The sequence below is a fragment of the Lottia gigantea genome (genome assembly GCF_000327385.1).
Source record: "Lottia gigantea unplaced genomic scaffold LOTGIsca_137, whole genome shotgun sequence".
In the NCBI taxonomy this organism is placed as follows: domain Eukaryota; kingdom Metazoa; phylum Mollusca; class Gastropoda; family Lottiidae; genus Lottia; species Lottia gigantea.
Window position 1 is genome coordinate 259,251 of NW_008707563.1, and position 72,089 is coordinate 331,339.

At 34.0% G+C, this 72,089-nt stretch overlaps 5 protein-coding genes across 5 annotated transcripts in view; 4 read left to right on the top strand and 1 right to left on the bottom strand.

The window, feature by feature from the left end:
* LOTGIDRAFT_139511 (hypothetical protein) overlaps positions 1–7,333 on the top strand; it is a gene marked incomplete at both ends in the record, with an annotated part of 8,166 nt that extends 833 nt beyond the window's left edge. Inside the window, 7 exons of the mRNA XM_009049489.1 lie at positions 3,564–3,642; positions 4,106–4,203; positions 4,709–4,829; positions 5,482–5,658; positions 6,101–6,170; positions 6,746–6,915; positions 7,105–7,333. Coding sequence (XP_009047737.1) covers positions 3,564–3,642; positions 4,106–4,203; positions 4,709–4,829; positions 5,482–5,658; positions 6,101–6,170; positions 6,746–6,915; positions 7,105–7,333 — 944 coding nt within the window. The remainder of the gene's footprint in view (positions 1–3,563; positions 3,643–4,105; positions 4,204–4,708; positions 4,830–5,481; positions 5,659–6,100; positions 6,171–6,745; positions 6,916–7,104) is intronic.
* An 18,142-nt stretch (positions 7,334–25,475) lies between these two features.
* LOTGIDRAFT_238252 (hypothetical protein) lies at positions 25,476–31,844 on the top strand. The gene is made up of 8 exons (XM_009049490.1): positions 25,476–25,934; positions 27,401–27,534; positions 27,992–28,308; positions 28,865–28,926; positions 29,357–29,424; positions 29,668–29,798; positions 30,303–30,375; positions 31,290–31,844. The coding sequence occupies exons 1-8, from the start codon at positions 25,542–25,544 to the stop codon at positions 31,366–31,368; spliced, it is 1,257 nt and encodes a 418-aa protein (XP_009047738.1). The 5' UTR covers positions 25,476–25,541; the 3' UTR covers positions 31,369–31,844.
* Positions 31,845–33,992: 2,148 nt separating this feature from the next.
* On the bottom strand, positions 33,993–41,466 carry LOTGIDRAFT_238255 (hypothetical protein). The gene is made up of 12 exons (XM_009049491.1): positions 41,397–41,466; positions 41,017–41,102; positions 39,880–39,992; positions 39,228–39,334; positions 38,043–38,158; positions 37,591–37,751; positions 37,186–37,231; positions 36,874–36,962; positions 36,243–36,383; positions 35,980–36,085; positions 35,657–35,789; positions 33,993–35,485 (listed from the first exon to the last, which is right to left on the bottom strand). The coding sequence occupies exons 1-12, from the start codon at positions 41,450–41,452 to the stop codon at positions 35,332–35,334; spliced, it is 1,308 nt and encodes a 435-aa protein (XP_009047739.1). The 5' UTR covers positions 41,453–41,466; the 3' UTR covers positions 33,993–35,331.
* Positions 41,467–42,021: 555 nt separating this feature from the next.
* Positions 42,022–49,003, top strand: LOTGIDRAFT_172605 (hypothetical protein; the record flags this gene model as incomplete). The annotated part of the gene is made up of 5 exons (XM_009049492.1): positions 42,022–42,489; positions 43,785–44,006; positions 48,035–48,190; positions 48,457–48,549; positions 48,884–49,003. 5 exons carry the CDS (start codon positions 42,022–42,024, stop codon positions 49,001–49,003), a joined length of 1,059 nt encoding a protein of 352 aa, XP_009047740.1.
* Positions 49,004–56,213: 7,210 nt separating this feature from the next.
* LOTGIDRAFT_225310 (hypothetical protein) lies at positions 56,214–70,813 on the top strand. The gene is made up of 12 exons (XM_009049493.1): positions 56,214–56,246; positions 58,581–58,715; positions 59,744–59,808; positions 60,569–60,755; positions 61,090–61,185; positions 61,623–61,668; positions 64,362–64,493; positions 66,437–66,535; positions 67,545–67,622; positions 68,271–68,402; positions 69,229–69,334; positions 70,159–70,813. Exons 2-12 carry the CDS (start codon positions 58,662–58,664, stop codon positions 70,331–70,333), a joined length of 1,170 nt encoding a protein of 389 aa, XP_009047741.1. The 5' UTR covers positions 56,214–56,246; positions 58,581–58,661; the 3' UTR covers positions 70,334–70,813.
* The last annotated feature ends 1,276 nt before the right edge of the window (positions 70,814–72,089 follow it).

The window sequence follows — 72,089 nt, forward strand, 5'->3', positions numbered from 1 at the left end:
AGTGGCTTAGTGTGTAAGACACTTGCTCTCTAACTTGATGGTCTTTCCAAGGGAGCCGTGGTGGCTCAGTGAGTAAGACACTTGCTCTCTAACCTGATGGTCTTTCCAAGGGAGCCGCAGTGGCTTAGTGAGTTAGACCCTTGCTCTTTAACCTCATGGTCTTTCGAAGGGAGCCGTGGTGGCTCAGTGACTAAGACACTTGCTCTCTAACCTGAAGATTTTTCGAAGGGAGCCGCGGTGGCTCAGTGACTAAGACACTTGCTCTCTAACCTGAAGGTTTTTCGAAGGGAGCCACGGTGGCTAAGTGAATTAGATGCTTCCTCGCTAATCTTAAGGTCCAAGATTCAATACTGCAATAGGTTGAGATAACACCTTTGGTTTTCCTTTATCAGTGATGATGGTTGGAGGGGGGAGGGGGGCATGTGTCTTGTCGTTCAGATGGGACAATGAACCAAGGCTGTGCATTAAAGATCCCTTGACAATTGGAAGTGCAAAAAGAGTAAGCTAATGCCGCTGTCCTGGCAAAATTTCCCTCATTGCACCCTGCATGGCATTACCAGTCTTCATTAGCCCACAAGTAGGACATAAAACTCCATTTATTTCATATCATCTTTGGAAGTATTGATATAAGTTTATAGACCTAGGATATACTTTAAAACTATCAGATTTGACATGATATGTTGAATATTTTCAGATATTCCATATACAACTGTCAGAGGACATGGTAAATCTTTTTACTTGTTCTAACAGTGTTTATTAAAGATGGGTTCCCATATTTCATGTAACTTTATTTATCAAATGGAGCCTGTGACATTGATATTGTAGGTGTGGCTCATTGAGTTGGACTCTTGCTACAACTTAAAGGTCCAAGCATTGAGATACATATTGGGAGTTTTCTGTCATCAATCATGCCTGACATGGCAAATGTATTTAGATAGGACAATAAATCGAGGCCTCCAATTTAACAGACTGCAGATTAATGAAATTTGTGTCTGAAAAATGTGGAAACCCATCTTTAAATCAACAATAAATCCTCACACTAGTTTGATGTTACCTCAATGCATGTTGTTTAGTTATCTAAGGTTTTTTTTAATTTTAAAGGGATGCAGAAATCTAATTTTTGAATTTTCCAAATGATGTCATAAATGCCATTTGATGTTTCAAAGGTATCTAGTCATCAACCAACTTTTCAAAAATTAAATCAAATAGAGCTCAATAAGATGACCATTTCCCTTTAAAGGAACACTACCTCTTAGAATGGACATAAAATTTAAATTCTCAAACTCGTTCAACAAGTGTATATATTCATCAGTTAGACTTACTAGGTTCCATGACTAAAGAATAGAATCTCTATATAAGACAATATATCCATTAAACTAAATAATTATTGAAAAGGTAAGTCCACTGATGAACAAAGACTCATATTGGCCAAGTTTAAGAATTTTAATTTTTTGGATATCTTTAAGAGGTAGTATACCCTTAAGTTGAATATTTTTAATTGTTGTATTAATTTAACAGTGTTATCTAATAGTAATAGTGTTTGAAGTTGTTTACTTTTGTAAACTGAAAGAACTTGGCCCATACTATGTGGGCGTTAACATTCTTGTCTTTTGACGAATGCTACATAATTTCTGTATTTTTTAAAGACATATTCTTGTTGTGTTCCCAATTTTTTTCTGTATATGGCATATGCACAATTTTTTCTTTTTAGATTCAAGCAAAATCAATTTCAACTTAAAAGATTTTTTGTTTTGTGTTTTTTAAGGGTGACTCCACCCATGATCTGACATGCACTTCTATATTTTTCAACCAATCAAAATATTCCTCTCTTTTTGTGGGGAATTTTGAGACTGTAACATAAAGTGTTAAATGAGCTCGGAATACACCTTTTGTTCACAGAATCCCAGTGTTGAAGAGGGCAGATATTTGATTGGCTGGTAGTATCATCAAACTGACGAATGTTAAAGATGCCCGTCTTTAGAATGTAACAGAAGTGGCTAAATTAAAAATAAAAGTTTATAAAAAAGGGAACAAAAGTTTGGTCTGATTAGTGACAAATGTCAAAACTATAATTTTCTTGCCCTTGTAAATTTATTATCAATGAAATTCTATATGATGGTTTTTACACTTTCTTACACTTTTATCAACTCTTTCACTGGCTCAGGTTCAGGACAAAGGTCATTTCTGGGGTTTAAGGTCAAAGCAAGGTGTCTAATGTCAAAGGTCATGCATTCCACTTTAAAATGATCAATGTGTTCCCTGGATTTAAGTATTAGGTATGGTAGCTAATGTTTTGACATTTTGTAAAATGCTAAAATGTATAATAGCTTTTAGAAAATTTGGTCAATTGTAGAAAAATTAAATTGAAAATTTTCAGTTGAAGTAGATGTGGTTAGAAAAGCCAAAACTTTTTTTTAAGTTAAATAAATTTTGATTTGGTAGTTCTAGAAACAAAATTTTAAAATGGATACTCAAAAATAAATGACAAATATTAACTCTCAGAGGGCGATACAGGTTGAGTTCCATATTGCAGAGTGGTGTAAAGTTTTCTACTCTGGTAGTGTTAGCATACCCTTGCCCTAGAGAAGAAGTGAGGTTGTATAGCACAGTAGCGTTGATGCTTGGTTAAGCCGAGCAAATGGCGGCTGTGGGTTCCGATCTTGAAAAAGTCATCTTTACTCATAATTCCAGTCAACCCATCTGTAAATGGGTATGAACAATCCAGAAGAACAATGCCAAGAGGTTAGACCAAGGACCAGCTGGTAGAAAGGATCATTAACTGTGAACCTAAGTTATCCTTGTAAAATATAGTTCTTTCTTTCTTAATAATATATATATGAACAACAGGTCTCTATTGTTATATAATGTACTGTAGTAAATTAGAAAATAGTTGAAGCATGATAAGTTATTCTCAGTGTTATAAATATAATGACAACTATGATAATATTTTAGGTTATACTGTCCTTATAGAGGAAATATATATATGCCAGTGGCTCGACTAGATTATTGGGGGCCGTTGACTTGAGTTGGACCTCTCCTCCAGGAATTTGATTTTAATATTATCCTCTCCTGCATTCTGAGACCCTGCTTAATGTCAATTTAATGCCTGTTAATATTTTTTTCTGGGGGTTGGCCCCTCTTAGGGGTGGGGGGGGTTCCTGTGGTATTTGATCCACTGGTATGTGCCAGTTTCAAAATAACCATTTTCACAATGTCAAGCTATTACTATGTCTTATACCTTGACTGCAATTGTCACTTTGCTTGTTACATCTTTAAAGGTGATGGGGACAGATTTTCATCAGCATGTTAATGTTTCTAGTTATATTATATATTGTAATTGATATTATAGATTATAGAAAATATTGTTGGAATCAAAGGTGATGTACAACATAGAAAAGATGCTGAAATACTCTATAATGGGTGTTATATAGTTGCTAGCACAGTTTTACTGCACCTTGTTTTATCATAAATCTTTACTTTGTGACCTAGGCCAGTGCTTTCATGAGACTGTGTTCTCATCACCATCTAACACAGTTTTGAAATGATGTTTTTGTTTATTGTAGTTGGTCCACACTATACATTCCGATTTCGGGTGAAATTCTACTCCTCAGAACCAAATAACCTACATGAAGAATTAACCAGGTAAGAGTTATTGCCCTTTATAGATCAAGGGGGCCACTGAGTTCTGGGACTGATGAAATTGCAGAACGTTCAATAAAACAATTTATAACAGAGATCAGAACATGTTTTATATATGCTGGAAAAATAGTAGTTGCAGACAGAATTCAAAATGGCGGAAAAGGAACTAAATGTGACATATTAAGCGCAGAATTGGAACAGACGGAACCTGTTCAGAACTCTCCAATTGAGCGCCATCCAAAAGCTTTGATTCTGTTTCACAAAAATTTAACCAAACTGAAATCCAGATTTAACAATACAGCAATCTGATTGGTTAATAAAATAATCGAGTTCAATTTAACCCTGGGTCGAATGATCGTTCATGTTTTTTGACCTAGCTCAGTTATCTTCAACAAACCACGTTTCTTTGTGAGCACATATAACTAGACTGTAACTGTATTATAACTAATATTACGTTCACTTTTAGATACCAGTTTTTCTTACAATTAAAACAAGATATATACACCAAGAGATTAGAACCGCCTGAAGATATTCTCATAGAAATGTGTGCTTATGCCATCCAATGTAAGTTCTAATTGGTGAAGTTTTGAAACACATTTTGTCCAGATCTGGCCTCTAGTAATAAACATTTTATGGTGCAGTACAGAAGGATATAAATTCCATTTTATCTCTATTTTTTAAGCCAACCAATATAAGTTTTAATCAAACCTGTTTAAATAACTTAAAGAGATATAAAAGAGGTTTTCTAAATGTTTTATGTGTATTGGGGAAACGGCTAACATCAATTAGCACCAATTTTCAATCAGACATCTGTGGTTGGTTCCTGCCATTCCACCAAAACTTAGTGTTTGATAAAGCATTGATTTTATGACATGAGACCAGTCACGATTAGTGACATCAAGAAATTCTTAGTTTTAGTGGAATTGCAGGAACCGCCAATTGATGCTATAGGTCCCCGATAATATATTTTTAGAAAACCCCCTTACAATCCCTTAGATATATTTGTCAAATCCAAGTTTCAAGACCGTGTTATGTTCCCATCCTGACCTGAGTTTTTCTCTGTTTTCAGCTGAATTAGGAGACTATGAACCTGAAGAGCATACAGCTGCCTTAATATCAGAATTCAGATTTGTTCCTGATCAAACAGAAGAACTTGAGTTAAAAATCTTTGAAAAATATAAAGAATGCAAGTAAGTACAAATATTAAACAGCCATGTTTTACAAGCATCTGGTCTTCATCTTGTCTTATGGTGCAGGCACTCGAATCACCTTGGTTGATGATTTTTGTTGCTGACTAGAGTCTTGTCATGAATTTCACCGACTGACTGCGAGCACACAAGGAGACAAGACATCTCCAGTCTGGTTTGATATTATAAATCCTGTCGGCAACGTAAAAATCTTGTCGTTGAAGCTCGGGCACACATGTGATTTTACTCAGAATTAAGTGCGCAAGGATTGATCTTTCCAGATTATCAATACCCAATTACACAGGGGGCTTGACAAACTTACCTACTATTGTCCAAATGACATCAAATGTCCTTTGAGCTTGAGGACTAAAGCTAAGATTCCATACTCGCGTCATGCTTCATCCGTCATGTGTTAAAAGTCGAAATGGTTGGTTTAAGAGTTTATGATTCCATTCCATATATGCGGAAGCGGTATCCGTCAAATGGTCTCTGTCATACATAAATAAAAAATCGTCGAGTGTAGCGATTTTTGACGCATCCGCAAGGGCCATTTATGTCCACATGACGCATCCGCATGACACGTATATGGAAATCTTAGCTTAAAACTTATAACTCTTTGCTTTTTGGGTTGTCATTTTCTTGTGTGTTTTTGCAGAGGTCAGACCCCAGCGCAGGCAGAAGTGGTATTCTTAAACAAAGCAAAATGGTTGGAGATGTATGGTGTTGACCTTCATACAGTTCAAGGTCGTGACGGAATGGATTATACATTAGGTCTAACACCTACAGGTGTCCTAGTGTTCGAGGGACAACAGAAAATTGGGCTTTTCTTCTGGTGAGTGAACTATTTTACTTTATCTAGCACATTTTTGGATTTGTTCAGGTACAATAAACAAAGTTCAGAGTGGGACAGAAATTGGTGTTGGGAATTGTAAACCATTAAAGGGGTTGTAAAAAGATTTTCTGAAATTGTTATGTATATTGGGGACACTGATGGCATCAATTTGCACCATTCAGATGTCTGTGGTTCCTTAGTGTTTGATGACGTCACTAATGGTGAAGGCCTTATGTGATGAAGCATATTTCGCCATTAGTGCCTTCATCAAACATTTAGTAGAATTGCAGGAACCACAGACGTCTGATTGAAAATTGGAATAGTGTAAATTGATACTATCAGTATCCCCGATACACATAACAAATTTAGAAAACCTCTTTACAATCCTTTTAAGTCACAAGGTTAACACATTATCAATTTGGGAATAATCTGTTAATTTCAGGCCAAAGATGACGAAGTTAGATTTTAAAGGAAAGAAATTAACATTGATTGTTGTTGAGGATGATGAAGAGGTAAGTTCATTTTTTTTAAAAAACTAGATATAAAGTGTGAACCAGGGTGGCTTATCATGTTTGACTCTTGTTCGCTAACCTTGGGATTTGGGGTCTTGGGTTCAGTCTAATCAAAATAACATAACACCAAATTTTTTTTTTCCATCTAGAACATTCGCCTTTGATGTCTTGTCCAGCCAATCAAATTCCTGTCCTCTCCAACGCTGGGATTTTGTGACGCTAACAAAAGCTGTATTCCAAGAAGCATTAGGCACTGAATGCACCTTATGTCCGCATCACAAAATCCAAACTTTGATGAGGGGAGAAATTTGATTGGCTAGCAGTCTAATCAAACTGACAAATGTTCAAAAGGGCCGTCTTTGGATCCTGACGCTTGTCCAAAGACATTCTGAATTCAGTGGCAAACTCAACGGCGATTATTGAACCTTATAGAATCTTTTGCTTCCTAGAATCTTATTGCATTCTTATGGTGACCTTAACCTTGCTCTGAGCCAATTTTCCGTTGCCATAGCAACTTACTAAATATGCCTTTCCAGTATGACAGGACTATAAGATGTAATTTCATTTCTATTCAGGGTCATGGACAAGATCATACGTTTGTTTTCCGGTTGATGAGTGAAAAAGCTTGTAAACATCTGTGGAAGTGTGCGGTAGAACATCATGCTTTCTTCCGGTTAAAAGGACCAGTGAAAGGAACTTCTACACGACAGAATTTCTTCAGAATGGGATCTCGCTTTAGATACAGGTTTGTAGAGATAGCCATGAGAGTCATTTAAAGGGATTCTAAATTTGTTATGTGTATCGGGGACACTGATATCAGTCTGCACCATTCCAATTTTCAATAAGATGTCTGTGGTTCCTGCAATTCACCTGGTGAGATCACAAAAACAGACGAGCTTGAATATGTAAAAAAATAACTCTCCATTTTTTTCAGTGGAAGGACAGAATACCAGACGGCTACTCTGAATCGTGTAAGAAGAAGTGTTCGTTTTGAGAGGAAACCCAGTCAGAGATATTCTCGTCGTGCTACTTTGGAGAGAAAGGAACTGGCTGAGAAAAAACGACGTGATCAGGAACGAAAGAAAATGGCAGAAGAAAGGTATGTGATGTTTTTTGATTTAAATAAAACTAGTCAATTTTGTGAATTTTGTTTAAAGCCTTGAATGGTTTCTGATTTTTCAAACGCTGTTGTATGTTCAAAAATATTTTGAGTATGCTGGTGGACAAGGCTGTCCGGAGGCCATTTTGAACATTTCAGTCTAAATATTTAAAAATCAGGTGTCGTTGTTAAGCAGATTCACACTTCTGACTAACAGAGTAGGCATTTCTTCAAAGAGTCCACAAAGCTTTTAAATTTAGGATGATTTTTTTTTTCCAGGAAAAAGGCGTCTGCTGCCCCTCCAACACCATCTGTGGAAACGACATTTGATGTCCCTGACAACAAGACGCCTCCTCCTGTTGCTAAGAGGACGAAAACCCCTCCCCCACCTGCCACAGTTAAGTCAGCAGATGCCAAATCACAAGCAGCAGTGGATAGACTGGATAATCTGATAAAAGGATCTACTCTTGAACGTCCAGTTAAACGTGGAGTAGGGGAGGCAACTGTGACTCTACCCTCGACAAGTTCGAATTCTACAGCTAATGATATAGATCTGAAAGGTAGGAATTTATGTGGCTCAGACCTTGCCTACTAAAAATCTGAGGTGAAATTCACATGCCAGTTGAGATACTACCCTTAGATATTTGACCCTTGATTTTTCACCTGTCCATGAGGCAGGTTGGATGAGCTGACATGGAAAAAGAATCTAGTGGTTAGGCTGGAATGATAAACCAAGACGCTGTCTGCTGCAGGCTGTGCATGTTACAATCCCTTTGACAGATGGGATATTAAGAAAGAGCAGACTGTTTCCTTCATTTCACATTGTATGGCATTTCACATTGCCTTCCTTCATAAACCAATTCGAAGCAGCATAGGATGTTGTCCAGCAGCCCAAAAATCTTTTTCAGTTTTGCTAAAATTCCTTAAAGAAATGTTGAATTTGAGGGGAAATCCTTAAAAGCCCTGGCTATGTATTCTCGAAACGATCTTAGCGCTAGGAAGTCCTAGATTCTTATCTTCTATCATTGATTCTAAGACATCCTAGCGCTAAGATCGATTCGAGAATACGTGGCCAGATTTTTTATGTCAATTCCTAATTTTTTTGTATTTCTACCCGAGGGGGCGATTGTTGTGTCGTCAACAGGAATGTTGTTTGGAATGGTCTCAGATGCAAGCGTATCAAACCTAATTTTTTAACATTTTTCTAGGTCCCCTACTCTCAACTCTAGCGCTTAAGTATTTTTGCAAGTTGCATAAGTGCCAAATGTGGGAGCCGCCGGTGCTAGACAGCCTGAAAGCAGCGTTCCTACAATATTCCTTGTTTTTAGATGAACCCACAACACCTTTTTGTCTTATTTTACAGTTGCATCTGAAAGTGCCATAGCTAGAATGAAAGGTTTGGATGAAACTAAACCAGTTCCAGTTGTTCAGAAACAGAAAGATGTGAACAATTTTACACGCAATAACCAGGTTAAATATGCAGGAGGCGCTTCATCTATTCCAGCCAATCAAATGAAGTGTAACATATTCAAAGCTAAATTGGAAGAAGATTTGAAGAAAGGTGAGATATCATTGGTTGGTTGTCAGTTGGTGAAAACCGATTGCATTTTGACACCATTTTTTGAGGCAAATAGGGCAATAAAACAAGTTCAGAATCCCCTCTACGTGTGCTGGAAAAAATAGTAGGTAGAGACATAATTCAAAATGGCGGAGAAAGAAAAAAAATGGGAAAATTTTGAAAGTGACCGTTTTGCTTCCGTAGTGTTCGATTGAGGGTAGAATTGGAACCGATGAAACCTGTTCAGAACACTCCAATCGAGCGCCACCATTTCTTTACATTAGGACAGTAGAAAATAAGATTTGTAAGGTGTAAAACGCCATTTTGTTTTTTTTCAGGGTCTGATGTGGATACGACAACATCTCCTAATACAACTGTAGATGATGAAGATGAAATTCTCTCTAAAAGGTAATTTTCATTTAATTTGCATTTTATTCTATTTTCAACTTTATGCCTGTGTTATTGTTTGCATTTTTTGGAAATTTATTCTTATTTTGAACGGTTTTATCCCCTTTGTGCTGCATATCCCGTTCATCGAATGCTTCCCCATTATTTTGCAATCTTCTGTTGTTTTGATAGCAATGGTATGTACACATTAATCAAGAAAACCCCAAATTTGTTACGAATTGAATTTCCCTTTTGCAATACCCAAAACCTTCACAGAATTGCACTTTGCAAATTCTTTCAAGAATACCTATTTGCAAATGTCACAAAATTTCTTGCTTTTCCTGAACTCAAGTAACGTCTTGTCTAGAGAATCACATCTGCATGATTTTGAGAAATCTGATTGGTCCAAATTGATAAAGAATATATCAACCAATCATATTTCTTGAAAATCAAAAGTTATGATTATGAAGTTGATAATGATTTTTCCGCAAACGCATGATTGTCATAATTTTCTCCAAACTGCTATAATGTAATTTTTGGCCTCCATGCTTTTTTTGTCTTACTCTCTTATGATGCTTTTTGATAATTCGAATGCATGCATCATAGTAAGCTATTCATTTCATTATTCTCAAAATATCTTCACAATGACATGCTATTCGACCTCTGTCTAATACCTTGACTGCAAAAGCCACATTGCTTGTATCACTGAAGGTTGTAAATGCGCCGATTTGTTTGGATTGTAAGATTCTGAATACAGCCAATCAGAGCCTTTGACAGAAAGTCTGTACAAAAAATAAGCCATAATGGTTACATTTTTTTATGTCAAGGGCTCTGATTGGCTGTAATCTTTAACACACAATCCAATCAAATCACTGCATTACATGATAAAAGAAATGTTGCTATTGCAGTCAAGGTATAAGAAGAAGTTCGTAATAGCTTGACATTGTGAAGATGGTGTTCAATTTTCCACCATTCATGTTGTATTCTGGTACATTCTGAAAGTTAAAAACAACAATGAAATTAGATTAATGATGTTTGCAGAAAGCTTTTAGCAAAATAACAAAATGGGGAACATTTTCATTAAGTTACACAAAAGTAGGATGGAAAATTCCAATTTACTTCATCAATCCCATAAGTTACAGAACATCTTTCATTTTATTAGTTCAACAAGAAACAGAACAGTAGGATATAAAACTCCATTTCATTTCATTTGTTCAGTAAAACAATGCTTCATTCCGTTTCTGGGTATGGCATGAAAGTTACCCATAATTCATTGCATGCCGACATTAATGCTTTACAGCGAGAGTGCAGCAAGTGAGGAGGAAGATCACGACAGCCAATCAGAGAAAAGCGATGAAGAGTCTGATGCCAGTGTTAAATCTGAAGAGAGGTAGACGCCATGTACTCATTAAAAAACACTAACACTGAACACTGTAACACTAATAGCATGTAGCTATTTATAGAATCTGTGCTCTAATTCTTATAAGTTACTTCTATTTATGCACATGCTGGAAAGTTTCAAACAAAAAATAAGACCAGTCCACTTTTTTCCTGGGTAGATTAGGTAGTAATTTAAAAAAACATCATATTCATTTGGTGTTCATTACTATTTGGTGGTGCTCTATTGGAGAATTCTGAACAGCTTCCATCTGTTTCAAATCCGTCTGTTTCAATTCTGTCTGTTCCAATCGCACAGATATGTCGCATTCGAAATTTTTCCCATCTATTTCCTTCTCCGCCATTTTGAATTCTGTGTGCCTGTACTATTTTTTCAACATAGGTAGAACGCATTCAGAGGTCATGTTTTATTTAACGTTCTGTTGATTCCATAAATCCAGAATGTGCAGAACCCACCAATCGAGCGCCCCCTTATTTATCTTGATTAAAGTGAACTGTTCCTGTTTATGTTTTGAGTCAATCCTGCATGTGCATTGATATCTGTGACCTACTATATGGTCTGTTTGATATAGATTAGTACTAACAATTCTCTTTAATGGTATTTCATAGACTAAATTAAATGGCTGAAATTTTGATTTTTGGTCTTCTGATAATATTTATGTTGTAGGAATAGCATTATAAAATCAAGAAAATTCCGAGAAATAAATCAAGTGTTTATGTTTTACAATTATAGGATCTACTATATCAAGGGTATAAAGAGTTTTTGAATCAAAGCCTTTGATCCATCTGGCTGATATTTCCATTTTTTTATCTGATGAATCCTTCTGCAAATATCTGTAGCAGGGTTGTTGATTTGGCTCTATTTGCCGTGCCTGATTGGCAGGCAAGTTCGTAAAGTTAAAAAAAAAATGAAATTACTCAATAATCAGAATATCAGATCAAGGGTTTAGATGTGATTGACTCTCATCCCCTTTGCAAGATCCAGGTGAATTACTAATAGCATGTTATCTGTTGTTTTATCAAATTGATTATTTGATATTGTCATATGTTTAAAATCCAGACTGACTCAACGAACATGAAACTAGATTTGATTCTGAACATTCGTCAAATTAACCTTTTGACATCTGCTTTAACCAATCAAAATTTTACCCTCTGTAACGTTGGCATTTGTGACACAGTGCTTATCAAGTTAGGTCAAAGGTTAATTTGACAAACATTCAAGAGGGCTGTCGTTAGACCCTAACTGAAGTGGCTGTATTAATAAAAGCTGATTAAAACCGGAATGAAAGTTAATTGTAATCAGACTAATATTTGATATCCATCAACAAAAGAAAATCCAAAGAAGATGCAGATATTTGACAGGTTTTTGTAGTCTTGTGGGTGCACTTTAAGGATGGCTCATTTTGACTGAACATTTTATGAGGGTATATGAAGGGTTTCTCCCTAGGACTAAATACTTTATATATGAGATAAATAATAGGTGATGGGGTTTTAGCTTCTTTTCACCAGTCTTGATAGTTCATTGCACCATTCATCTATATTTCAATCTATTTCTCCAATGACAGCTTTATTCAATATTTCTTAAATTATTTTAAAGTTTTTCTTAAATTTTTACATACAGTACATAGACTGTATAATGTACAGATGTTTATTTTTCAGTCTAAAATTTCAAGAGGTTAAGATGAACTGGCTCACAGAAGCTCAAAAGCTTATCTTTCTTAATTTTTTGTGGTCATTTTGTCATAAAATTTACTGTCATGTTTTTGCAAAGTTTGGAAACAGAAGTTTACATTTTCCCCTAATTTTTTGTATTTTAAGGCAAATGTAATGTATTCCACCATCATGGGGTCAATGAATTTTGAAATTAACCGCCTAGTTCACTAGCAAGCTACATTCATGACGTCTGCTTTAGTGAAATCAAACTGAATGAATTGTTAAAGTTTTGTCTTATATTTTAGCTACAAGAAGACTGATGATGAAGCCAAGTTAATTGTAAAACAGCCTCCGAAACCAGCACCGAGAAGTTTACGTCCACCTTCGGCCTCTTCTACAAGAATACCAACTATGTCTTCATCATCACATCATAATGGGTACAAAATTTTTTTGTTTATTTCAACCCGTTTCCCAATTGGTCCTGTAAGGGCTAAAATGGAAAACAAGAGTCAATAACTCATGGTCCTGTTAGTCCTCTGGAGGTGTAGAAAATCTCCATAAAACAGGGCCTAGTTTTTCTAACCCAACTTTGGCCGACAGCTGTCCAAAGAACTATCAGAGATTTGAATTTAGATTCCGTCTGCTCCAATTCTGCCCTCAATCGGATAGTACGCAAGCAGATATGTCACATTCAAAATTTTTCTATTTCCGCCATTTTGATTCTGTGTGCACCTTATATTTTTCGGCACATGCAACATGAACATGCAAAACTCACCAATCGAGCGACCCTAAGATATTTTTGGTACATTTGTGATATTTCAATTCTTAACAATTTTGCCCTTGTGTTGAAAAATATTGCTCGTAATCAATCGTGACAATTAGATTTTGTATATTTCAGACATGATAATTTAGTTCGACGAACTAGTAGTAACAACAGTCGAGTTAGTGAATCTCGTATCAGTCAGAGTAGTGACATATCGGACAGACATAACACCAGTTTCCGTAGCAACGATGGTGGCGCTATGAGCACACTCGAGAGACGTAAACTCAGTCAAAATAATGAAGTTTTTGTTATGACGACTGCTTCACTTCCTAATAAGGTATGTTGAGATAATTTTTATTTTTGGGTTATGGTATATATGATGTTTGAAGAATGCTTTTCAAGGTTTTGCTTCCATTCAATTTTTTATGTCACATGAAAGAAAATAATCGAACAAAAAAAAAAACGATAGAATGCAGCTTTGGCTGTTGATTAGACTTTATTTGCCAACCATGTCTGGTCAGAGGTACACAATGTCAAATTTTTTCTTAAAAGTCAGTCCTCGTAAATTTTCACGTTTACCTGCCAGAATGTCCTGCAAAAAATCAGAAATGAAAAACAGTGTCACAGAAGACAAATGAATTGAGTAAATTCTGTGATGTAAATTATTGAAGGGAGCATCACCTGCTGTGGGTTGAATGAGGTTAAAGGTGAAGCATGCACAGGTTGAATGTCGGATGTGGGTTATTGTTGGATGGGTACATGAATTATGGTATGATAGAGAACACTAATGAAATGAGGGTGAGATCAATATGGGATGAGTGTGGAATCAATGTGGGATGAGTGTGGGACAACAAATCTATGTGGGATGAAACTGGATCTAAATTATTAGAGAGCTTGGGACAGTTAAGATTAAGGATTAAGGATGAATGAGTGTGGAAGATGAATGAAGATTTTATGCTTTGGTTATAAGGATTAATTCTTCAGAGGAAGTCTTTGCTTTTGGCTTGGCTAACGCAATTTTGTTCATTTCAATACCAAGATCTTGATAGTTTTACGTTGTTCAGAATGTTTTTGGTGTCCACAGTTATACGCCAGCTTATGAACTTTGGTACCCTTTGCCATTTTGAAGAGTTAATTTTATGATTTGATTTAGACTCCACGAAAACATTAATGAGAGATTATTTATGATTATTTGTTTTGCTTCTTCCTTCCTGCTAACAGAATGAAGACAGCTTGAAACGATCACCTCCTCCCAGACCAGACAAACCGCCATCTATTAAACAGTCTAAAACATCAGCCATACCCACTGCTGCTTCATCATCAGCATCTCCCACGATTAAACCTGCAGTAGCTCACTCTGGATTACCCACTCCCCGAGCATCCAGTGGCATTCCCAAAGCTGGAGACACAAATACACCTGTGTCACCCTCAGGAATCTTAGCTCCTGGATACACTGCGATTCCCAAACCTGGACCCACAGGCATGTCTTCCTCACCCACAGGAACATCTAAACCTGGACTCACAAACATACCTTCGTCACCCACTGGGATTCCTAAACCTGGATCTACCAGTATACCAGTGTCACCATCTGGAATACCGAAGTCTGCTCATTCTGGAATACCTTCAGCTGCTCTCTCAAGCATAGCCCCGACTTCTCCAACTGGAATACCAAGAGCTCAACTTACAGGGATACCATCAGCAGGAAACACATATATTTCACCAGCTTCATCTTCAGGAATTCCAACACCAGCAGGAAGCAAAATAGCTTCACCTCCACCAAGAACCAAAGCTGTAGGCAACTCACCATTCATATATACTTCAGATGTAGACCATAACACTAACATTTCTTCTATTGATTCCATAACATGGGAACCTCTTTATGATAATTTGGCCTCTTGTAAACAGAAACCAAAAGTTAACGAACTTTTTGAAACAGATATTGATACTGCACCTCCATTTCCTCTTGATTTGGACGACCAGATGATTGAAGTCTTTCCAGATCGACTAGACCTTACGCCATCCATTGAACAAAATCAATTTCCTCCAAGCTCAAAATTGTCTGCTCAAAATTTCGCTTTCAATAACATAACACTCATTTCTACTGTCACTCATCTCCCCTCTCAATCTCCTTATGATGTTTCCATGGCAACCAGCCCAGACGACACTTGGACACAAACAGAGGAAAAATGCGAAGATTTTGTAAGTTGCACACCAAGAGTTGATGCCCTTGATGCATATTCGATTTGAATTGTACACAAAAGTTTGTTTTTAGCCATGTTTAGCATGAAATGATTGTCCACCATTTTATTTTTTTAAGTGTTCTACTAACAGTGACCTTGAACCTTTGATATTGAAGTTTTGAATTTGCACACTCATTGCATGGGTAAGAACCATGTCTATGCGAAGCTATGCAAAGAGCTATGCTTGGCTGTAGAGTGCCACTATGCTAAAATAATTATACCTTCAGATTTTTCAAGCCGGTTTAGTGTGGCAGTTCGGAGGGGCTGACATGAAAAAAGCGTCTAGTCGTTCGATTGGAACAATATTAAATTCCCCTCATTCACACTGCTTGGCGTTGCCTGTCTTTATTAGCCCAATTAGGTGCAGAAGAGTAGGACCTAAAACTCTATTCATTTCATGTCATTTTGCTATGATTATGAGACCAATGGACAAATTTTACAATCTTGGAAATATTCTTTTCATTTCTTTACCCTTTATACATTTTTGACTGTTAATCTGTTTGAAATATATAACTAACATTGCATCCTGAATCTAACCTATGTTATAGCATTTTAGATACATATATAGCATCATTGACATAGCATTATAGCATTTTGTCATATATCTACTTATATAACATTATATTCATATAGCATATAGCATCTTATTATATTATATATTTTCAACTTAGTTAGTTTTCATATAGATGATATTTATATAGCATTGTATATCTGGATCCATTTAAAACATGTCGTGTTTGATATTTGACAGATGTATGCCAGCCATAGTTAGAATAATTTATGATGACTCAACATATATCAAAACTCTAAACTATGTATGATTCTTACACGGAAATAACACATACGAACGAAGTTCACCACCATTTTGAATCTCTACCTTGACTAATAATCCAAATTTTTTAAAAAGGCCATAAAATTTCAACTAAGCCTTCAAATCACATTTAAAACAATTGTTCAAAACTTTAAATGTGATTTGAAATATCATAACCTTGGCCTTATCAGACTTATTAAGTCGAGTAAGAGATTTAAAATGGCTGTGAACTACGTTCGTATGTGTTATTTACATGTAAGAACCCTACGTTGATTCGTACAACCACTTGTGGTGTGTTAAGAAAATTTGATCACATGATACTAACCGCATTGCATGATATAATACATATATCACAAATTATGTTTCATACTGTTTGTTTAACATTTAATCTCAGTTTGCTAATGTTCGATATTGATACAGATATTTTCGTAGAAATATGAATACATTTAAAAAACTTTGAATTAATTTCCAATTTATTGATTTGTAAATTGTAACAAATTTTTGAATCTCATTTGAAAAAGACCTTTTAAAGTTATCAATTGATAATTCCATTTTTATTTGATTTTGACCAGTGAATGACTCCCGAATTTGATTAAGTGCAGAAGAATTAAACCCATTCTTGTATTTTTCAGGAGGCGACATACAGCATCGACAGACCAGCTACATCTAGAAAAACATCGTCAACATCAAGTTCGAAACTTCCAAAAGCAGCAACATCAGCGTCTAAAATTCCATCTCTGTCAGCTTCAACTGTGGAACCAACATCTCCTAATTCTAAGATTCCAGTTAAACAGCTGGTGACAGTGTCACGAAGCAAGTCAGATTCAGTTCCTATTAATGGTAGTGAAATTTCACCATGGCACGTGACCGCTCCAGAGAAAAAAATGGAGAAGAAAATAACAATAACAACAGAGTTGTGAAATTATGAGATTTGTGAATGAAAATTATGATGAAAGGTTGGAAAAGACGAACTACGTTATCCGATGTGGTGTTCAGTTATTGGTGTTAATGATATTTTCTACTGTATTTAACTCTCTGCCATACACTACAAGGTTTCAAGATATTTCTGCTTTTAGTTTAGCCATTTGATAAGATCTCTTGACTTCAATTAGAAGGATGATTTGAAGATCTTTTGGCCAGTGCTTTCTAGAGTTTGCCCGGCATCAGAGTTAGCTTTTACTGTACTGCTATGCTGAAAAAATATTCAGAGCTAATCCTTTTCCACTAGCAGCTTTATGAAATATGCATTTTTCTTGTAGAATGGAAAATGTCCGAGATTAAAAGAAAAAAACTTTGTGTTTAAAAATCACCAAAATTTAACAATATGCATTTATATTTGATGAAATTACTCGAAAACTTTTTTATTCCTTTTCACTTAAAGATACCAAAATTTTAATTTAATATCTAAGCCATATATATATATTAGATTTTAATCCAAAATGAAATGAAGAAATCAAGGGTTGATGTGGAGAAGACTAGTACCACCTTTGGTAATTTATGAGCAAATGAACAAATTATTACATGATTTAAAAGAGGTTTTCTAGCCTTTGAAACACTTAAAGGGATTGTAAAAGAAACATATTTTGCCATTAGTGATGTCATCAAACACTTATTTTTAGTGGAATTGCAGGAACCACAGTTGTCTGGCTGATAATTGGAATGGTGTAAATTGATGCCATCAGTGTCCTTGATACATATGAAAAATTTGGAAAACCCCTTTACAATTCCTTTAAATATTTCTTTCATGCAACCAATTCAGTCAATATACCATTATGTTATAGTGATGTATATAAGGATTATTTAGATATTTTCCCTTAATTAGTTGCTTTTATATTTGTGCTCAACTGGGATGATTTAAGACAAGGCAATGTAGTTATTTAGAGGTAGAAAAAGTTGTAGTTGAAACTGTACAAGCTAGACACAAGTCCAGACTCAGTTTATTAATACTATAACTTCTAGTGCTGGGTATCGCAAATCATGCCACAATACGTTATGTATCACGATACAAGTGTCTGGATAGATATGTATCGAAATATACGGTAATGGGATAAAACTTAACATTTACCTTCAAAGTTTCAATATATATTAATTTATAACTTTATAACTGTGATATTTGGTAATGTAGTTGATATAAGTGGTTAATGTCCACTGTCTTATAAATAGTTTCTAACAATTTCAGTCAGTCCAAAAAAAATTACTATTCCATTTACCCACTTATAAAAATCCCCAATTTTTTTTATATGAGAGGTATGTCAAGTATCGATACATGACCTTGTGATACGATATGCGTATTATGCATGTTGTATCTCACTACATAAATTCACTGATATAGCGTTCCAGCTCTTTTAACTACGTCAAAATAATGTTTTGAATTGTCCCAAAAGTGTGTAAATATCTCGCATACATAATATATATAGATAAATTTTTAGATCAGCCAATATATTGTGAGATTTTTAGTATATAATTTGTCCAAACTTGGACTTTGTACATTGAATTTTTATATATATATATATATATTTTTGCAATGTCGTTGCAACATTTCCGTCTTTTTTGAAATATGCCATAGTAAATTCAAGTACTTCTATTTTTCTATAAACTTTCTTATCTTCCTCATAAAATCAATGAAAAAGTACAAAAAAAATGGAAAATTTTGTTGATATTGCATTTCAAAGTTTGGTTAAAGGGTTAATTCCTTCTCATAAACTGGACATTTGTCATTAAGCAGACATTTGTCATGAATCAAACATTTGTCATAGACTGGACATAAGTACTGCGATTGGTTGGTTTGACAAGATGTTGTTTATTTTCAGCATAACCCCTCTCAAAATATTTTCGTCCTTGTCTGACACGTGATAAATTTGCAGCTTTGATTTATTTGAAAGACAGTTTGGTGACAGTTGGGTTTTGATTTTATTTCGAAATTTTTTGTAATCAATTCCGTGTGAACTTACAAAGAGATGAGAACTTTTTGTGTCCCAATTTTCATAGCATTCAGCTTCGAGATTAAGTTAAACATTGTTTCACGACCATCCAAAACCTGTTTCAGTAAAGCTTTAGAGACATGCACAACTGTTGCTAAGACAATATGTACTCCCCAAGTCGTGGAAAATGCCTATTTTTGTATTTATATTTGAACTCATTTGACACTCCATTAAAGGCTTGCGACAAGACGCTTCCACAGGATCGCAGTATTTTTAATTCAGCACCAACAGTTGTCCCCCCATTAAGTCAGACTGCCCCGTATTTGTACCCCCAGTCTCAGAAGACTGGCACCGCCACTAGTACTCCCTCAAAATATGATGAAAACAGTTTCTTGGCATTTCTAATAAGCCATTATGAATCTTCTAAGAATAATCAGTCAATAGTAATACTAGAGTAGTCAGCTAATTATTTCAAACTTTCACGACAAATCTAGTAGTAGATATATTGTAAATTTATAAAGTATATTAGAAGTTGATATATTATATATGGTATAAGTAAATATATAGATTTATAAGTTATATTATTGTATTATAAATTATAGTGTCTAGTTGTATCTGTAGCTTTAATCAGTATTTCCAGCATTTATTTTATATCCTTCTTAGCTTTGATAATTTTATTACGTAGAATAGACCTTGTCCATGACTCGTTTTTTAGACACTGAAAGCGAGGTTCATAACACAAATTTCCTCGTCCATTGATAAGATGGCAACGTTATATGAAGGAATAGCTTATGTGACTCACTTAACGTCAGGTCAATAGCAAGAAAAGGGGCTTAAAACTGCTCTTTTTATCAGAAATGTGTGAAGGTAAAATTCATCTTAATTAATTCTATGTTTTGAGTTAGTAGGATAGGAGATATGATATGAGGCTTTAAAGACATGAAGGTAGTGTTTCTACTCCAGTGACACAACGTTACGTTTGTTTGCGTTATGAGCCTTGTTCTGGATTCCATATGGCCGACGCGTGAATAAGGTTTATAGGACAATCGTGGATTATTGCATCATTGATATTAGCCTTAATAACATGATTAGCCAGAAAAGGGGTTATATTGTTTCCATTCTTGTCTTAAAGGAGAAGTGATTAAAATTAACCACCTGTGTCACTTTTCAGACAAATTTTGCTGTTAGTTGTGAATACTTAAAAGTAATAAGGAAAGCTTAAATTGAGCTCTATGAGCTGAAAAATTGAATATCTAGATGACTATAAACCTTAGAAAAATATTAATATTTAGTTTACTCTTCACTAGATGTTCCATATTGAAAAAAATAAACATTCAAATTGTGATCACTGCTATGAAGTTTTAATGAAAACTTAGCGTTATTTTATAATGATACCGGTTATTTTTAAATGAGAAATGAAATGATGAAATATTTTATGCGATATGGAGATTTTTATCATGATTTGATTTTAAACTTCAAGATTTTATTAAATAAAGAAATGATTTTGTGAATGAAAATAAGAATTCAAAAATTCTTAAGAAATATTTTTAAAACTAAGTAATGATTTAAATGACAGTGTGTGCCAATTTTCCGGGTATATTTTGAATTTTTTGTCATAGCTGTAATAAATAGTAAGATATTTAGACCAAACTCGAACAAATATTCAAAATCGAACTGCTTTTGAAAAAGTTATCACCATATAATATTTGTAAAACAAGGATTCCTCTGTCTATTATCATTAAAGGGACAGATTTGCCATTTTTGGAGACAAAACGGAAAATATTTAGCTAAGCAAATCAGCTCACTGTCGAAATTTGAGTCTTTTTAGCCATGTGTGTTACAGTAGACTTAATCATCCGGTCCGACTTCTTCTTTGCGTTTGCGACAAAAAAAGACTGGGTGTCAGAGACTCTAGCAACAAAACATTCAACTTTCATTCCCCAATTTTTAGAGAGTATTTCTGAAGACTGTTAACAAATTCAAGGCTGCAATCAACCCCTGAAAATGGCGAATCTGCCCCTTTAATGTAAAAACCATAAGTAATCTCCCTGTATGTTTTGAACACGGGGAGAAATGATTTAATCACAATGCCTGTCTTTATGAAGCTGGCACACACTGCAATTTAAATAGTTCTATGTTTGATAATAAGAATTTGTCTTTAAGGACCCTGTGCTTGCCATATATTTATAGTGTTGTGTAAATAATCATAAAAAAAACTTCAGACCTGTTCTCTTGCTGTTCTTACACTACCTTGACATTTTGGTCATGGGAGACAACTCCATTTATATATATAAACAACATTTTTTTCAATAACTGAAAGGGATCAGAAAACAGGCTTTGTTTTAGCCATCTCTCTCCAAGTTTGCTTGATCGTGACCCATTAGAGAGCTCAGAAAGCTCAGATTCATTCTAAATAAGCTCAGGACAGCTCTATGGAAAGTACATTAGAGAGCCAAGAAAGCTCAGATTCATTCTAAATTAGCTGAGAACAGTTCTATGGAAAGCATATGAGAGAGCTCAGAAAGCTCAGATTCATTCTAAATAAGCTCAGAACAGTTCTATGGAAAGCACATTAGAGAGCTCAGAATCATTCTAAATTAGCTCATGGAAAGCATAAACCAGTGCTGCTTCAAGCTAGCGTTTTAGTTACTAATTAGTGTTGTTATTCATTTTGATATTCATTAGCTTTTAACTTGTATATTTAGATTTTGTATATATTTTTCTGTATTTGTATTTTATGTATATCTAACACTTTAATATTTCCTGAATTCTTGATAGAAACTATTGATACATACATGTACTTGCTTTCTTGTATATTTTTACTTTCTGTATATCTTATATTTCAATGTTTCTTAAATTCTGGCTGTGCAGAAGAGTAGGACGTAAAACTCCATTCATTTCATTTCATTTCATTTAAATTCTGGCCGAAAGCGCTTAAATTATGGTCAAAAAATTATAGAACCATTCAACTATTCGCCTAAAGCCCAGGCTCCTTTTGTCCGTTTCGCGCAGGTGTATGTGGTGCGGTCTGAAGTATGCAACATACCAACTACATACGTAATTAACCATGTGTAAAGACATAATCCAGCCAATGACTGTCATTCTTGCTATTCTAAGATCCGTACAGCATTCATGAGATAAAAAAATGGGCGCTGTTTATATTAATGATAGAAGCGATTTTTCACACTTGATGATATGTATTACTCTGCATTACTACAGACATAAGGAGTCTTGGTTTTACTCTATTTTATATGTTTTTCTATGATCCAATCCAAATTTTGTATTATATACCCAAATACTGTACATTTTTATCTTTCCTTGCATATCTTGCACTCAAACCATTTTTTCAAAATCTTGAATTTCAAGAGAAGAGGTTGAGGCTATAATAGTCAAATTTTTACTTTACCAGCTGATTGAGCTTGGATCAGCTGTGTTTTACTTTTTTAAAATGGAAATCTGACATCCTATTTGTCTGCAATTTAATTAAAGTGGAGTGAAAGTGACCAAGCATAGCTTTTTCATCTTCAGAATATCAAGGTTTCAATGGCCTTACCATTACCATTCAGTGCTCAAATAAACTTGGTATTGTGAAGATGATTTTGTTTGAATTGTTAAGATCTCATCTCAAAATAAATCCACAATTCTGTATGCATATCTGTAACTGAACCAACCTTTATTCTGTTTTTTTTTTAGAAAGAAACCCTTGTCCCTTTGTAGAGGCCTTTCATATTAAATTACGTCCATCAATGAAATGTGCTTTATTGATATTTTTGTAATCTTTTGTAAATCATTTCTATTTTTTTGCTCAATATTTTTTGTTGAGCATCAGTTTATTTTTTTTTCAAATTGGGTAGGGTTTTTGTTTTGAAGTACTATGCTTAAGATTAATAAAAAAAAAAAGTCATTTTCCGAAGTCCAAACAAACCAGTAGAGGAATATTCTGATGTTGAATTAGGGGAAACATGGGGCAACAATGTGATTTATATTGGATATGTCAGTGGGGATAATGTCATGTAAATTAGTCTGATGTTTTAGTAGGAGAGAGTGGGGACTATGGGACACGGATTATAATGTCTGTTTAGTAGGGAGAAAATGAGGAATGTAATAATATATTGTAACGTTTCAGTAGGGGAAACCTGGGTATTTCTTGATCTATCATATCATTATATCTATCTATATATATTGTATATTATTTTATATTCTCTATCATTATTATTATTATAAACTATTATTATTATTGATTAGCATGTCATTATGCCTTACGTTAATTGGTAATAAAAAAATCCAAAAATATAATCAGGATGTGGTTATCATTTAAGTACTGTCCAAAAACATATATCTGCTATTTAGGATGGCCATCTAGTGTAAGCTATTAAGGATGCATTAGGAGAAATGTGTTTTTTAATTGGGGAGTGTATAAAAAAAAAAATAAGCAAGAATGGTCGCTGCAGTGGTATGATATGCTAATCCTTCACAAACAACTCGGCAGCAATTTGGGAATCCGAATGGCTATTATTTTTCTTTAGTCTTTTAACTCTATTGACACGAATGTTTTAAGTTAAAGGGGTTGTATAGAAATTTTTTATGTGTATCACAGACACTGATAGCATCAATTTGCACTTTTCAATTTTCAATGGTTCCTGCAATACCAGCGTCCTCGATACAATTTAAAAAAAAAATAGAAAACCTCTTTACAGTCCCTTTAACACATTCTATATAATTAGGGCAAAGATATTTACGCACGTTCTAAGACGAATCCAATCATGAACACGAAGAGTCCACTTTATTTTGAGGTAGAGTTATTGGTAATATACGTAGTAAGTGACCCAGAACTATTACTGTGCTGAATTAAAATCCTTAATTGCTCAGTAGAATTCATCACAGCTCATGTGAGTAGATTTTATTCACTTTATGAAGCAAGCCAGGTTTTCAAACATCTGTCAAATTTTGCTATGGTTTACTTTGTTAAGGTAAGAAATTTAGATCCATGATTCATTTTAATATTCATATTTAAAAATGTGACATATCTTTACAAGTGTCGGCTTATTCCTTAACACTCTTTTAGACACCTGATATCACTGTTCATTATGAAATACTTAAGATTGATATACTTCCTCATATGCACAGTTCATTAGGTGCAATCGATGTTTCCCCAAGGTGTTGTATTGGATTTCGGGTTTCATTTTGTGGTTCGGGGCCGCGGTGGCTCAGTGAGTTAGACGCTTGCTCGCTAACCTGAAGGTCCAGGGTTCAATCCCAGCATAGGTCGAGATAATACCTTCGGATTTTTCAACCCGGTTTCCCCCTGTCAGTGATGCAGGTAAGAGGGGCTGACATGGGAAAAGCGTTTAGTCGTTCGGATGGGACAATAAACCGAGGCCCCGTGTGCTACAGGCTGTGCACGTTAAAGATCCCTAGACAGTTGGAAATCGAAAAAGAGCAGGCTAATGCCCCTGTCCTGGCAAAATTTCCCTCATTGCACCCTGCATGGCGTTGCCCGTCTTCATTAGCCCACATGATGCAGAAAAGTAGGACGTAAAACTCCATTCATTTCATTTTCATTTTGTGGTGCGGATCGTTGGTACTTGGTTCATTTATGGTATGGATTAGAATCTCCTCTCTGATCCACATCTGGAGCTTTTGAGGTTTGACCCAATGTTGACTTTCAATCATCCAAAGGCAGAACGTGTCTCGTACAAAGCTGAATAGTTATGCAATATTTGACTTTTTCATGTCATTTCAAGATTCTTTCTAATAGCATCGTCAGTTTCAGCCTGAGCCGCAACCCTTGGTTTTGCCTCCTGAGATAAATTTAGTCATAGAAGGAAACAAATAGGTCCGCCATTCCATTTTAAAGGGACAGATGCCCCATTTTTTTTTAATTATCATACTTTAGTCTCAGAAACGGGAATTTTTAAGCTTAGCCAGTCGGTAATAGTGTTTACAGCTCACCATCGAAATTTGGGCCTTCAAATCCATGTGTGTCCAGAATTATCCGCGTTTTAATGAAGACTTTTTACATATATTCATGGCTACAATCAACCCCCAAAATTCCCGCATCTGTCCCTTTAAGTCTCGCCCGCAGCGAAAGCGAAAGCGAAAGTAGACACAACAGGGTTGTAGCAAATATAGATTTTGGATCACTCGGTCAGCGTTTCGGAGTAACCTATGTTGGAATATGCATTTTTACGCAAATTCTATTCATAATAATTACTTCAAGATATTTGTGAAACACGCGAATTCTTAACATTATATTTACATCTTTCCCGTTAACTATGCACGAGCATAGCATGATCCTGTCATGAAAAGCGCGATTTTAGCAGACGACAGTTTGAATACACCAAGAGTTCTCTAACAAAAAAGAGCAAATAAGGTAGACTCGACCGGTGTATAACGGCCCGAGTTGTTTGTTGTATTTTCAAATATTGAGGTCAAATCATTGTGGAAACGGAGAGGAATTTTCACAAAGAAGAGGAGACTTGTGCAACGCGACAGTTGTGTCTGCAGCGAGCTAGATGTCTAATTGAACAAGATATCAAATATGAAATCGGAATTTTTGAACGAAGTGAGAAATAAGTGTGAAAGAAGACCTTATTTACAACGGCGTCGCATGACAAAACCTGTCCACTACAAAAATGGGGACTTCGACTCAGACTTGGCATTCGCAATGCAGGAAAGTTTACAGATGGCCCGAGAAAAGGAAAATGAACTTAGTGGGTTTGAAAATTGTGCTTTGACAAATGGAGGTGTTTTAGACGAAATCCCAGCCGTCAAAATGGCGGGGAAGATTAACAATTCAGGAGATTCGGGAAATCGTGAGGCAGACGAACTGCGTGAAATGCTGTTGATTCATTTGGAATTAATTCAGCAACAAGGCGATGTGATCGAACAGAAGGATCGGGAAATTAAAGAGTTAAAATCGGAGAAAATAGCGGTAATTTTATTTTTGAATGTCGATTTTGTATGCCAGAGATATTGTTATTTTAAATTAATAAAATTTCGGCCTTTTTCAATTCTCGGTCAAAATGGCGGATGATTAGCATTTACTATCGGCTCGGTCTATTTTTAGATTGGTACAAAAATGAATTTGTATACGCCTTGTAGAAAATAAACCCCTGGTGCGATTGAATGGGTGGGTGTCCGTTAGAAGTTGCGAATTACTCAATCCATTGTTTTTTTTTTTTAAAATTGATGATGTATAAAACGTGCGGGGTTTAAAATGTTAATCCGAAGAAACGTATCAACAAAGGTCTAGAAATTTATGAATTTGTCAATTTGGGCGTGTGTAATTTTGTATATGTCGGAAACTTTGCCTTCGAGGGTCAATTATCAAAGCACTTCACACCCCAAACCGTAAAGGAACAAAGGCTATTACGTAATAGCTTTTATTTTAAAATGGACAAAATGTCTTCAACCTTTAGATTTGGCTCAGAGACAAAGATAAATAAATTGTGGGATCTTCTTTGTTTTTATAATACGGTGTAGATCTAGATCTATCTAGTCTTATAAAATTTTATCTGAAAAATTTTGATTGTTAAATCGCATTAGATTTATTTGTTATTGTTTGTCAAATTGTCCAGACAGTTATTGTTTTCAGAGTGTCTGGATAATCTAAAAATGTCAGGAAACGGAAATTGACGGGGGGAAAACGAAGCTTGCCGAATCGATACATTGAGAGACGACGGAAACATCCGAACATTGCTAGCTCTCTTGCCGATATTGATCACATGACTGATCATGTGACAATATTGAGACCATTGTGTATAAACACGCGTCATGGCCAAAGTGGAGGCGAAAAATTAATTATACAGCTTATGTTTCGACCTTGAAATCGACTAATTGCCGACATTTTGAATTATGATGAAATTACTTGATACGCTTTTTCATCCGTCTTCCTGGAAAATGGGTTTTCAAAGCGTTTCCGAGGTGAGAAAGTCGTGAAAAAGGCCTGCAAATCCTGGTGGGTGTCAAGGGTGGCTGTCGTTTTGCAGGTCAGGATGAGCTCAAATGTCCAGCTAGTTGCGACTTGTTGATGCAAAATAATTAGGTTGCACAAATTGCATGCATGCACTATCCGGTTTGCATTTTGCATTTGCATCAGTAGAATCTGTTTTGCATATTGAAAGACTGCACAGTGTAGAGAAGCCATTCTGCTTAGTGTCTTACTTTGACCACAGTGACATTTCTTTGTCCAGATGACAGTGATGATATTTCTGGATGAAATCTTGACCTCATCCTTCCTTCATTTGACAGATTTTGCTGAAACTTCAACTTTGTCTTGCTGTCCATTATAATCTTTATTGCCAAAAATAGGCCTACTCTATGCCAAATACAGCTCTGGTTGAAAAGAATGTTTGGCTCATTAGTTAAAAAGATTATCAAAATTATTTAAATTTACAGCTAGAATGTCGTTTGGAGAGAATGGAACGCAGAATGTCTCTATTGAAACAAAAGGAGGAATTACATGAACCAACAGATACAAAAGAAAATCAAGATGTTGCCTCTACTCCAAAGCAAGAAAAAGGCCTAAAAAGGTAAATTTAGGGTCATTGTATGACAGTGGAATAGGGAGGTGAAATTTAGATAAGATTAAGTCTCGTTATACTCTTATACAATAAGATAGTTTCCTTCTTTTAATTTATTCATATTGTGTACAATAATAAAACACAATACATCAATTGTATAGCAATATGGAAATATTAAAACAGAACTTGAATCATGCTGTTACTCGGAGTTTTACACTATGCAATCTTCAGACAACTGACCTATTTTCAGCCTGTTTCCCTACTTTAAGGGGAAGTTGTTCAAATGATTCAACATGATTCAAGTTTGGTTTTGATTTTTCTCCTCATTTGGATATTTGATTGATGGCTAATTGTACTGTCTTTGTACCAGATAGTGAACTTTTCTAGATCCATATACTCTTATACCTATATTATTCAAACTTGGGCATCATTCGGAAGAATTAAAATGCAATTTCTAAATTTCCAGAAAAGCCACAGTCCATTTGAGTTCTCCAACTCCAAGCAAATTTTTAGTCAAAAAACATGCAGGACCTGGGAGACCCGCTAAGATCAAAACTGAAAACAGCATCAGAAAATCTCGAGAAATACTGGTAAAGGATAGTCCTGAAATTGTGACAGACACCCCATTGTCCAGACTTCGACATCCAAGTGTCACAGAGGAAGAGCAAACCGTGTTAAAAACTGACTGTGTATACCATGTGTCCCAAGCAGAGTTACGTTCCCGCCATATTGAAATTATCGATCCAGAAGAGAGTAAGATTCTGGCTAAGTCCTTGAAAGAAAGTAAGTATCACTACTATTATGAGTTTACTTATGAAAAATTACTTGACTCCTTGGTGGCGCTTGATTTGAACAGAAGAGGAATTTGTCACATTCAAAATTTTCCCATCGATTTCCTTCTCCGCCATTTTGAATTCTGTCTGCACCTACTATTTATTCGGAACATGTGGAACACGTTCTGGTCTCTGTTTCAACTTGTTTTATTAAATGTTCTGTTGATTCCTTGAATCCTGTTTCCAGACCGTGCAGACGTCACCAATCTAGCGACCGCATAAGCTTTCGTTCTGCATTGGAAAGTTAACCTTCATGCATGATTGAGTTCTTATTAATTTGAGGATATGGTTGCGTAAATAAATGTTATACAAGTTGTCAGAGCCTTATTTCAGCTATCCATTTCATATTGAGAACCTTCAGTTCATCTACAATTAATATGAAGGTATCCACTCCACTGTGATGATGACATTCTTTCTAGTGATGACAAAAGCTACTGTTTTTTATTTGCAAATTCAATCCATTTGTGTTATCCTGTTGTACTAAATGATGTCACTTTTGTTTGAAGTTGAAGTACCGTCGTGGAGAAAAATCAAATATACTAATTTATATCAGATGGAAGGCACGGAGGTGAGTACATTTATCACTTCTTAAGAGGACAGGTTGGACAATCGTTTGACAAATTGTACCTTAGTTTCAGAAACAGGAATGTTTTTAGCTAAGTTAATCAGTAATAGTATTCACAGCTCATCGTCAAAATTTGAGACTTCCAATCCATTTGTGTTCAGAACTATCCGCCTGTGAAAGTTAAAATGAGGAATCGTCTTTTCTTGAGACACTGCCATATATAGAAAAGACATCTATAAAAATAGAAATTAAAATTCCTGGTTTGAGATATTTTTGAAGAAATAATGTGATTTTTGTACATTACTATGGCTATTTACTGGTATATATATTCATTCTGATGTAGTGAATGTGGACCAGTAGAAAGGTTTTTCAAGGAGATTTTATGTCAAATTTTGTTGTGAGATGACCTCAATTGTAACTTTCAATGTTTTAGAATTTAGAAGATGATACAATTATTAAAAGACATCAAAAACCTGAATTAGAGGAAAAACGTAGAAAGAGGTAGGAATTTCATTGCTGTAAAATCATCCATTTTCATTTTTTGGACGGTTTCATTATTCCACCTTCTTTGAGAAAATATAACATATATAACAAAAAAAATTTTTTCCAACCAATTATTTAGTTTTCTTATGTCAAAAATGAACATCTTTTTCTGTGAAAAGAAAATTTCAGGAATAATAATTTTTACAATGTAAAGGGAAATAACTCACATAAAATAAGGAATTACCTCCCTTGTCATTACAGGTGGGACATGCAGAGAATGAGAGAACAGAAAGCTGCCAAGAAATTACGAGAAAAGGATCATGTGATATCTCCAATACATAATATAGAAACGGCCAATGATATTGACTCCTTTCTACCCATCTTAGATGACAGTAAGTTAACTGTTGTTTTGTTACTTCATGAAGACTGGTAACACCATGTAGTGAACAATAAGGCAAATATGCAACAGTTTTTGACCGCAAACTGACAAAGTTCTGATTTAATTTGCAATCTGTCCGTTTATGTTTACGACATTTTTTCCATTCATACGCAAAGTTTAATATTTTCAGCCAATTATTTTCGTTGGCGATTAAATTCGCTCATCATGTCCGACATATTTTGTTCGGTGATCAATATTTCATAAACCAATCAGACTTGGTGCTGATATCATGTGACGTTCAAAATGGCTGCCTATGCCATTGTGTACCAATCAAGCGATCGACGGCAAAGTTCCACAGAGTTATACACGCTCTAGAATATTCGTTGTCCCTTCGTGATCAAGCAAAATAAAACTCTTGTTTGTGCCTAGCATAAGTCAAAGCCAAGATCACTAGATGAAAACTGATATTTACAATCGTTAAGCCCCCAAGCTGATATAAAAAATCTATGTATTTCAGTCAGCCACATAGAAATCAGTGATGAATTACCAGTCATAGCATTCGGTCATCCTTTACCTTCCTTACAATCACAGTGAGTACTTGATATACCCTTTGAACCAGTTTTAACTCTTTTAAGGGATTTTTAAGAGTTTTTTTTCTAAATTTTTTATGGTTAACGTCTTTGGTTCCTGTAATTCAACTAAAACTAAGTGTTTGATGATGTCATCGCATGATATGCTTTATCACATGAGGCTCTTTGTGACTAGTGACATCATCGAACACTTAGTTTTTGCAGAATTGCAGGAACCACAGATGTCTGATAGAATATTGGAATGGATGCTAATTGATGCCATCAGAGTCCCCGATACACATGAACATTTTAGAAAACCTCTTTACAATCTCATGCATTCTTTCTATATTCATTTCTTTGAACCAGTTCATTTTCCCAATTGTGGGCATTTTTTTATGGGAACTTTTCTTTTGCAATTGATGATTATGTCATTTAGACTTGGAAATGAAATAAAGTAATACATCCTACTGTTCTGTACCCAATTGGACTAATTAAGTCAATCAGTCTAATTAAATTCAGACCAAACTTTCGTTCCATTTTTTTTTAATTAGCTTTTATTATTAATATAGCATTTTCAGTAAGGGTCTGAAGACAGGCTTCTTGAAAGTTTGTCAAATTAACCTTTTGACCTAACCTGATAAATGCAACATCACAAAATGCCAGCTCTGGAGTGGGTTGAAAGTTGATTGGTTAAAGCTGACGTCGTCAAGTTGAATTTAATTTAAGAGAACTAACTGAAGTGGCTACATTAAAAATAAAATCTAATAAAAAAACAGAATGAAAGTTTGGTCTTATTTCAATCAGACTGGTACCCTATTTGACTAATAGAATGAAATGATCTTTTACCTAGAGGTAAATGCTGTTTCTCATATGTTACCCACTTTATCTTGTGAATGAATTTATTAAAGTTAAAAATGGTATATCATATATTTCAGAGAGTTTCAACTACCTTGGGATTATGATAGAAGTACTTTAAGTAAACGACACACAGGTTCCAGATCTCGTCGAAAGTAATGAATTCATCGTGTCAGCCATTATATTAATATTCTAATCATAATGAAGAGACATACTTGACGTATTGCTGGATGTTTATTTTTTGTTAAAGGGTCGAAGATAAGTGCTATATATAGAATTTGAAGCCAAAAGCTCTTCAAAGATAGAGAACCTCTTAAATTGGACAGTCACAAATTTGGTCAAAAGGAGTATATATTTATCAGTTAGACTTACCAGGTATCATGACTAACGAATAGAATCTTTGTATAAGACGACATATCCATTAAACTATTTAATTATTGAAAAAGGGTGTTCCAAAATTACTTAGTTTCATTATGAAATTTTCGATTTTTTTGGTAATCCTAAGATTCCATATATGCGTCATGCGGATCCGTCATGCGTCAAAAATCGAAATGGTTGGTTTAAGAGGGTATGATTCCATATATGCGGAAGCGGTATCTGTCGAATTGTCTCTGTCATGGGTAAAAAAAAAAAAATGGCTGGTTGAAGCGATTTTTGACGCATCCGGACGCCTTTCCGCGTGGAGATCTCCCTAATGTGACGTATTTTGTGGGGATTCCCTGTTTCTTTTATGCACCAAAGCATCCATCTGTCTAGAAGTCCGTGCTTCAAAAGAAAGATAACGTATACGTTTAACGCACATATGGAATCATATTTGATGCATGACGGATCCGCAAGGGCCATTTATGTCCGCATGACAAGTATATGGAATCTTAGCTTAAGAGGTAGTATTCCTTTAATGTTAATATCATTTGAGCTCAAGTGTTAAGCTTTATGGAGATTGAACAGGGTGGTTTATGATTCTACATTAAGGGGACAGATGAGCCATTTTGTATGGTTGATTTCAGTCTTGAACATGTAATAGAAATGTACGAAAATCTCATACTTCCTTTAAAAAACTTTAATCTCAGAATTTTACTCACTATTTGTATTTCTATATATCCCAGAGTATCTTAAAATGACAAGTCGTCATTTTAACTTTCAAACACAGATAATTCTGGACACACATGGATTTAAATGCTCAAATATCGACAGTAGGCTGTGAACACTATTACTGATTGACTTAGCTAAAAAATTTCTGTTTCTGAGACTAAAGTATGATTGGTCAAAAAAAAATGGCTCATCTGTCCCTTAAAACTTTTAACTTCCAAAATGGAAGAAATATGTTGAGTTTATCATTGTGTATTCATTAAATTTGTCAGTGTATCTTCCAATTCATTATTTATGTATTTTTCAAGATTTTTATTTGCATATTGACTGATTGTCACATTGAAATTATCAAAACACTTCATTTTACAAATTTTCATTCAATTCGAGCCTTTCACATCTTTATTATGTGGTCGAGATCATACAAAACTACACATGATTCTTAGATGAAAATAACACACACATATGAATGTGGTTCACAGCCATTTTGAATCTCTTCCTCGACTTATTACGTTGAACTTTGATAACGGCTTTTATATATCAATTAAAATTCATATTTAAAGGTTTCCAAATGGCTTAAAGTGATACTACGTCTTAGAATGAACATAAAATTTAATTCTCAAGAATGGTCAATATGAGTATATATTCATCAGTGAACTTACCTAGTGTCATAAAGTTACAACAGAATCCCTGTAAAATCTAGAAAATTGGAAAATTCATAAAACTAAGTCATTATTGAAAAACGCTTAATCATAATATTAAGCATTTTTCAATAGTTAATTGCATATTTATGGATAATTACTAAGTTTTTTGGATTTATCGGATTATATAAGGATCCTGTTATGTTATTTATGACTGATGAATATATACTCTTATTGGCCAAGTTTAAAATTTTTAACTTTTATGTTTATTCTAAGATGTAGTATCACTTTAATGTGATTTGATGGCTTTGTTGAAAAAATATAACCTTTTTCAAATTTCCACTTATTAAAACGAGGTAGAGATTCAAAATGGCTGTGTTTTAATTCCATGTAATAACCATACTTAGTTTTGGTATGAGTCTAGATTTGCCATAGAATAACATATAATTTGTTAATACACATGGGTTCATCGAGCAAGCTATCATATCAGCTTTGACTGTGAATTAACTAACATGTAAATAATGTATAATATGATTGTATTGTAAGTATAATGAAAGTAAGTGTTGTAATTTATTCAAATGATAATAAAATAGGGTGCGAGGTTTAATAGAGAGAGAGAGATATATGATTATATAGTTGTTATAGATTTTGTAAATATTTTCATTTTAACAGTAATTTATTTTGTGTATAAAAATGGCTTGAGGTAGGGAAGTAGACGAGATACCATATGGGATTATAGATATAGTAGATTAGATCAAATGAATTGAGATCCAATATCATTAAGATTAGATTAAAATTTGTATTCTTTTCTTTTTCTGATTTTTTTTTAGTCTACATTGAAATCTAACAAGTTTTTTACCAAACACATGTTCCAAAGGTAGTATTTTTTTTTAACCAATCAGAGCCTGTTGTGTAAAACCTGTTTCTTTATAGAATAAGGAATTGAAGAATATCTATAGTAACACAATATGACAGCCTTTCCACAATTCCTTATATCAAGAAACAGTTTTACATGACATGCTTTGATTGGTTAAAGATAACAACATTGTGACACGCCTTTGGTAGAAAATTATTTAGATTACAATGTAGACTAAAATATCACAGGATTAATTAGATTGATTGAGCCAAGACCTATTACGTGTTTGGTTCTATTTTATACTGTATCAATAATCTATATTATCCTGTTTTCTCTTTAGAAAAGGTTCCTTGTCATTCCAGAAAACTTTTCCAGATGATGTCACTGTTGTTAATACCATTCAAGCCAAAAGGTGTGAAGAGAAGCTAAAAGTGTCTAGAGACACTTTAAAAACTAGAATTAAATCATGCTTCAAGATTTTTAAATTATGTTCCCCAAATTCAGTTTTGTAAAAATAAAATGGTTAAATTATTGCTTCAATTTAAGTTACCTGTATTACTTTTCAGAATTAAATTCTGGTGTAAAGTTCCTATAGAATTAATGAAACAGACTGAGATTTAGCTAGTCCAGGTAACCAAGATAATCTTAGACATGATTTATCAATCTGACATCTCATGCAGGGAGTCTACATTGCAAGTATTGTTTATTTGGTGTTTAGGTTTGTCAACTTGATATCTTTTAAGGTCCTTTCAGAGAGTTCACATAGGTATAGTTGTGTAAGGTTCATTATTACTTAAACTACAAACAAATAGTCTGTATGTAGATGTCTTAAGTATATTTATCATTTTGTTGTGTTATTCTGAATGAAATTTCAAATTTGTGTAATTTCATTTGGACTTTTGTGTAAATGTGTATATGTCTTCAGTGTTAAGTTTATGTGTTATTTTGTGTTAAGTTTGTATAATAATTATGTGTATGTGTTATTTTGTGTTAAGTTTGTTTGTATAATAATTATGTGTATGTGTTATTTTGTGTTAAGTTTGTTTGTATAATAATTGTGTATGTGTTATTTTGTGTTAAGTTTGTCTGTATAATAATTGTGTATGTGTTATTTTGTGTTAAGTTTGTTTGTATAATAATTATGTATGTGTTATTTTGTGTTAAGTTTGTTTGTATAATAATTGTGTATGTGTTATTTTGTGTTAAGTTTGTTTGTATAATAATTATGTGTATGTAACATGTTGCAATAAAAAATTTGCGTAATTATATAATGTTATGTATTTTAAAGTATGCCAATCCATCATTTTTTGGCAGTTTAAGTCAGAATTTTATGATATTTTACGTTGGTTAAAAATCTTGGGACAAGTTAGAATTTTGACAATTGCCTTTGTTACACTGAAAATTTATCAGAGAAGCGGGCATATCTCGCTAGGCAATCACTTGTTATTCATGGCAAGAAAAATGCCACAGCCAGTGCAATCGAGAGTTTGCTTGGAAGTCTTTCCACAAAAAAAAGTGCTTATTTATATTTATTTGAAATCAAGAATCACCAATTTTTTGTTTAGTTTCACTGTAAGAATATATTTTGATGCTGTTATCTGCTCCCGATGACATCATTAACTCTGGTAAGGACCAATCAACAGCGAGTATTTTATCTTCATGGCCAGCCATATCGTACAGTGGTGCTTTAGGACTGAAAAAAGCAACAACACTGATAACTGTAGATTTGTAACATATGTACAAGCTTAATAAAGCTGTGAGCAATGTCTGCAAATTTTACTCTAAATAAAATTTCAAAATTTCACTTCAATTTATTTGCATGAAAAATGGGTCATAGAACTCGTTCTAATTTTTTTACACCTACCTTCTTTTATCCCATAATTTCACCAGACTGTCATGTGACCCAGATATAAAATGGTTTTCATTGGTTGATGACCAAGCTACACCAGCAATCCATAATTTATGTGAAGAAAATACACTTTTGACCACAGCTCCATCTGAAAAACAGAGTGAGGAGACTGAACAGATCAAGCTACTGAAGTGACTATGTTAAAAATAAAAGCTAATGAAAAACGGAACAAAAGTTTGTTCTAATTTTAATTAAACTGGACATGTTAACACATTCCATTTGATAAAATGGACGTCTGTCTGAGAAAAACCTAGAAGAGTAATAAATCAACCACCTACCATTTGATCTAGGATCATACAACCTCACAAATCTATCAGATCCACCAGCAACTATTGTACCATTTAACGCTGAGTAGGAAATATTGAAAAACGCTTTAGGTCCTTGCTGAAATAAAAACAAAATTTTTTGAAAATTGCTATCATATCATTGGTCCAAATCTGTACCAACTAATAAAAAAAAAAAAATCTGCATATTCCAAGAGATGCCCTTTTCCAACAATCGAGGATAAACTTTAAGCATTAAGAAAAGAAAAACAACTTACTAATTGAGATTTCTCTGAGGCTCGGTTGATGTCCCAGAATCTTAATGTATTATCCCAGGATGCTGTGCACACTTCTGCTGAGTTCAGCCAACAAGCAGATGATACAGCCTCTTTATGGCCTGACAGTGTTAATATAGGAACCTAGAAAGGAATTCATATATTTGAATTTGGACAAAATGTACATTTCAATCTGATAGTAATAAAACCAAATTTGAAATCAAAAGTGTTTGACCAATTAAATGGCTGGAAAAACTTACAGAGCTTAACAGAGTTCTGAGTTCTGAACAGAATCCGTCTGTTTCAATTTTGTCCCTTATTTAACAGTATGAAAGCGGATATGTCACATTCAAAATTTTCCTATCTCTTTCATTCTCCGCCATTTTGAATTCTGTCTGCACCTACTATTTTTTCAGCACACATGGAACGCATCCAGAACTCTGTTCAAGCTCGCTTTATTGAACATTCTATTGATTCCATAAATCCTGAACGTGCAGAACCCACCAATCGAGCAGCCCTTTGATACCACAGAATTGAAATCAAATTCAAGGAAGAACTAGAATACAAATAATTATGGCAAGCTTGCTTTACACATGTGAGTGTCACAAACTTGATTATGAATCTCAATTCTTACCCTAGTAGGAACAATATGGTCTGTTTTCTTTTTCTTTTTAGGTGCTGTGGTGTTACTGTCGTCTGCTGTATCTTCTTCTGCAGTTGAGGCTGAAATAGAAATAACATAACTTCTGTTTGAAGTCCAGAATAAATAGTGTTTTGCTCACAATTTTTTACTTCTGTCTGAAAATGCCTATTTCTTTCCCACATTATTACCAGCAAGGTTTTAGACTTCCAGAAACATTGGATTTGGATTTCAAAATGATGATCTGTGATTCCTCCAGTATTTTTCAAAAGAACCACAACTACATGGAGAATATGAATCTCTTACCTGATGACCAAATTTTTAACATTTTATCCCACGAACCGCTGCAAAACTATAAAATAAAAATTAACGTTAAAATAAACTTCTATAACTTTGGATTTTTTCAACCTGGTTTCCCCTATGTCAGTGATGCTGGTATGGAAAAAGTGTCTTGCTTAGGGCAAAATTTCTGGACAAATCCAAGTCTAATTAAAATCCACTTCAGTTAAGGTCTAAAGACGGCTTTTTGAACATTTATCACAATAACCTTTTGACCTACCCTGATGACCTCTGCTTTAACCAATCAAATTCCTTCACTTTGTCACAAAATTCCAGCATAGGAGAGGGTTAAAAAAATGAACGAAAGTTTGAGAGACAATTCCAGACTTTACAGAATACTGTGTTCTGATTCTCAAAAATTAATACACCCACCCTTTCATTTTCTGCATCCACAGCCAAACAGTCAACACTCTCTGTATGACCTCTACAGGTCACAATACAATCCACTTCTTTCTTTTCAATATTCCATTGCCATATATGGATTGTCTGGTCATGTGACCCACTCATAAATATTGGGGCTTTGTCGTCTGGGTCTAAAATAATGAACAAGCATTATCAGCTATGGGAACTCTCTGAAAGAGATGCTGAGTTGACCAACCTGAATAACAAACTAACATTAGCTATGTGGAATCTTTTGAAAAGGGAGCGGAATAGAATTTGAGGTTCCTGCAATTCCACTAAAACAAACTGTTTGAAAATTGGAATGATACAATTTGATGCTATCAGTGTCCCAAATACATATAAAAATTTAGAAAACCTCTTTACAATTAATTCAAGCTCTCAAGATTGACAAGGCCAGGTGTCTGAGAGAGAGTAAGCACTACCTTGTGTGATCCATTGTACTGTTTTAACTGGGCCAGAATGTGCTGGTATAGTCATTATTTCTTCTCCTTCTGTGCTCCATAATCTAATAGTATTATCATAACACCCAGATATAACACTATAATTACATAATTACAACTGTTAATATAATGATTGATGTGCAAAATGAAATGGGATTATCCATTCTGCCAAGTCCGTAACTACAGTGCGGCAACGGGGGCAATGACATGTGATTTGGGCCAAATAAATTTATTTCAGGTAAATGAAAACAAACTTGAAGTACCGGTATGTTATTTTACATACTACAATATTTATAAGATATAAAAACCACCAAAGTTATCTGTAAGGCCCAAATCACAATTTTAATCAATTTTGAGAAAAAAAACTGTCTAGAACAATGATAATAATAAGGCAAAATATAAATCTTAAGGTATAATGAATGTAGCATTGAAGTAATAGGTAGCAACAAGACATATTTTGTTTTTAAAGTATTTACTTAACATTTGTCGTGTTAAGTCCAATTGCTGAACATAATTGGGTTTGATATAAGTTTGGGGAGCCGCGTTGGCTCAGTGAGTTAGACGCTTGCTCGCTAACCTGAAGGTCCAGGGTTCAATCCCGGCATAGGTCGAGATAATACTTTCAGATTTATTCAACCCGGTTTCCCCCTGTCAGTGATGCAGGTAAGAGGGGCTGACATGGAAAAAGCGTCTAGTCGTTCGGATGGGACAATAAACCGAGGCCCCGTGTGCTACAGGCTGTGCACGTTAAAGATCCCCCGACAGTTGGAAATCGAAAAAGAGCAGGCTAATGCTGCTGTCCTGGCAAAATTTCCCTCATTGCACCCTGCATGGCGTTGCCCGTCTTCATTAGCCCACACGGTGCAGAAAAGTAGGACGTAAAACTCCGTTCATTTCATTTCATTTCATTTGATATAAGTTTGGTATGCAGAGAACTGCTCATGTAGATATTTGCTAGTAAAAGTGATTCTGATTGGAGAGAGAGTGGAGTGTAATCGTCTGCTTTAAATACCTTGAAACGTGACATTGGTATAAATCTTTTTAAGTTACAATGGAGACTAACCAAAATTAATAACAAAACAAAATTGTAATCTAATTTAAATTTAAATTATATTTATAACCAGAGTTGATGATATCACTGAACTGGAGCGAGCAAGCTATACTTACTATTTACTATAACCTTGTAAACAGCTGACCCAATCATCATGTAGAAGTGAGTTTTCAGGTTGAGGTGCTGGATGGTGTTCAAGATATTCTATTTCTAAAACTGTTTCCTGGTCAACAGAAAAAATACAATGAATATTAACATCCCAATAAAAAATACAACTTTTAGGAATAATTTAGAAATTTGAGAAAGGAAAATAACAATTTCAACTTTCCCAAGAAATCAGGAAAAGATAGAGAAAAAAAGATAGCTCATTATTGTTTAAAGGCACTATGAACAATTTTCATTATCGAAGATGTCGTAAATTATACCTGAAAATATTTCATCTATTTGAAATAAGAAATTTGGTGTTTGACTTTTAAATGGCTCTATATTATTAGTTGAAACGTTTAGAATAAGTAGGAGATATATTTCTCTACAGTTAGGTGTTTATTTTACTCAAATTCATACAGTAGTTTTTTAACAGCTTAATATTTTTGGGGATAAAAAATTAATGGCTGGATTTGTTTATGGTAAGGGACACATTTCTCTAGATTTTGGAGTAAAATTATGATAACTTTGAGCAAAAAAAAATTTGCAACCTAAAAAAAAAGCAGCATGCTCCTTTAAAGAAAGCAGAACAAAAAACATAGATCATCATTGTTTAAAACTTACAGATGAGATATCTTTTTGATCTAAAAATTCATTCAGAGGCTTCCTTAAAAATTCTTCATGAACCAGAAAATCAAACTTAATGACTTCTGTATCTTCCTTCTGAGGTTCATCTCCTGGAAAATAATTATAGGGAAATATGAAATAAAATGTCAAAGGTCCAGATATCTGATAGTATATGTCAAATGCAGATAAACTGTAGTAGTGTGCCATGAGGTAAAATTTTGTGATGCAAATAATTTACACTGTTTTCCATTTTATTTTAGACTGGAACACAAGGCCTGTATTCATTAGATAAACCAAGTACTTACAAAACGAAACCGCAAAATGAAACCCGAAACTGAAAACAACATTTTGGTGAAACATTGCTACAGCTAATGAACTTTTCACATGAGGAAGTATATCAATCATAAGTGTGTAAGCATTTCTTATTGAATATTGGTAGCAGGTGTCCAGAAGAGTAAGCATACCCTGCCTGGTACCACACAGTCATTGCTGTTTAACAAACAATAATGTAATCCATGTACACATTATACAAGATATCAGTTGAACTAATTATGGTTTTAAGAAATGTATACCAATAAATAATTTCACAGGGAAATATCATCATTTCATTTCAGGAAGTGTTTAATGTTACCTTGTTTAGGGTAAGGATTGGGTGACTATATCGTCAATTTTATTGAATTTTGGGTCTGCGGGGGTGACTTTTTTAACCACTGCCACAAAAAGACAGTGTTTCAACCCAGCGTTAGAGGGAAGTATTGAAGTTTACACAGTTCCAAAGTTGTTAACCCCTTAAAGGTGATATTCATATAGCCTGGTACGAGCAAGGATAGGTATTAGAGGAGGTGAAATGAAATGAATGGTGTTTTTATTTCCTACTTTTCTGCACCATGTGGGCTAATGAAGACAACGCCATGCTGGGTGCAATGAGGGAAATTTTGCCAGGACAGTGGCATTAGCCTGCTCTTATTCGATTTCCAACTGTCGAGGGATCTTTAACGTGCACAGCCTGTAGCACACGGGGCCTCGGTTTATTGTCCCATCCGAGCGACTAGACGCTTGCCAACAACTGGCTGACTTATGCTAGTACTGGCAATTAACCATTACAATTACTTTATCATAGAACTTGTTATTTACCTGTCAATAACCCATTAATAAGAGAAGTTAACTCTTCAACACCAGCAGACACAGGAACGGAAAATGGTGTGTCAGGTACTGAATATCTGAAAATAGATAGGACTACATGGTTTATTCAGAAATATGGGTGCCTTGAAGTTGGGACATTTTTACAATCAATTGCCAATTACCGCAATTCCGTACTGAAAAATTATTTATTGCACATGGCTAATGAGAGTTTTAGTTGTGGTCTGAAGCAAGAATTTATTGTAAACAATCATTTCAACAATTACTAATTCATTAATCGCCTAACAAATGAAAAATCAACAAATCCCATTAGACAAAATTTATCGGCAAAATTTCTAGATCTCATAAATATCATTAGAAAAGTGGAATATTACTGGGCTTGTTTGGTGAAAAACTTTGTTTGAACATGTGGTGTATTTTCGTCTTCCATCTTGAATTTTTTTTCTACCTTTAACATTGGAAATCGATGAACTAAAGGGGGATAATGACCCAAATCTCAACCAATCTAAACAGTTTGCGCAAACGCGCATCGAAATTTTGTAAACATCCGGATTGGGGCGACAACTTTAGTAAAGATTATCGAAAAACTTCCGTCTCGGACGATGAAAAATGTGTCAAAGAAGGACATTTAATCCTTGCACAAAACACCTGTCAGAATTTTGTGTTCAAAACCTCATCCTCCATTTTGTTCAGGATTGAAGCATCCTGAAGGACAAGTATTTGAAAGTGAACAAGGTAGATTCGTGGTTTTTGTAAAGAAATAAAAATTTTGTGACATATTTGTACTACACAAGTCAAATTTTAATCCACTTAAGTGTGGAATTTGGATTAATGTTACATTATGAAACAGTGACAATTTGACTCTCTCTGTTGTCATTTTGACTGTTTTGTCATGTCATAAGATGTTTCTGAGATTTTCTCTTACCTAGTTTCATTGACAGTGCAGTGACATTGAATTGTTGAACATTTTTGCCAGTCAGCAAGAACTGAGTCATCGAAATGTCTGATTCTAAAAATGAGGAATTTCGAATCGTGAAAGTGTTATATGATTATAATTACACTGATACAGATAGCAGAGAGGAAGTGTTTATGTACGTAGATGAGGAATTTATACTCTTGCAAGAAACTAACGATGAATGGTGGGAAGTCTGTCGTCCTGCCGAACAAGTTCCTTTTTTTGTTCCCGCGCAATATGTGACTATCATTGACACTCCTCCAAGGACAGACGTCAACTTCAATGAAGAAAATAACGTGAGTGAATTGACAGCAGAGGATGAAGGAGTAGTAGATGATGGTAATAGCGTAAATAACAATGAGGTTCAAAATGAAAAGGTTAAAGAGAAACCAGAAGTGACATACGCAAATCTGGAATATATACGTGCAGCTGCCAACATTCCAGAGCCAAAATTGGATATAAATCTTCCTGCTCCGCCAGTTCCTCCAAATAAACTCAACATAGACATAGAGGTAAGGTTTCAATTTACTGTAGTTTTCATCTATTTGGCAAGAGCTCATATCGTGTTTCTGATACACAATCCTCATCAGAACCAGGAAATGTGGTGCAATATAAAACTTTTGGTGTATGATTAAAATTAAAGGGATTCTAAAGTGGTTTTTTGAATTTATTATCTAGTGTATTTAAACTTAGTGTTTGATGACATCACTTATCTCAAAGGGCCTGATGTGATTAGTGATACCATCAAACACTAAGTTTTAGCGGAATTTCAGGAATCAAAGACGTCTGATTGTAAATTAGAATGATCCAAATTGATGCCACCAGTGTCCCTGATACACAAAAAAAATATGGAAAACCCCTTTACAATCCCTTTAAAGAACTCAATGATGTATTTATGACCATATGAGACACTAGCATGGTGTCTAAATGTTGGAACGAATTCAATCTGAACAACTCCCCATTTTTAAAGAATGATATCTATATAGTATACCAGTAGGCTTAATGATCATGTCACAGCTGTTGAAAATACTTTAAAACCATGTATTTTTTATTGTTTATCATGTAACAGAAGTAATTTGACAGCTGGTATATCATTCCTATGCTATTTATTCATCAAATATTCATTATTCAAATATTCTAGAGATTTTAATTAATTCACCAATAAATACTGGTGGTCGTTTTTTGATTTTATTATGTTTTTTTAATGAATGTTCAATAGTCATTGCTTTAGAATTTGTTTATTAGTTGAGTTGAATAAACTAAATGTAATATGGCATTGGTTGTTCCAAAAGGGTGATCATTGCTTGTCTTGCTAGATGCACCCATATTTGTTCACGTCTTGAAATTGACATTTGTTTTTCAAAAGGAGTTGACAAATTATTTGAAGAGCAGTATATCAGGGGACTTTTTCCTGAAAATTTAACTGATGATGATTTTAGTGTTCTAGTCATCTGATTGGCCAATCAATAAATTGATTTTTGAATTTATTCAGAGTAATTCTGTATTTCTTAAAATCTATCTTCGTTAAGTTTTCAAGGATAAAGTCCCTGGTCTTCAGTCATAGTGAGTATACACTGCCATGGTAATAATTCATTGTAGCGAAAACTAAGCACAGGCTTTGACTAAAGAATGTTAAGTTAATAGAATGGATGGTGGACTTGTCAACCCTTCAGCAGAGTGCTGTCAGGTGTTTCAGAAGGGTGATATTCCCTGCATTGCTGATGGCACTCACTATGGTGATTATCGTGGAATTTAAATTTGACTAACTTTGTGAGTTTATAAGAACAGGAGTTTTGTTATTTTTCAGTCACCGTCAGGAGAATATGCTAATTTAGCATTTATTCAGAGCTCTATCCACCCTCCAGCAGTTGAACAAGGAGATTTTGTAGAAGTGTTGTGTGAGCCGCTACCCTGGGATGTATATAAAGACCGATATTCCAATCGCCTCTTCTACCACAATCGGGAAACTGATGAATGTATGTGGAAACCACCCAGAAAGGGAAAATCCCCTTCTTCTCCACCTCCTGAGGTAAACAAATCTTTTCTCTATTATAAACCCTCCACAATATCTAGCATATAGGGGGGGAGGTCTTGTTTGATATTAATAAGGAGATAAGACTTTTGGTATTTTGTATGAACGATCATTTTTGAAAAATTCATACAGCTATAGTCCTTTGGATGGCAATCTTATTAGAATTAGATTACAGTTTGATTTTGTCTTGTTTATTTATATTTTTAGTCTCAATTATAATCTAAAGAGATTTCTTTCAAAAGTCTGTGCCAATGATGTTATTTTTAATCAATCATAGCATGCCATGTAGAACTTGTTTGTTGATATAAATAAGGAATTGTGGGATAGCGAAACCCAAAGAGATTGTCATATTGCTCTACTTGAGGTCTCTATTTCCCACAATTCCTTATTTGGGACAGGCTTTTGGTAGAAAACTTGTTAGATTACAATGTAGACTAAAAATAACAGAAAACAAGACAAAATGACATTTAATCTTATTTTAATAAGCTCGCCTTTGAAAATTTGAGCCTTCATATCCATGCTTGCCAAGAACTACCCACCTAATAATAAGAGTTAAAATGATGACTTGTTTTTTCGGCCATATGTATACAAGACTAGAAATAGAAAGTGAAAATCGACCCCTCAAATGGGTAACCAAAAGCCGTAAAAAAATGATAAAGTGATGTTGGTCGTATGTTAATATTTAGCGGGATATTGAAAGAAGTATAGATGTTGAAAAATAAATTAAACAAAAGAAATGTTGTATAAATCAAAAGAAATATTATGTTCGTGTAATTTTCACTTTTTTTTCACCTTTATATACTCTCATTAACTTCCTTGATCTATGAAAAGAAAAAATGAAGACATTTTTGTGTAAAAGTTGGAGACAAACTTAAAATCCTTTTCAACTTTTTTATTTAGTGCATATATTGTATTTTTAATTTTTAAATTGATGTTAGGACATCCTGTATGTATTAGATAGGCTCAGTGAGTTAGATGCTTGCTCACTAACCTGAAGGTTCAGGGTTCAATCCTGGCATAGGTCGAGACAATACCTTCAGATTTTTCAACCTAGTTTCCATCTGTCAGTGATGCAAGTAAGAGGGACTGACATGGAAAAAGCGTCTAGTCGTTTGAATGGGACGATAAACCGAGGCCCCTGTGTGCTACAGGCTGTGCACATTAAAGATCCCTCGACAGTTGGAAATAGAAAAAAGGCAGGGTAATGCTGCTATATTGGCACAATTTCCCACATTGTACCCTGCATGGTGTTGCCCATATTTCATTAGCCTACATGGTGCAGAAAAGTAAGACGTAAAACTCAATTCATTTAATTTGGTTATGTTTTGATTATATAAGCGATAATGCCTCACCGATTATTTCAATTTGTTGCTAAATATTTTCTTTTGATTGCCCATCACTAATTCAAGTGGATTTTCAACATAATATGATATCAAATTAAACTCCAGGAAATGGTTTAAAATTAATGATAATCTTTTGATATATAAGATAAGGGAAGAGGTGTGGTAAAATTGTTTTTATTTGACCAAAACCAGTTGAATTAAAATTAGACTAATCTTCTGTTTTCTATTAGCTTTTATTTCTGCCGTATCCACTGCAGGAATTTTATGTCTAATGTGTCTCAGAATACAACTTTTGTTTGCGTCCCAAAATCCCAGTGTTGGAGAAGGCAGGAATTTGATTGGCTGGGGGTGTCATTATACGGACAAATGTTCAAGGCCGTCTTTAGACCTTACTGAAGTGACTTATATTACAAAAAAAGCTAATACTGGTAATTAAAACAGAACGAAAGGTTGGTCTAATTTTTATTGATTGTAGCAAAATAAACCCCAGGAAATGATAAAATAATCTGTTGATATAAAAGACAAGAGAAGAGGTGTGGTGTAATTGTTTTTATATGACCACAATGTTAATTTGTTATCTCAACAAACTGAGAAAGAAAAATAAAACTGATAGTCAAGATATCATTGACCTAGACTTAATTACATTAGGTTTATATAGATAACACTATATAATGACTCATAGTGATATATTATTAACTATGTGAATTTTCCAATAGAGATGCTGAGTTGACAAACCTCGATATTGAATAATGAGCAATGTTGACTCATGTTGAATGGGATACCCACAGTGATGTTTCTAGAAAACGTTAGATCAGGGGCCGGGCACAGGGTACACAATTTTCTTGGGGACCCCAATTTAAAGAGATTGTAAAGAGGTTTTCTAAAATTTTTAAGGTCACTGATGGCATCAATTTTCACAGTTCTGTGGTTCCTGTAATTCCCTTAAAACTAACTGCTAGATGATGTCACTAATCCCAAAATATGCTTGTATCACATAAGTCACATTAGTGACGTCATCAAACACTTAGTTTTTAGTGGAGTTGCAGGAACCACAGACGTCTGATTGAAAATTGGAATGGTGCAAATTGATGCAATCAGTGTCCCTCTACACTCTACAGAAAAAAAAAATTTGAAAACCTTTTTACAGTATAATCCCTTTAAGTAGTGATTATAAAACAAGTGAACCAATATAGATGACCACTGACCAATCAGTTTGTGATGATATCAGAGATGGACAGGGGTCAGTAGAAGTTATAAACATCAATATTATGATACAATCACTAATTGTCACTCGACCTTGTCTATCTTTACTTCTTCAGGCCATTTCTCACTTTATTTTTTTATTTTTTATGTGGGTCACCTATATTCTCTCTGTAGTTTTGCTGATCTTTAGAATCCATTCATCAGCTTTTATTCTGCATATTTTTGACATCATTATATTTGTCTCTCTCATGTTGTTACTGGCGTTTTGGTTACCAACTTTTCATGTTCGACATTTGGTGATTTGTTATAATTTGCTGACCAGCGTATTTTTCTCCGTGTATTTTTTTTTCTTTGCAATAATTTTGGTATTTGTTACTTAAAGGGATTGTAAAGAGGTTTTCTAAAATTTGTATGTGTATCGTGGACACTGATAGAATCAATTTGCATTATTCCAATTTTCAATTAGACATCTGTGGTTCCTGCAATTCCTTAAATGGTCCTAGTTAATCAGTTTAGGGCCACTAAACTAAGAGTTTGATGACGTCACTAATCGCAAAATATGCTTAATCACATAAATACCTTTCTAATAGTGACATCATAAAACACTTATTTTTAGTGGAATTGCGAACCACAGTCGACTGATTAAATATTGTCCCTAATACATATTACTTTTTTTTAGAAAACCACTGTACAATCTCTTTAAAGATCACTTGAAAGTTGGAAATTTACATTAAGTATCTTTGAATGGTAGGAGCTTACTTTCCTACATTGTGCACCGTATGGCATTGAATTCTTCATGAGCCCAATCGGGAGGTTAGAATTGGAAATAAAATATTCAATTTTTTTTATTATATCATTATCTCATTTTATTTCAAATTGTTTCATTTTATTTCATTTTATTTCATATTATTTCTTTTATTTATATTGTTATTGATGAATATTATTTCATATTGTTTCATATTATTTCATATTGTTTCATATTATTTCATATTGTTTCATATTATCTCATTTTATTTCATTTTATTTCAAATTGTTTCATTTTATTTCATATTATTTCTTTTATTTATATTGTTATTGATGAATATTATTTCATATTGTTTCATATTATTTCATATTGTTTCATATTATTTATATTGTTTCATATGATGAATATTATTTCATTTTGTTTCAAATTGTTTCATTTTATTTCATATTATTTCTTTTATTTATATTGTTATTGATGAATATTATTTCATATTGTTTCATATTATTTCATTTTATTTCATTTTATTTCACATTATTTCATATTATTTCATTTTGTTCCATATTCTTTCATGTTATTTCATTTTATTTTCTATTATTTCATATTATTTCATATGATTTCATTTTGTTTCATATGGTTTCGTATTGTTTCATATTATTTCGTATTGTTTCATATTATTTCATTTTATTTCCTTTTTATTTCATTTTCTTTTTCATTTTATTTCATATTATTTACAGAAGGTGGGCGAGGGGCATGTGATCGGGGAAAGGAAATTGGGGCTGCCCCCAGAACCTAAAGTACGGAAATCTCTGACTAATGATTTGTTTGACGAGTATGAAATAAAAACAGAAAATGGTGAAGAAATTCATGTTAACAGAATATCTAAGGAAAAAGTAACTAGTATTTAGATATGTTATGATGGAATGAGTTTCCTTATATTGTTAATTGTGCAATTAGGCAAATATTTAGATTCCCAAGTCTTGGCCATAAACTAGTCATCTAGATATCCAGACTGATATCAAAGGAAAGGTAATAGTATTCAAATATGTTGCTGATAGAATGAGTTTCATTATATTGTTAATTGAGCATTTAGGTAATTATTTTGATTCCGAGCCAAAAACTAGACATCAAATTATGACTTCAAAAATTATTGTTTCAGTTCAAAAAGACAGAAGATGGGAAATTTATGGATATTGATACAGGAGAAAAACATTCCGAGTTGCCTAGCAACAGAAACGAGAAAAAGGCTAAGGTAGGCGCTTATTTTATAGCTTAAAGTTTGTAACCCATGTGTGATCAGAATTATCTGTGTTCAAATGACAACTCATCTTTTTGAGATTCTACCATAATCTACAGATATAGAAAGTTAAATTCCTAGTTTGAGATATTTTTGAAGGATTATGGGATTTTCGTAAATTTCCAGTGCTTCTGAAAACTATTTACATATTCAAGACCAAAATCAACCTCTAAAATGCACAGGCACAGTAGAGCCAGGGAGGCTAGCTGAAGCTTAGCTTTCCACTGAATAAAGCTTAGACTACATTGAGCATTTTTCTCTTCATAAATGTACTTTTATCTTGAATCAGAAATTCTCTTTAGCCTCTGATTGTTTTGGATTCTCTTCAGCCCCTGAATATACTCTTCCTGCAGTTTTGCTTCAATTTCCTATGCATATCCTCATTAGCCCATCAAGAGCCAAAATCTAGGATGAAAAATTCCATTTGATTAAAATATTTGTAAGTAAGGGGAAGTAACTCCTATGATTTTTGTTGAGCGTTTAGTTATTCACTTAAGTTAGTTCAGTCAGTTATTCAGTTTAAGCATATTACCGTATTTCACATAGTATGTGTATCTTCAATTAAATTGCAAGTATTTGGGCAAAATAAGATTATCAGGGACAATCAGGAAGTTGCTCTGGAGGTAACCTCATGCCTCATGGGATACAGACAGTTGCTCACTGGAAAATTGCATCAAAATTTGATGATTGCATTTTTACCTTGAGTATGGTAAGGTGAAATACTGTAGTGTACCAAATAAACATTAGTAGCTGTGTGGATATTGAGAGGTTACAAACCCAAGTGGTAGAGTTGTTTTCTGAAATGTGTTCAAGAAGAGTGAACATGCCTAGGATCCTATTGTCAGTTTATTAGATTGAGTATGGTACTGTATATGAGTCAGTGATCCTATTCAGTAAATAGTGTAAGCTTGTTGTGTCTATAACTTCCTATTTGGTTAGACTCTACAAATATTGCTTAGTTCAATTCTCTGTGGACCTTTATTGGAAAACCCCTGAACATTTTTTGAATTAAGGATCTTGATTTCTCTGTCTGCAAATGAAATGAATGGAGTTTTACGTCCCACTTTTCTGCACCATGTGGGCTAATGAAGACGGTCTCTGTCTGCAGGACATGACTGACTTGGTGACTCAAATGACTGACATTGGGTGTGTCTCACTTTGAAGGTTTCAAATCATTTTGAAGATTAACATGTTAAGGGTGTGGGGAGTGTATTTTGAGTTGGCTAGAATGTACGGTACATTGAAAATCATTAAACCTCAATCATATTACTCAAATACAAGGTTTACCTGATAAAGAGAAACATGGTAGAAACATGTATTAGTTTCAAAAGTGTTGATAATGACAGTGACATTGAATTTGTGATATTGGGTCATATTTTAAAGGGATTGTAAAGAGGTTTTCTAAATTTTTTATGCGTATCAGGGACACTGATATCATCAATTTTCACCATTCTAATTTTCAATCAGATGTCTGTGGTTCTAGCAATTCTACTAAAACTAAGTGTTTTATGACATCACCCCTGCAAAATATGCTTTATCACATAACACCTTTGCGGGGGTGATGTCATAAAACATTTAGTTTTGGTAGAATTACAGGAACCACAGACGTCTGATTAAAAAATGGAATAGCGCCAATCTATGCTGTCAGTGTCTCCGATACACATAAAAGATTAATAACAAATATTTTACAATCCCTTTAAAAAAATTTTATTTTGTGAAATGATTTCACTGTTTAATTTAGGAAATATGATTTTGAGTCATTGGAAATTTTTTTTCCCACTTTATTTCAATCCATTTTCTTCTACTATTTATAGAGCTTAAAGTGATACATTCATTTAATTATTGGCTTCAGAATATCAGCTACCTTTATCACAATACACTAATTAGCTATGTGGACTCTTTGTAATGGCCTCAAGCTTATTCAAAGAGTGGCATCAAGTGTTTTAGTTTACGCAGTGATTACAATAAAGCATTTTACCTGAGGATTTATATATTTTTAAGTTAAATCCTCCAATTTAAACAGAATAATTTATCTTTCGTGTCATATAATTTTCATACCATCTATATGAAGAACTGACCAATCAAATTTAAGCGCTGGACTTCCCTCGATACAAAATGGCAGACGTCCAACCGTAACACCGAACTCTTTATGTAGCTTTTTCATCAGCAGCATGTTCTTGTTAATAAGGAGCTAAGTCAATCAGTAATAGTGTTCACTAATTACGGTTGAAATTTGAGCCTTCAAATCCATGTGTGTCCAGAATTATCTGCGTTTGAAAGTTAAAATGATGACTCAACATTCTTGAGATTCTGCCATAAAAAGAAAAGACATATAGAAATAGATCGTGTATTCCTAGTTTGAGATATTTTTAAAGGAATGATGTGTTTTTGTTCATTTCTAGTACTTCTAAAGACTATTTACATATTCAAGACTCATGAAATGAATCTGTCCCTTTAAACTCATTGGGCTGTCTGTTTCCTCGTGTGTTCTGGTTTCTATTTGACCACTTGAGCTATACTGTTTCCTCGAGTAAGAGTATATTATATATAGATTGTCGTTCTGGATCATTGACGATTTTAAACACAGCCTTTTAACAAAGTTCATGTCTTGTGTGATAATCATTTCTGATTGGGTAAGATTGGTTTTTATACGCCCACATCTCTCTTTGTGGATGTATATTGTCAAGGACCCCAGTCCGTCCGTCGATGGGTCCGTCCATCCGTCCGTAAACGCTCTAAAAACTGCAGTGCATGATGAGCGAAATTTTGCCAGAACAAGGGAATTATTAGCCTGCTCTTTTTCTATTTTCAACTGTCGAGGGATCATTAACGTGCACAGCCTGTAGCACACAGGGCCTTGATTTATTGTCCCAACTGGACCTTCAAGTATCTAACTCACTGAGCAACCGTGACTCCCTTCGAAAGATCTTCAGGTTACAGAGCAAGCTTCTAACTCACTGAGCCACTGTGGGTCCCTGTCATATTTCGAAGATGAGAAGTCCAATACATATTACATCCTATAAATTTTGATTCTCCTGGGAAAGTATAATGACGTCAGTAAATATATGAATGAAAGTACAATACATGTCATGTTGTCAAGGTGATACAAGTACGGATGTTTTCAAACTTTTTTTCAACAGTCTAATATTTGTCATGTAACCTATCAAAACACTCTCTAATCTTTTGTCTAGTTTGTGATTTTGCCAATTTAAAGCTCAGCTATGTCAGATTTTTCTAATACAAATTAATGTCTTTCTGCATTATGCATTAATGTGTAGACATGCCTAAATATTCATCTTATTATTTTGGTGGTATAGCTCCTACAATTGGGTTATTTTTGGGATGGTGCGGAAAAGTCAGGCATATTTTCCAGCAAATGTGGAAGGGAACAGTGGAAAGCATATATTGTAAATTCTACATTGATATAATGAATTTTGTATGTGTATAAGAGACACTTATATCATCAATTTACACCATTCCAATTTTCAATCAGATATCTGTGGTTCCTGTAATTCCACTACAACTAAGTGTTTGATGACGTCACTAATCATGAAGGGCCTTTGTGATGAAGCAAATTTTTCGATTAATGACGTCCTCAAACACTTAGATTTAGTGGAATTGAAGGAACCACAGACATCTGATTGAAAATTGGAATGGTATAAATTGATGCTATCAGTGTCCCCTATACATATTTGGATTTAGAAAACCTCTTTACAATCTCTTTAATGATTTAAATAACAGTTTCAATCTTGCATATTGTAGTTTTAAAGTGAGTAGCTTATTATGAATAAAAATAATGAAAGCTTAAAATTTGTACTTAGTTATAATTGGGTTAGCTCTATAAAGAAGTATAACTTGTATAAGATATATAACTTGTTGAGGTTATATTTGTATTATGTTATAACTTTATAAATGGTGTAACATTATGTAAATTGATTTTAACATAACAATAGGTGTGAAACTCCTCTGTTAGATATTGATACAATTCATTCACTGATCAATATCATGAAGATTACCTAGTCTGTCACCAACACTTGCTAACTGACTCATGGTTTTTAATATTTCTTAAAATTGTGTTTGTGGTGTGTGTATTTTTGTGGATATTCTGAATCATTATTTTGAATTTTAGAAAGATTTATATGGATTTTGTCCAAATATTTTCGATTCTAAAGTTGTGTTTGTGGTGTGTATTTTATGGATATTTTGAATTATTATTTCAACTTAAGAAAGATTTATATGGATTTTGTCCAAATATTTTCGATTCTAAAGTTGTGTTTGTGGTGTGTATTTTATGGATATTTTGAATTATTATTTCAACTTAAGAAAGATTTATATGGATTTTGACAAAATATTGTTTATTATTTAGTTGTGTTTGTGGTGTGTGTATTTTTTTGGATATTTTGAATTATTATTTCAACTTAAGAAAGATTTATATGGATTTTGTCCAAATATTTTCGATTGTAAAGTTGTGTTTGTTGTGTGTATTTTATGGATATTTTGAATTATTATTTCAACTTAAGAAAGATTTATATGGATTTTGTCCAAATATTTTCGATTGTAAAGTTGTGTTTGTGGTGTGTATTTTATGGATATTTTGAATTATTATTTCAACTTTAGAAGGATTTATATGGATTTTGTCCAAATATTTTCGATTGTAAAATTGTGTTTGTGGTGTGTGTATTTTATGGATATTTTGAATTATTATTTCAATTTAGAAAGATTTATATGGATTTTGTCAATCCTGACTTGATCTCGAGTGTCCCAATATTGCAGATTTTGTGGGCGATATCTTGATCCTTAACCATTGTAACCTGACAAGCAAAGGGTACTAGGAAATAGGATATTGAACGAATAGTACCTCTTAGAAGAAACATCAAATTTAAAGTCTCAAACTTGACCACCATGTGTGTATAATCATCAGTTAGACTTACTAGGTACCATGACTAAAGAATAAAATCTCTATATAAGACCATATATCCATTAAACTAAATAATTATTGAAACACTCTTCTAAGCATGTTTCAAAATTACTTAGTTTAATGAATTATTACTTAGTTTTATAGATTTAATAGATTATAGAGGGATTCTGTTGTATAGTCTTGACACCAGGTAAGTTCACTGATGATCAAAGACTCATTTTGGCCAAGTTTAAAAATTTCAATTTTTTTGTCTTTTTTTGTCAGAGGAAGTTAAACAAAATTTAATTAAGTGTATTTACCATGTTTGGAATTAAAGCTATTCTGTCATGTAAATAGATCAATATAATTGGTTTTTAATCACCTAGATACCATGTTGATAATGAATACTCCATGTTTTATTCAAATGATGGCGGCTTTAATTAGTTTATTACATGTCTGAAGACTTGATGGTTGTTAATTGTATCCAGTACATTCTGATCTTTCAAGGGGTTACTTGTCAGTTTTGATAACTTACCTTTGATCAAGCAGATCAGATCATATTCTATCCTTGCTATTTAAAGACAGTTCTTAGGAATCATTTTTGTCTGGTATTGTGTTTTGATGAATCTAATTGCTGTAGATTTTGATCGCTCAAAGGATTGAGAGTCAGTTTCACTGTGTAACCTTTGATTAAGCAGACAGATATTCTTGTCGATTAAGACTAATAAGCTATCTTCAAAATCATTTTTGTGCAATATTGTTTTGAAAAATCTAATTGCTGTAGATTTTGATCACTCATAGGATTAAGAGTCAGTTTCACTGTATAACCTTTGATTAAGCAGACAGGTGTTCTTGTCGATTAAGACTAAGAAGCTATCTTCAAAATCATTTATGTGCAGTATTATGTTTTAATAATTCTTAATTTGTTAAAACTAAATCCATCAATCACAATTAGTGACAGGATTCTTGCTCTTCTGTATCAAGGGTTTTATGACCAAACTGACACAATGACCTTTGAGATATCAAGATGGTGCTTTCATGGCCAGGAACATATTGATCAAATGTTATGATACAGTTGTTTGGTTGCTAGGGAAAGGTATCCATTTATATTGATTTAGAGGAAGTGATATTTATGTTATGGCAGTTGTAGATTTCAATTGATTCTTATTTTTATGAGAAATGGTCTAGAGAATGATAAAAATACTTTAAAAACTCAAATTTGATTAGTTATTTCAATATCTGTCTAAGTGAAAACTTGGAATTTTTACATCAGTACCGTACTGTTCTTAATTGGATTATTTTGATTAAGAAATAGCAATGTTTATTTTCAGGAAGTATCTTAAGATTGGTTCCTGTTTTCATGATAATTGTCTTTGAAAAGTTCCAAGATTTGTTTTGATTAGGTATTGCAAGATATTATTATATGTGTAAAGTTTATTTTTAGAACAATTGCATTTATAAGTGGATTATCTCAATTGAATGATTAATGGATTAGGATTAAAAGTTGAGATTAGGATTACAGATTAAAAGATTACAGTTAGTCTTAGGTCTGTTGTCAGAAAGTTGAAAATGATCTACTTTGGTTATGTTGTTGTTGGCCTTCTCATATTTACCAGTCACAGTTGACTCACATTTGGTTCAATCCAATCAAAATTAGAATATTATTTTTCTTTTTTGTCTCTATTATAATCTAACAAGATTTATACCAAGATTGTGTACTGATAATGCTTATCAGCCAATCAGAATCAATTCTACTAACGAGTATCGAGTATCGTTAGTCTCATGATCTCATTGGTCATAATACTCTACTTTAGGTTTCACTATCCCACAATTCATAGTTGATCTTTAGACACAGATTCTGCATGACACATTGTGATTGGTTGAAATGAATTTCAACAGTACACGACACTGGTATAAATCTCGTTAGATTACAATGGAGACTGACAAAAAAAAGAAACAAAAGTTTTATCTAATTTTGATTAGATTGCTAATAGATAGATGGGTGAAATATTTTGAGTTTTTGATACAGTGTGGTGGCATACGCGTAATATTTACAGTTTTTTTACTGTTTTATCAAACCTAAAGATATCATTAAAAATATACAAACATTACAGTATCACTTTATCATTAAACTAGTGTTGAGTTTAAACCTGGATTAAATATTAAACTCTTAACAAGCTATATGGAATATTTCTTTCTTTTGGATGAAATAGTTGATATCCCAAGCGACAGTGGACTCAAGTGTGCTATAGAATTCTGAGAGATACTAATAACTGATTCAAAATTATGAACACGAGTTGAAAATATCATATGAATATTTTGAAAATAATAGGACAAAGAGTTCCAAACTTGGATAATATGGACATCTCAAGCAAAAGTGAAATCAAGTGTCTTAAACAATTTTGAGTGTAGTTGATTCAAGTCTGAAGAAGGCAGCATGCAAATAGTAATAGTAGATTGAAAACACAATAGCAGAGAGATATAAAGTGTTGGTGTGAGTGAAACAACCAAAATGTCAGTGATTCGAATACGTCGTAAAAAAAGCATTTATCATTTAAATTCACAGGGGGAAGAAAAGTCAAATGGAGAGGTTGTCGGCACGGTTACTAACAAATCCTTCACATCTCTTGCACGTTCCTCGAAATCTACTTCCTTATATGGTAATGATTCAGCATTCAAACAGAATTTAGAGCAACATTTGGCCAAATCTTCCACTTTACCGCCAAATTTCTCTCCAGCTCCAGATAACGATGCAGTAAGTTTTTTTTTTATTATTATAATATAGATACAAAACAGGTTTTTTCTGTCTGATGTCTGTGGTTCCTGTAATTGTAGAAAAACTAGACAAATAGTATAATATATAGCTTGTATTGGCACCGATTTGAAGTCTCTTCTTCTTACAATTGCAAAAAAACTAAGCGGACGTTAACTTTCACAAATATTTTTTAGCTTGGCATAGGTTTACAAATTAGGGCATAGATTAGAATGACATTCAATAACATAGTTGACACAGGCTGCAGTCTAATTAAAATTCGATACACTTTTGTTCTGTTTTTTAAAACCTTATATTTTTAATGTCGCCACTTCAGTTAGGATCTAATGATGGCCATTGGAGAGAGGGAAGAAATTTGATTGGCTGGCAGTGTCATCATATGGACAAATGTTCAAGAGGGCTGTCTTTAGACCCTAAGTGAAGTGGCTGAATTAAAATTGTAATCGTATAAAAAAAATGGAACGAAAGTTTGGTCTAGTTTTTATTAGAGGCTATAAATTGCCTTGACCTTATAGGCATGTTTTAGTTTGCTTGATCACACAATGCTTCAGGTGGCCTAGAATTAATAATGACCTTTTTCAATCCAAAAGTTGAGACCAAGGGTTTTTAACTTAAGGTAATTTCGAACTTTTTGGGGGTAGTGCTTTGTAGTCTAGCCTAACATTTTATGACAATTATAGATTTAGATGTTTTATTCAGTCAGCCTCAATTTTTTGCCATGAAAAAGATTGCTGAGAAAACCTACTTAGGGCAAGGATTTGTAGGGGAAGTAAGGATTTATAAGGGGAAGATGGATTATAGTAAGGATTTATAGATGGAAGGTGGAAGGGGGTTATTAAAAGGATTTACAGAGAAGAGAGGGTAATAGTAAGGATTTATAGGGGAAGGGGAGTAATAGTAAGGATTCATTCTGGGAAGGGAGGTAATAGTAAGGATTTATACTGAGAAGGGAGGTAATAGTAATGATTTATACTGAGAAGGGAAATAATAGTAAGGATTTATACTGAGAAGGGAGGTAATAGTAAGGATTTATACTGAGAAGGGAGGTAATAGTAAAGATTTATAAGGGGAAGATGGGTTATAGTAAGGATTTATAGGTGGAAGGTGGAAGGGGGTTATTAAAAGGATTTACAGAGAAGAGAGGGTAATAGTAAGGATTTATAGGGGAAGGGGAGTAATAGTAAGGATTTATACTGAGAAGGGAGGTAATTGTAAGGATTTATACTGAGAAGGGAGGTAATAGTAAGGATTTATTCTGGGAAGGGAGGTAATAGTAAGGATTTATACTGAGAAGGGAGGTAATAGTAAGGATTTATACTGGGAAGGGAGGTAATAGTAAGGATTTATACTGGGAAGGGAGGTAATAGTAAGGATTTATACTGAGAAGGGAGGTAATAGTAAGGATTTATACTGGGAAGGGAGGTAATAGTAAGGATTTATACTTGGAAGGGAGGTAATAGTAAGGATTTATTCTGGGAAGGGAGGTAATAGTAAGGATTTATACTGAGAAGGGAGGTAATAGTAAGGATTTATACTGGGAAGGGAGGTAATAGTAAGGATTTATACTTGGAAGGGAGGTAATAGTAAGGATTTATACTGAGAAGGGAGGTAAAAGTAAGGATTTATACTGGGAAGGGAGGTAATAGTAAGGATTTATACTGTGAAGGGAGGTAATAGTAAGGATTTATACTGGGAAGGGAGGTAATAGTAAGGATTTATACTTGGAAGGGAGGTAATAGTAAGGATTTATACTGAGAAGGAAGGTAATAATAAGGATTTATACTGGGGATGCAGGTAATAGTAAGGATTTATAGGTGGAAGGGGGTAATAGTAAGGATTTATCCTGGGAAGGAAGAATAGTAAGAGTAAGGTTTTATAGGGAGAAGATGGGTAATGGTAAGGATTTATAGGGGAAAGATGGGTAATATTAAGATTTTTTTTAGAGGGAAGAGGGGTAATAGTAATAGTAAGGATTTATAGGGGGAAGAGGGTAAGGTAATAGTCAGAGTAAGGATTTATAGGAGGAAGAAGGATAATAGTAAGGTTTATAGGGGATGAAGGATAATAGTGATGATTTAATAGGGAGAAGGAGGGTAATAGTAAGGATTTATAGGGGGAAGGAGGTAATTATAAGGCTTTATAGGGAAGGGTAATTCAACTGATCAAGCATCCTGAAAGGGGTAATAGAAAGTAAAAGGTTGAAAACCCCTCATATCAAATTGATATTAGACATCATAATGGAAAAAAGGGGTAATCTATTCTAATTGGACTAGCATATGCATGATGCTATAACACTGAATGTTTTGTTTTATTTAGCCGTTGAGTGTCCCATCAGGCATTCCAGCCATACCACCCCATTCCAACTTAATAGATCCTGTTAGACCTTCTTCCCCTTCAATGGTCAAATCTGCCAGCACTCCTTCAACGACAGCCAGCTCTTATAGACAGGAGGTAAGTCTCTTGTGAGCCAACTTGGAGATTTAGAGGTTGCATGAGTCCACCTAGATTCTGTAAAGAGTTAAGTAAAGATAGCAAAAAGCCAACTTATAGGATGTAGAGGTTTAGTGAGTCCACCTTGATTTTCTACAGGGTTTAGCTATAAGCCAACTTATAGGATGTAGCTGTTTAGTGGATCAAAAGCATATAAAGCGGTATAGCAAAGATAGCAATTAGCCAACCTATAGGATGTAGAGGTTTAGTGAGTTCACCTTGATTTTGTAAAGGTAAAGATAGCATTAAGCCAACTTATAGGATGTAGAGGATTAGTGAATCCTCCAAGATTGTAGATTATAGTAAAGATAGCAATAAGCCAACTTAGATGGTTGAAAGGGTTAGGATACACCTAAAGGGTGTAGAGATAGTATCCTAAGAGGATGCAAATATTGTACTAAGTCAACATAGAGGCTGTAGTGGGAAAGGGTGAGGGAATCAATTTAGAGCTGTGAAGATATTTTGTGATTAAACTGAAGAATGTAAAGATATTAGTATGCCAATCTGAAGGATGTAATAGACTTTATTCACACGTCGGCCATATTGAATCAAAAACGAGGCTCATTACGCAAACAAAGAAAGATAACGTTGTGTCACTGCATAAAATCTCCACTTTGACGTCTTTAAAGACACCTTCTCCAATCTCACTAACTCAAAACTAATCATATTTTACATCATTAAATTTGGAATTGATTAAGATACTTACCAGTAGTGATACTTTTTAAAGAATTTTACCTTCACACATTTCTGAGACAGGGCAGTTTTAAGCCATATTTCTCGCTTTTGGTCAGGTGTTTAGTGACGTCACAACTCACATAGGCTATTAGTTCATATGATGCCACCATCTTATCAATGGATGAGGTAATTTGCGTTATGAACCTCGCTTTCAGTGTCTTGAAAATAGGGGTGAAAAAGGTCTATCGAGAAGAATAAAAATAAACTCTAGGAATCATTGTAAAATTTTAATGACTTGAATGATTTTGTTTCAGCCTAATAAACCACTATGTGGGTACATCATGACTTCCAAAATATCAGAAGTGGGAAAGAAAGTCAAGTAAGTGTTTTCATATTACTAATATCAAAGGATAGCTTGGAAAATTTTCGTGATTCCTTGTTCAGTAAAAGCACAGATACTGCATATATGTTCGTTACTTGATAGGAACCAAGGCTGCTCAGTGAATAAGATGCTCACTAGAGGGCCTGATGGTTTAGGTATGAGGGACAGTGAAAAAGCAAATGGCCTACCATTAAAGTGACACTAGCACTCTGCAACATATCACTTTAACAAATGGCAGACATTAGTCACCGGAACTGTGTGAATATTGTCACATGAACATGTGATTCTGGTAATTTAAATATCAGAGGCTGGTCGTTCAGGACTACGAGTAAATGTAAACAAAAACCAAAACATAACCTTCTTATGATATGAATAGAAAATTACTATAGAATGTATAATTGGTAAACCGATAGTCGCAATAGAATATTAAATGCACAATTTTGTGTCAGAATTATCTCCTAAAGTCTATAAAGCTAGGGACTATATTCAGGTCGCAATATTACTATCACTTGACAAATTACTGCTAAATACCGGAAGTAAAGACTCTCGCCCAAGAAGACACAACAAAATTAACCTTTCACTATGAAGACAGATTTAGCTTTACGGAAACTGCTGAGGATTGAGGTCTCTGTTGCTTTTGTTTGCCTAATTCAGCTACAGAAATGAATGACGTAGAAATCCAATATTTTTTCATTAGCTACATAGAAGGTGAAACTCCTTTCGTTTCATTTGAATTTATACTAAATTTTGTTTTCAGGAAAAATTGGGGCCAAGCTTATTTAGTATTAAAACAATCGAACTTAGTATTTTATAAAGATGAAAAGGCGACCAATCAGAAACAGTCTGGATCCCCTCACGGTAAAACAGAGCTAGTCCTCAACCTACAGGGTGCCAAGATAGACCTGAACCCCCGTGATATTACCAGCAAGAAAAACGTTATTTTGGTACGTCTATTTCATTTACTAAATACATGTCATTGGATTTGATTGAAAATCCCCTCATCGCACACTGTGGTCAGTTGAATATTGGGTGTATCCTTGGTACGGAATCTTTTAGATATTAATTATCTTCTTCATTTCTTGATAATAATGATGAATTGTGGGATTGTGAAATCAAAGGTATAGCAATATGACAGTTTCTTTAGGATTAGCTATCCAATTGGATTAACACAACGTCATTAGAACACAATTGTGGTAGAAACCTTGTTAGATTACAAGTAGATTATAAATAGTTTTTGAATTTTCAATTTTATATATTTTTTTTTTGTTTATTTTGCAGCTGGCAACGTCGAATGGTAGCAAGTATTTACTACAATCAGATGAAGAAACTATTTATAGATGGTTTACAGAGATGAAACTTGTCTCTGGTGATATTGTGAGTAAATATTTCTCCTATTCAGTGAGTTTGGAAGGGCCTATGTGAGTCTGCTGCAGGCAAATGAACAGTCTTGGTCAACAATTTTTGTCGCCAACTACAGTCTTGTCAAGAGTTTCACCGACAGGCTGCGAGCACACAAGGAGAGAACAAAAAACTTCAGTCAGTCGATTCCTGCAATTAAAAGGAAAATGAATCTGATTGGATGATGGCGCCCTGTCTTGCAGACGATAAAACAATCAGCAACAAATATCAAGGTGTTTTGATATTATAAACCTTTCAAAGACAAGTTTACCTTGTCATGGAAGCACGGGCACACTATAGTTAACAAAATGTCTAATGTAGTGACCAGTGGTTTTCAGAGTGACCTAGGGTCAATCCTCTGCCCCTGCTACCTAATTCCTGTACCAAATAACCTGATAATTTTCTGATTACAGGAAAATGAAAAGAGACCCTCTAGTCGAGAAGATAAAAAAAGCTCAGGTAGGTGGAACTCTGAAACTTTGTTTAGTCTAATATTATTAGTTGATTATGAACAGACTAAAGAGGGGGTGTGCACCAACTGCATTAGGCTTTGGCCCTCAGGCATGTGAAAGTTCTTTTTTTGAATTAAAGATTAAGCCCTTAATGCTCAAGTGCTATACCATTTACTATAGGAATTATGACTAAATCATTTATCCCAGTGTTCAACACTATATATGTTTTTGTTGATATTGTGGTTTTTCATAACTGTCAACAATAAGAGGGTTGGTTGGTTGGTAGATGATAAGTTATATTTCGCTTCCAATGAATGCTGATATCTCAAACTAGGTAGTTGTTGGTAGACATAGTAGTTGGTAGTTGGATTGGTTCAAATTGGATGATTACAATAGAGGGAGTAATTCTTGCTTTATGTACTCATTAGATCTATTTCAAACCTTCCATTACGACCATGCTATCAATATTTCTGAATATTTCATCTTATTTGGTGCACACTGCCCCTTTAAGAAGCGTTTTGGAATTTATTGGGGCATTGGGCCTTATTTTGAGGTGAAAATTAAGCCCTCTAAATGCTCAAATTCTCTGGAATCAATGACTTCTAGGGGCCTCTAGCATTCCCCAGTCCCCCGGGCTCAAGAGATCATGGCCATTCAGGCCTTGCCTCAGAGAGACACCTAATTTCTGGACCCCCACCCTCCTCAAGCATTTTCTAGATATGTTCTGTATAGGGTAATTTAGATAGGTGTATTTCATACATTTCCCATTAACTAGTCTTTAATAACACCTTTTCTCTATTTTATACTACCATACTAAAATTAATTCTTGCATTATTTATTAACAAATCCCTCATTTTTACTAGCAACATGTCATTTAAATGTCTTGTTTCCTCTATATTGTATTACTGTGGTGTCTTCAACTTATTTAAAGGCATACACTCAATTAGATATTTATTTTATCAGCTGATAGAGCTCAAAATTTTGCTATCTGTATAGTTATCTAAGTATGTGTTTCACCAGCTTTTTCTAATCGAAAATCTTGTCCAAAGTCATCTAGATATTTACCTTACCAACTGAGCTCAATTTCAGCTATCTGTCATAGTCATCTAAATATGCTCTTGACCAGCTGATAGAACTTAATTTCAGCTTTATGTATAGTCCTTTAAATATTTGCTCCGCCAGCTGAAGAGCTCTTTCAGCTTTTTGGAAAGTCATCTAGATATTTACCTTGAGCTCAATTTCAGTTATCTGTATCATTATCTAAGTATGCTCTTGACCAGCTGATAGAGCTTAATTTCAGCTTTATGTATAGTCCTTTAAATATTTGCTCCGCCAGCTTTTTGAAAAGTCATCTAGATATTTACCTTGAGCTCAATTTCAGTTATCTGTATCATTATCTAAATATACTCTTGACCAGCTGATAGAGCTTAATTTAAGTTATCTGTAATAGAAAAAAAATATCTGTTTCTTCTACAATTCAATGAAAAAAGATACATCCATTATATCTAAAAAGACTTCTTTTAAATCTTATTATTTAGATGACAGTGTCCCTACTTATGTATTATGTACCTAGATTAGGTAAAAGGGGTCAAGTCTAAGAGTTTTTAGTTAAATTGGGAAATATACTACAATATCTTGTAAATTTGCCAAAATTAAAACAATTATGAGACCTTCTATTTTAACCTTTTTTGGGTGTGACTTAAATTTGCCTTTATATAGACTTGCACGAGATATATTCAAGTTGGATATATATATTGTCTTGTGTTTTTGTTATATACCTACCTATATCTAATTGGCATTATGTCAGGATTTTGTATTACGACCATTTTACGACCAGGTTTTCTGGACTGAAGGTGAGAAGAGACTAGGTATGGTGTCTGATACAGTGGGGGATTACACCTAACTCATTAAATATTGCCATTTCGTATCTTTTTTATTTTCTGATATTTTTAGTCTACAGTGTAAATCTAAGAAGTTTTGATTGGTTTGAAATACTACCTTTAGGACAGACCTTTAGTAGAAAACTTGTTAGATTAGATTGGAGACTAAAATATCAGAAAAAAGATACGAAATTGTAATGTAATTGAATTAGATTGGAATTATGCATGCAGTAGAGAAAATAAGAACCAAATCATATCGGTACTGTGTCTTTTCTAGATGCGTGTATTTCGTTTCTTGTATTTTCTACAGTATTGATAATCCCACTCTGTACACCCTACCTTGTTTTTTTAAGCAGTGCTTATTAAGAGCATTGTGAAGATGTTTTCTACATTTTTTATGTGCATCAGGAACACTGATAGCATCAATTTGTGCCATTTTAATTTTCAATCAGATGTCTGTGGTTCCTGCAAATCTACTAAATTTACGTGTTTGATGACGTGACTATCGCAAAATATGCTTTATCACATAAAGTTCCATGTGATTAGTGACATCATCAAACTCTTAGTTTCAGTGGAATTGCCGAAACCACAGACACCTGATTGAAAATTTGAATAATGCAAATTGATGCTATCAGTCCCCGATACACATGAAAAATATGTAAAAACCTCCTTACAATCTCTTTAGGTTTAAATTTTAGACCTTTTTCTGAAACTTTTTGGCATTGATGTTGCACATTTTGAATTATTTTGTCAAAACTGTACAAATATTTGAGATGAATAAGACATCAGTTAGTATGAGAGTTACCTCCCCTTAATTTAGGAATGACAAGAAGTATGTCAGCAGAAGACGGAAGTAGTGGCAGAAAATTATGGGATATCAGATCGAGGCTCTTGGGATTAATGAGGTCACGTCCGGCTCAAGAAGATTTAGTGAAACGCGGTATAATTAAAGGTGATTTACAATTGATATTCTTCGCGAAAAATCGAAAATCTTAAGGGAGATAATTTACAAGAAAATTAAAATGACGGGCTCCCTTTCACATAAGATTTTAATCAATTTTTGATTAAATTTGTGAAACAGGCCCCCATAATTTTGAAAATTTGTAATTTTTCCCAGTGGTCAGTTTTCTAAGAAATTTCACTCGTAGAGAGCAGTGTTCAAAAAGTGAATTTCTGACTGAGAAAGTGGCTTTTAAGGGACAGATGCACCATTCTGGAGGGTTGATTTGAGTCTTGAGTATATGTAAATTGTCTAGAAATGTATGAAAATGGCAATAATTCCTTCAAAAATATCTGAAATTTGCAATTTCTCTTTCTGTTTCTATATATGTCTTGAAAAAAGACAACTCGTATTTTTAACTTTCAAACGCGGATATTTCTGGATATACATCGATTTTAAGGCTCAATTTTGGGCAGTGAGCACTGAACACTATTACTGATTGGCTTAGCTAAATAATTCCTGTTTTTGAGACTCAAGTATGATTGGTAAAAAAAATGGCGCATCTGTCCCTTTAAGTAGACCAAATAATGCAGTCAGCTTTTATGTTGTTATCACTATGCATGTGACAATCATCTCTGTATTGTGGAACCCAAAAATAGTCTGATATGCTTTGTAACTGTTTGAAATTCATGAAAAGCTATGCACACTAAAAGCATTTTTGCAAGTAGTTTGCCTTCACACCTTAAAGAGATAGTAAAGAGGTTTTTTAAATTTTGTATGTGTATCAGGTACACTGATAGCATCAATTTACACCATTCAAATTTTCAATCAGACAACTGTGGTTCGTGCAATTCCAAACTAAGTGTTTGATGACGTCACTAATCGCAAAGGGCCTTATATGATACAAGCATACTTTTGGATTAGTGACATCATCAAACACTTAATTTAGTGGAATTGCAGGAACCACAGACATCTGATTGAAACGTGGAATACTTGCAATTTGATGCAATCAGTGTCCATGATACATATAAATATTGAAAAATACTCTTCACAATCCCTTTAACAAATATTATACTATGTCTTGATGTGGAAAAAAACACCTGGATTACCTCCCCTTTCTGTCCTTTAGTCCTACGTTTCCATAAAAATTTGTCATGTCAAATTTTTTATCTTCTAGAGACACTTTGTTGTACATTTTTAACAATTTTTCACCCAACTTGCTAATTTTTTTACTAAATTTTCTACTTAATTACTGATTGTGGCTTCAAATTTTAGAATTAGTTTACATATTTAGTGGTTTTGGGCATTTTAGCTTGAAATTTGGTAGTTCCTTTCATTTTGAATTTACATAAAGCGCTATGGTTTTGGGTTTTTACATAAGCTTACTTTTAGCTTGCTTGACATGGAAGCCATAAGGTGCCTATTTTTTACATTTAGATAGAATGATGGTTGCTCAATTTCATTTCAGAAACATTTCACAGAGACAAAACTTCACTGTGATGCATCCAAAGTGGCAGAAGTCCCCAATCAATGCATCTTTATATCAAGCTATTACAAACTATGTCTTATACCTTGACTGTAATAGCCATTTTTTTATCATGGAAGTTGGTAAATGCAGCAATTTGATTGGATGTACCTGGCCTAATCAGAATCCTCTTGAGAAAGTCTGTAAACTTTAAGCCATGGCCTGTCTGTTGGGGCTATGATTGGCTGTATTCGCTTGCTTACAATTCAATCAAATCACTGCATTCTGTGATTCAAGAAAGGTGTCTATTGTTGTCAAGGTATAAGACATTGTGAAGATGTAATCAATGTCATTGAACAAATTTTCAAGCATATCATTGGCATTTTTGGAGACCCATAACTTTAAAGATTGTAATTTTTTCTTTGTATTAAAGATATTCTGTGCCACTAATGTCAAGAATTAATGGTAATGTTTTATTTTGATTATTTAGATCTAGTATTTGGGTCACGATTAAAAGATTTATGTGAAAAGGAACACACTAAAATACCTAACTTTGTACGAGCCTGTATAACAGCTGTAGAAAAAAGAGGTAGGATTTGAACTCGGGGGTGCTATTAAGGGTGTCTTCCCACATCTCCCCTTCCCAATTCGCTCCTAAATAATTCCTTTACGTCCCTTCTCCGTTTTGCCCTTTTCCCATATCGCCTCTTGCTAATTTACCACTTTCCCATATCGCCCCCTTCCTAATTTACCACTTTCCCGTATCGCCCCCTTTCTAAGTTGCCCCTTTCCCATATTGCCCCCTTCCTAATTTACCATTTTCCCATATCGCCCCCTTCCTAATTTTCCCCTTTCCCATATCGCCCCCTTCCTAATTTGCAAAGAAAAATGAGAAAGGTTCAAATTGGGTAAGGGGCAAAATAAGAAAAGGGTCTTATTTTGGGAAAGGGACATAATGGGAAGTGGCGAAATGGGAATAAATTTGGGGGTGAATTGGGGAGGGGCAAAATGGAAAGGGGCGATATGGGAATAAACCACTAATGCTCCTTAAAGCATTTCATTTCATTTGAAATACTATATAGCTCCTAGCTGGTTCTCAATAAAGGGTAATTGCAAAAAACTCAGGGGGATACTTGAGAAGCTTCATATTACATTAGCACAAGTGAATGGTTCTATTTATGAATAAACGCATAATTCCCTATAATTCCTTGCATATTTTCTGTGTAGGGCCTTCATTTTAAGGTCAGCCTTTTTGCATTAACGGAAAAATATACTTGCTCGTAACAAATAAGATCCAGATAAACATGTTCATATGGCAACAAAATTGAAACTTTTAATCAAAATTATGTTATTTGGAACAATTTACCTTCAATTTTAACTGAGTTGTCAACTTCAAAGGGTGCTATGTTGTTTTGTTTATGTGGTGCATGAATACATGACCTAATTTGCATAGTTATTAGCCTTTTCATATTGTTTGTATGAACCTGTGTTATGAACCAGAGAACAATACTGTTGTGTGATAACAGTATGTTCTGTACAAGTAGAACTGTCTGCAGTAATTGAGAATTCTAAAGGAGAATCTGATATTATAATTGTAGGTGTAGATCATGATGGTATTTATAGAGTTAGTGGAAATTTAGCTGAAATCCAAAAACTACGCTACGCTGTAGATAAAGGTTTGTTTTTTTTGTCCGAATGTTGTTGTTTGTATTCAATAACTTTGCTTCTACGTTTTAAGTTACATTTTTATATGCCCACTTCTTTCTATGTGGATGTATATTGTCGGCACCCCTGTCTGTCCGTTGGTCTGTCGGACCGTCTATTGGTCCGTCCATCCGCCAACATTTGCTTGTAAACGCTTTAAAAACTAGATTTTTTGATGGAATCAAATGAAATTCGGTATGTGTATACATATTCATAAAATAAAGATCAAGTTCTAATTTGAGATATTTTCTACTGTTAGAAGCAGAGTTATTGCCCTTGTCCCAAAATCTTGAATATTTACCATCCGCATGCCGTGGTGGGCATATATGGCTGTGGTCCACCATCTTGATTGTTAGTTGAAGGGATTTTTAAAGAGGTTTTCTAAATTTGTTATGTGTATCAGAGACACTGATAGCATCAATTTGCACCATTTCATATTTCAAACAGACATCTGTTGTTCCCGCAATTCCAAACACTTTTCATGACATCACTAATTGCAAAATGTGCTTATATTTTGTAAGGTCCTTCATGATTAGTGACGTCATTAAACACTTCATTTTAGAGCAATTTCAGGAAAGATTGTAAATCTTACATCAATTAATGACTATTTTATATTGTAGAGGAGGCGTATAATCTAGATGATAAAGTATGGGATATGAACGTATTAACAGGAGCATTGAAGTTATTTTTCCGTGAACTGAAGGAGCCATTAATACCACCAGATTATTTTGAAAGCTTTGCAGCAGCAGTTTGTAAGTTTGTGTTCAAAAATTTAGGCTTGGATTTGTCACTCGTGGCAGCAGTACATTAGTCTATTCTGGTTAAGCTGAAGACACATACATGTGGGTGCGATGCCTGCGTTTCTGTAAACTAGTGCGATTATGCGGTACCGTTGCAGCAGGTATGACACATACGCGCAGTTCACTTTTGCGTTAAATTTGGAGTTATAGCAACGCACCGCAACAGCATGTATGTGTCATGTCAAATGCATACCCTTGTTTGCTTTGATCCGGTGAAACACTGCGGTGAAATGAACGCATCGCAACGCCGCTTTATATGGAAATTGAAAGTAGTTTCTACCCACAATGCATATTTTTATCTGTTAATCCCTTCGCCTTGTTGAAAAGTTAGTTGCAATTCATATTAATTTTTCAATCTTAAAACACCATCAAATTTATATTGCTATTGATATTACACACCAAAATTTGGAATGTTACAATGGGACCAGTTCAGTGCAAAAGCATTAATCCCTTTAATGTGTCATCAATATTAAAGGAATACTACCTCTTAGAAAGGACATAAAATTTAAATTCTCAAACTTGGTCAATAAGTGTATATATTCATCAGGTACCATGACTAAAAAATAGAATCTCTATATAAAAAAATAATAATTATTGAAAAACACCTGTAAGCATGTTTCAAAATTACTTAGTTTTATAGATTTATTTATTATTCATTTTGGCCAATTTTAAAATTTCAATTTTTTGGCCATCAGAAGTAGTATATATCTTTAATAACTAGTCCAAATTTTTCCGTATAAATATTTTTTAAACATGAAATGAAACTGTGATATTTCAGGTAAAGAGTCATATAAAGAGAAATTAAAAAATATAAAAGACATTCTACCAGATCTACCCAAGTGTAACTATGAAACGATGAAATTTCTTTTTCAACATTTAACAATGTAAGTAATATTTATGATTGTGGATATTCACTCTGCAACAGTACAAAAATGGGCATTAAAAAACCTGGCCATCCCTACCAGGGATGTTGATTTGGCTCTATATGCCGGACATGACCGACAGGGCTGCTGAAATGACTGACGGTCAATATCCTCTATCGGACATCAAGTTTAGGTTAGCCATTACATGGCTTTCAATGTCGGTCAAATGCAAAATTTAATGACAACTCTAGTCTAATGAAGTATAAAGCCATTAATTACTGCTAGATATTACAATAACTTGATTACCAACCCGATAATCTGATAATCCCTTAATTACCTGTTATAAGTGTTAAATTAATCATCAATTCAAATAACCCTAACAAAGTCACTTAATATCATTCTTCACAATCAAAATGGCTTCACGCTTTAAAAAAAAACAAAATTACTAGCACTCTTATCGTGTCTTATCTTATCTCTACCTTTGTTAGCAGCCATAGAGAACACGCAACGTGACGGTGCAAATAGCCAGTGCAAATTTTCATATCTTAGTCTTAGTCTGGGAGGAAGGGGTTGGAGGAGAGGAGCATTAAAGACACAAAAATATAGATGCAGGAATGATGATGACAGTCCTAGTCATTTAAGCTGCCCTGTCAGTCATGTCAGGCAAATAGTGCCAAATCAACAGCCTAATGACGACTTCTGCTACATATCGATGAAGATATATCCAGGCTATCTTTCGTCATAGCTATACATAGAAAAAGAGAGACTGGATGATAGAGGCTATTAAATCAGTGCACACTCTCATTTAATTTCAATTCAACTCTTTCCACTTTTCTTTCTTCTAGGGTAATTAAAGAGTCGAAAAAGAATCGAATGCAAGCTCATAATCTTGCCATAGTGTTCGGACCTACATTGTCATGGAAAGATGATGCAGACGCATCCAATATGGCAGTTATGACTGTGTATCAAAGTCGTATTGTGGAATTCATGCTAATGGAATTTGAAAATTTATTTAAATGATTTAAAGGACATGTACAGATTTATTTTATTCCAATTTGTGAGAATTTCAATGCCAATTAAAGGTATAGATTGGTTTATAAAAAAAATGCCAAATTTTGTGTTTTGGGTCGTGTGTGAAAGTGACTTCTGCCCTAGTTCTGACTGCAGAAAGCATTACAAAGCTATTTTGTTTTAATTATTTATGTGCCTTATTCGCAAATTCAGTGACACAGTGATTGGTTCTGTTTGAATGATGGATGTGATAGTCTAGGATATGGAAAACTAATGTTTTGGATATGGTTCCATCATCAGTACAGTTCATTTAGGAAAAGAGGTACAGATGGTTTAGCTGAAGCAGGAGTGAAATAGCTCACTGAAAAAGGAAGCCAATTTAACATTAACCTAACAAAAATAATAAAAAAAAATTAGCATCTCAAGGAACCTGTAAACTAATTCATCCTTGGCCAAACCACTTGGTAATGATTTTATAAGGATAACAACTTGGGTTCTGAGATACAAAGTTAACACTAATTGGTCCTTCCTGTCCTTTTTTGGCATTGATCTTTCCTGGATTATCTGTACCCATTTACAATTAGATTAAAATGAAAAAAGGTGAACAAAGTTATATGATTTAGTTTTGTCTTAATTAAGGTTTACAGTCTTCTAAATGTAAGAGTCTTGAGTTCAAAGTTCAGAGTGCAACAAAAAATGGTCAAAGGTCAAACCCGATGAACTTCTAAGTACAACTAATGCGTCTGTTTGGTCTTGATTTTGTGTCACACTTTTATATGTTGCTTTATGCTTGTCTTCTGTCACAATTTACTTTGATGTTTCTTGCCTTCCAGTGTCACGTGACTTGATGTCACATGATACTTAGCTGTGGAAAAAAATGTGTGATCTCTAGGTCATATTAAAACGATAATCACAAACAGTCTTTTTTTTTAAAGGGACAGGTTCGCCAAATATTTAGATACGCTAAAAAGTAATAGAGTTCACAGCTCACCTCCTAAATTTTGTGTGTGCATCTAGAATTATCCACGTTAGAAAGTTAAAATGATTACTTGTCTTTTTTTGAGACTCTGTCATATCTATAAAAGACATATATACAAATAGAAATTCCTAGTTTGAGGTATTTTTGAAGGAATTATGCGATATTCGTACATTTCTAGTACTTCTGAAAACTATTTACATATATTCAAGATCAAAATCAACCTCTGAAAATGGCTAAAACCTGTTTCTTTTAAAGTGTTTTCAATTGTAATTGAAACATTTCATTTTAAACTTTCGCAAAATAAAGAAGACTGTTTATATTTTGAACCACCCCAAATATTTTCTGCCTGACTAAACATTGTTGTTATTGATATTTTTGTTTATTTGTTTGTTTGTGAAGTAAACAAGAGTGGCAGTGCTATACTTTCTGTGTTTTCAGATAATCTTTTCCTTAGTTTTTATTTGTGTCAGTGATGCAGATTTAAGAGGAGGAATTTTGAAGGCACCTCACTGTGCTCTTGGCTTATGAAGATGGGCAACACCATACAGTGTGCAATATGTGAAATTTTGTCTTCTTTTTTCAACTGAAGAGGGATTTTTACAAGTTTCATTTTGCATTGTTATTTTTTGTCCCATCTGAAGGCCTAGAATTCTTTTCCATATCAACCTTTCCGACCTGCATCACTGACAGGAGAAAACAAGGTGGATAACTCTGAAGGTATTTTCTTGTCAAATGATTGAATCGATCCCTGTAGCTCCCTTGTCCAGGCATGTAGGTCTAATGAGA

Excerpts from the sequence above, each read along its gene's own strand:
- LOTGIDRAFT_238252 (XM_009049490.1), top strand. The coding sequence starts at position 25,542 with ATGAAATCGGAATTTTTGAACGAAGTGAGAAATAAGTGTGAAAGAAGA. Across the intron at positions 25,935-27,400 it reads TAAAATCGGAGAAAATAGCG|CTAGAATGTCGTTTGGAGAG; the intron begins GTAATTTTATTT and ends TTAAATTTACAG. Across the intron at positions 28,927-29,356 it reads ATCAGATGGAAGGCACGGAG|AATTTAGAAGATGATACAAT; the intron begins GTGAGTACATTT and ends TCAATGTTTTAG.
- LOTGIDRAFT_225310 (XM_009049493.1), top strand. The coding sequence starts at position 58,662 with ATGGTCAAATCTGCCAGCACTCCTTCAACGACAGCCAGCTCTTATAGA. Across the intron at positions 64,494-66,436 it reads GAAACGCGGTATAATTAAAG|ATCTAGTATTTGGGTCACGA; the intron begins GTGATTTACAAT and ends TTGATTATTTAG. Across the intron at positions 69,335-70,158 it reads CTTTTTCAACATTTAACAAT|GGTAATTAAAGAGTCGAAAA; the intron begins GTAAGTAATATT and ends TCTTTCTTCTAG.
- LOTGIDRAFT_238255 (XM_009049491.1), bottom strand. The coding sequence starts at position 41,452 with ATGGAAGACGAAAATACACCACATGTTCAAACAAAGTTTTTCACCAAA. Across the intron at positions 39,335-39,879 it reads ATCAAAAAGATATCTCATCT|GAAACAGTTTTAGAAATAGA; the intron begins GTAAGTTTTAAA and ends TCTGTTGACCAG. Across the intron at positions 37,232-37,590 it reads TGGATGCAGAAAATGAAAGG|TTTTGCAGCGGTTCGTGGGA; the intron begins GTGGGTGTATTA and ends TTTATTTTATAG.